Source organism: Balaenoptera physalus (assembly GCF_965194825.1).
Source record: "Balaenoptera physalus genome assembly, chromosome: 1".
NCBI lineage: Eukaryota > Metazoa > Chordata > Mammalia > Artiodactyla > Balaenopteridae > Balaenoptera > Balaenoptera physalus.
Window position 1 is genome coordinate 180,843,060 of NC_138882.1, and position 63,600 is coordinate 180,906,659.

Sequence of the window (63,600 nt, forward strand, 5' to 3'; positions counted from 1 at the left end):
TCTTTGAGCTGTCTTGCAGATACTGAAACCCCCACCAGATGGGAGAAGTTAACGGTTAACCATGGCCTGCTGACCACAGCACATGGACCCCAGACCGGTTGGAACCAGAAGGTTGATGATGCTGACTCCCACTTACGTCACCACCAATCAATCAGAAGAATGTCCACGAGCTGATCAGGCCCTCTTTGAACCATGAGTATAAAATTTCTCACTACCCTCTCCAAGTTGGGATGCACGGTTTTGAGGGCATTAGCCCACTATGGCCCCCCTTGCCTGGCAAAGCGATAAAGCTATTCTTTCCTACTTCACCCAAAACTCTGTCTCCGAGATTTAATTTGGTGTCAGGGTACAGAGGCTGGATTCGGCTTCAATGGCGCCTCCCCAGGAGGGTAGTGGTGAGGACTGGGAAAATGTCTATAAAGCCCCCAGCCGAGTGCTTGGCCCATGGAGTCACCTAAGGAACAGTTGTTGTTAATAAACCACGTTTTTTTTTTCAGGTAAAATCATTAGTTTCACCTGCCTTAATCCTGGTTGCCCACCCGAAACGGTTATGATCGGTTATGACTGATCCATCTACGCACCATTTTCACGGAAGTGAGGGCGTGGTGCAATAAAAGGTTTGCTGCTCTAATTACTGTTGTCGTTTACTTCACCATTGCGGTGCTTATTGATGGAACGTCTCTTTTTAAAGACAGATTCTTGCATGATAAATAGTTATATGTAACTGAATGCATACAAAGAATGAAGCCCAGATTGCTTTTTGTGTTTTGCCTGTCTTGTGTTTGAAAAATATGAATTAATCTGTCAAAATAAAACAAAGTGTTTAACCAGTGGGGACACTTGGACTACTTGAGTCCCGCTTCTGCAGCTACTCAGGGTATCCTTGGCAACTGGTTAGGCGAGAGCTGAGCTTCCCAGAGCTCAGCTCTCAGATGGAGGACACACAAAGGTTATACTTTCAAAGCTCTTTGTGTCTGTCAGCTAGTGTCTGTAGGCAATATGTGATTTTTAGAGAGCCTGTTGAATTACAAGCAAGATGTGGGTGGCCAGATTCTTTCCCTTGAATAGAAATAGTATAGTCTTTACACTAATGTCTGATTTTAATTTAATAGCTCTCTGGTTAAGAGGTACCATATAACAGTATCTTAACTCTAGTTTAAGAGAGACCTGAAGGGTTACTCTTTCTTTGTATCTTTATACCGGAATCCATCACTTCTCTATTCACAGGCTCTCCCTGAAGGCCTTGAGTGGGCCATTTGTAACGTCGCATCCAACGACTGGATTCTCTTGACTCTTCTTGCAGTATTGGGTATTTGCTGGAAGCTGTTTTAGTACAAACTAGTTGTACCTAAGAGTATACCCCAAGGAAATCATTAGGAACACCCAAAAGAAGCTGAAGAAATTCATCTCAGCATCACTCATAGTAGGAAAACATTGGAAACACCTGAGATGTCCAGCAATGAGGACGTGGTTGAGGAGGTTAGAACACACAATAAGAGGGAGTTTTATAGAGCCATTCCGAGTGGCCTTTAGGGAAAGTTGTTTGTTTTTTGTTTTTTTTACATAATGAGGAAATTCTTTTCTTTTTTTTTCTAAATTTATTTATTTATTTATTTACTTTTGGCTGCGTTGGGTCTTCGCTGCTGCACGCGGGCTTTCTCTAGTTGAGGTGAGCGGGGGCTACTCTTTGTTGCAGTGCATGGGCTTCTCATTGCAGTGGCTTCTCTTGTTACGGAGCATGGGCTCTAGGCACGCAGGCTTCCGTAGTTGTGGCACGTGGGCTCAGTAGTTGTGGCTCGCGGGCTCTAGAGCGCAGCCTCAGTAGTTGTGGCACACAGGCTTAGCTGCTCCGCATCATGTGGGATCTTCCCGGACCAGGGCTCGAACCCGCGTCCCCTGCATTGGCAGGTGGATTCTTACCCACTGCATCACCAGGGAAGTCCCTATGGAAAGTTTTTAATGGAAGACATGGGAAAATGTTTATGATGTAGTTAACGCAGGACATAAAAATTGTAAGTTGAGCCTGATCTTGACTTAAATTTGAGAAGATATATACATGAAGACTGAAAGGAAATGGTCCAAGTGGATAATTGTACCAAAGTTGTTCCTTGGGAGTGGGACTATAAGTGATTTTTATTTTATTCTTTATATTTTCCCATATTTTCCAATTTTTCACAGTACATACTAATAACTTCAATTTAGGTAGAAATGTTACTTAGCAAAAGTAAAGGCAAAACCTCATAGGTCCAGGGAGGTGATCCTGGTAGAACCTTCAAATTAGAAATTGGGAAGAAGAGGAATCTGCTGGGTATTAATGTTTAGCACTGAGATAACATTTCATGGGAGGCTTTTAAGGTGTATTGTAGCACCTGAGCTCATCTTCATGCCATCCCTGTGTGGTAGGCGATAGGAAATGTAATAATTTTGTGAATGGAAAAAAAAAAAAAAACAGGCACAGAATGAACACTGTATTTTGCTTCTACTGATGTTTTTAAGCTGTGAAATTTGGGCCCACATATGGACATATTGCCACCGTTCCTCATTCATACACACACAGACATTTAGGATTGGCAGGAACCGTAGAAATAGCGTGTTCTCCACTACCTCATAAAGAGGAAACTGAGGGGAAACACTGAGTTAGCCTAGTATTTGGAAAGATCATTCCCGTGCCTACTTGTTCAGTATGGAGGATATTTCAAAGGAGATTTTTGCTTTAATATATAACATTATTCTTGCTGAGAACCTTCAAAAGAAAAAGGAGGGATGCTGAATGATTACAGAAGTAGGCTGGAGATGGGGCAAGTAGGAAGGCTACTGGCAGCTGGAGAAAGTAGGCCTGACTCCTGGATTGCCCACTGGGTCAGTGTCTCTGGGGCTTTTCTCATCCCCTTGTAACAGTCAGACTATCACCGCTCCTCCTCGGTGGCCCTCCAGTCTCCTGCCACTGGTGTCTCCAGAACACCGGCCCATCTATGGTAACTCTTATATTTGGGATTAAGGTTATGCTGCCCTTAGAGTGATAATAGAATTCTAAGCTTCTCTCCATCCCAGTTTTCTGATGTAGTTTTAAAAGATGGTCACAGTCCAGATTCAGAGGAGGCAAATACACATATTCCCCAGCAGTTACCATCTCTGGTGTTTTTTATCAGTGCTTAACTGAAGATGAACTTTTTTCATGCATCTAGGAGTTTGCGGAAACTCCAGAAAAGGCAAATGTTCATGTGAAGATGCTACTTTTGGAGTTTAATAGGTACCTGGGTTTGAATGGGGGTTCTCTCTTTGGTTAGTTGACCCTCAGTTTCTTCAAAGTGTAAAAAGAAGGTAATCAGAATAACATAATAATGCTAGGTTAGTCAGGATAGGGTATGCTATGCTGCAGTAACAAGTAAATCTGGAAATATCAGTAGTTTAGTACAGCAAAAATTGAGTTTTTGCTCATGTAAAATCTGATGTGCATGACCAGGTCCCACCTCAATCTGGTGACTCTGGAATGCAGGTGCTGTCCATCCAGTGTTGCCACCATCTAACAGGTGGCCTCTAGGGTCATGAGTTGGGGAAGCGAGAGCTAAAAGGTCATGCACTGTCTCTTAAATCTTGTTCTGGAAATGACATGTCACTTCCTCTCATATTTCATTGACTCAGACTAGACATATGGCTTTGTCTACCTGCAAGGGGATTGGATATTTAGGAGAAAACATGGGCCACTGAGTGTGCAGTAAATGTCTCTGCCACCTTACTGACATTAATTGAGCCCTTCCTATGTGTCAGGCACTTTTATAAATGCTTTACACTCTGATCCCATTTAGCCTTAAGCCTTATGAAGTAGTTACTAATATCTCCATTGTACAGATGTACACTGAGCCACAGAGAGGTTAGGCTACTTGCCAAAGTGTCACAGCTAGTAAGTGATGGAGCCAGGATTTAACACCAGATAGTCTGACTCCAGGGCCTGAGTTCTTCACCTCTATGCCTATTGCCTCCCTAAGAATATCTCTCCTGGAGGGGTTTCTGTAGAATTATAGGCAATGTAAATAAAACACCTGGCATGCAATGTCTGACATGTAATAGTTCCTCACATGAGACAGCTCTTTTTTTTCTATTATCATTGTTGTTATTGGCTACCTCAAATACTTTCTGAATCAGTCAAGGCAGAGTATAAATAGATGACTATGTGATAGAGCTTTATTAAAAGGTATCTCTTTCGTTGCGGCATGTGGGACTGCAAGGAATGCTTTAATATAACCTTGCAGAGAAGTATCAAGTAATTACCATCATATGGAAGTATTTTAGCAAGTCGTGCCCATTCTTACTCTGTAATGGCACGAAAGCAAAGTCTATATTTTAATTACTGGCCTGCCATGTCTCATTACTGGAATCTGCAAGGCTGCTCTGAGCAAAATGTAAGGACACAACAGTAGTTTATTTTGTATTTGTTTTAATTAAACATTAGCACTGATCCTGACTTGTTCTCCGGGTAGTTAGAGCAAAAACACTGTGCTGTAAAGTGATTTCTGAACCTCTTTGTGAAGCCAGCAATATATTTGGTGTTGAAGTGACTCCCCTGCCTCTTTCCTGCCAGGAGTTGATTGATAGCACTCCTGCCCTTTCTCAGGGAGCCTCAGACAGCCTGAGGTATGGGCCAGTGAGCCGGCAGCATGACCCCGAGGAAAGGAACTGTTTTGGATTCTCTAGATTTGCATACACCAGGGAAGGATATCACTGAGTCTGTAGAAGGACCGGGGCAATCAATGGTGCAAATAAACGTGTGTGACTCTGCTGGTTGGTGACATTCCTCCCCAGTGGGAGATGGAAGGCAGAATCTTGGTACTTGAGAACTATTTCTAATTCTCCCCTCCCACTGGGAGTTGAGGGATGGCTCCTTTTTATTCCTTACCTCTCTCAGAAGCCCAATTTCTGCCATAGGCCCCTGACCATTGTCTCTGACAAAAGAAGATGCACTCCTAGGAATCTCTCACGCATTCAACTGTGGACGGCGAGGTGCTCTGCTCAGCAATGGGCCAGGATAGAAAGAGAAAGAGACACACTGCCCCAGCTCTATCACACACAGATAGATAAACAATAAACTAAGCCAATTAGAACTTCAAAAGTGCTAAATAGAGATACCCAGGGGAGTGCAGAGGAAAGGGTAATTAACTCCAAGGATCCGTCTACGGGATCACTAAATCACATATGTGGATACCTGAGAGTCCTTTTCTACTAATCAGAACCCACAGGTATTACTGTTTCTAAGGAGTAAATAGGTCATGATAGGTAATGTAATTCCCCAGTATTATTTTAGCTTTAAGTGATTATCATTCTGAAGGATCTTTGGGTTAGGTATTGAGACTTTTTGCATTTTGAAAATAATGTCAGCCAGATATTGCATACATTTTGGCAAGTCTTTAAAAAGGGGTAGTCTGCAAAATAGCATGTATTCTGTGGTTACGACTATACAAAAATACCTATATATCTGTCCAGCATCCAGAAGGTAATATGCATGGTGAAGAGAGTTGGGTTTTTTTTCATTTGGCTGCGCTGGGTCTTAGTTGCAGTATGCAGGATCTTCGCTGCCACGTGTGGGATTCTTTAGTTGCGGCATGTGGGACCTTTAGTTGCAGCATGCAGGATCTTTTAGTTGTGGCACGCGGGATCCTTTAGTCGTGGCAAGCGGGCTCTTTTAGTTGCAGCATGCAGGATCTAGTTCCCTGACCAGGGAGTGACCCGGGCCCACTGCATTGGGAGCATGGAGTCTTAACCACTAGACCACCAGGGAAGTCCCAGGAACAGTCACACTTAATGGAAATTCTGACCTTTGGGCAGAGAACTTAAAACAGAAACACATTTTTTGGGAAATACAGGAAGCTTTTTAGAAGTCAGTAGATCCTGGTCTAATTAGGGATCTGCTATTGATATTTTTCAAACATCAGAGCAAAACTAAGAACATTCTAAATGTAAGAAAGAAAAATTCCCCCATAACACACAAATGCCACAAACCAAACCATCTTTTGATTTGTTCCTTATACTGTAATACTTGCTTACGTATATACACAACATTTAACACAGCTTTAGATACATTTATACAGTTTTCTTCCCACAGAGGACTATAAGCATTTTTACTTATACTGTACAATATTGTTTCAAGTATTCAGAGAAGGATTTACTGACTACATTTTAAAACCTGGTTACTCTGGTACACTTGTTGACGCACGATTTGACCTTGTCTTAAAAAAAATAATGTCGAGGTTGTAGCTGAAAAAAGAAATGTCAGTCTTGTCATCTTTGACTTGAACGGACATGAGGAAACGCGCCGGTCACAGGTGACCTGGACCGCCACCACTCGGGGACTCCATGGCAGGGCTTCCGAGGCAGAGGGTACTTGGCCTAAGGTTCTTCCTAACGCTTCTGAGCCTTTGATCTGTGAGGCTGACATTCTAGACAGCTCAGCCGCAAATGGAGATCCAGCACAGAGCCTGCACCAGAATCCTCTGGTGTCTTGTTCTGGTGAAAACAGGGTACGTGCGGCAACACAGGCAATGCTGTGAGGTTCACAGCGCAGGAGCCTGCCTGGCCTGTCCAGCCTTAGCCTGAGCTTCACCGTTTACACCACGTCGCTTTTTGAAATGTAAGCTCCTGACCATTCCCTGTTCTGCTCTGATTCAACCTGCAGAGCCAGATCTCTCCATCTCCGTCTGGTCCTGGAAGAGCGGCCCCCACCCTCGCCCTTGCCGCGCTGGGCCAACTGGAACCGCCGAACAAACACCCACCGGATTGCCGCAGATCCCGGCCAGCGGCAGTTGGAGGCACGGCGCCATCTAGTGGAGAAACGAAATCCCCCATTGCTTTTTTTTAATTAGCGGAGCATCCTTGAAGCAGACCAAAGAATCAGCGGCCCTCGTTCGAGACCAAAGGTGCTTGAGAACCAGAGAAGGAAATGGATTTCCCGAATGTCACACAGCCGGCTAGTGGCTGCATCAACACGACAGAACCTCATCGTTGGAGCCTTGGTTCAGCGTTCTTTGCACTACCTGCAGTAAAGAAACCAGAAGATACGAGAGCTTCTCGTTTCTGTTGAGCATTTCAGACCTCTTCCGAGGTGGAGGTGAACACATGCGGGGGCCAGTGTCAGAAGAGAAGGCTCACTGATGTACTGTCCTGTAGCATGCCTCGGCTGGACTGCCCGTGATGGGTGCAAGGCCAGAGCAAATCCAGTTGTCTGCCTTGCTCCCCTCCCCCACAGAGCTGCCGTGAAACTCAGCACACCGTCAGACCGCATCCATTGCACTGGGTTACTGAGCAGAAGATGCCACAGGTCACCTGTGGCCGGAGGGGAGAGAAGAGAAAGAGTGTGTGGGCTGCCAGCCCCAGGCTTCCCCAGCCCTTTTTCCGTTTTCCTTTTTTTGGAGCATTTTTTGCACCTTCGTGGTGGTCCCCAGGTGCTTCCTGGTCCTTCCAGGTCCCCAGATCTCGGAGGAGGGATGCGAGTGGGAGGGGGTGTGGCACCCCTGTTTCTTGCATTCTGGAGACTGCTGTCAGGAATCGCGCAGCATGTGGGCTCCTCAGCCAGTCTACAGCCAAAAGGCAACCAGACTGGGTAGATCGTGGAGAGGGAAATGCACGCTGCATTATTCAGTGTCAGTGTGAGGGGTGGAGGGAAAGGTGAAAAGCCGTTGCCTAACTTCATTCCCTCGAAATAAAATCCTAAATGTTGACTTGAAACATATGGCTGTGCTTTGGGAGAAATCTTAAGTCTAGTTTCTCGTGGATACCCTAAAATAGCCAAAGAATTTCTTGGTTGCCTTCTCTTTCTTCAGGGTCTGGGCCTTCCCTTGACTCCCAGACCATCATTTCAGCAGGAAAGATCTTGCTTTAAATCCAAGGTCACTGGCAGCGTCTTAAGCTGTCAGTGTGAGTATGAAGGGCGTGCTATTCACCTTGCTGCTCCTTCCTTTCAGTTAATGTCTTTAAAGCTGATTAGAGAAAGGGGAACTTTTCATTAGTTTTTCTAACCCAGGGAATCTGACTTAGGGACTTTTGTAGACTGGAATGTCCTGAACTGGCCAAGATTGATAAAACCTTCAGTGCCCAGGGCCCTGGCTGAGTCACAGTGCAGCATCACACGGCCTGGTTTATTCCAGGTAAAAACATCCTAAGTTCACTAGATGACAGAACTGCTGGCTGAGGCTGTACTGCAGCCTGCAGAAAGCCTGTACTGCAGCCCCCGAGCAGAAAGCCCAGCCCCAAGCAAGGTCCTGCATCTGCTTCTATCCCCTCCCCGGCCTCACCGCCCTGCTCCCCAAAAGTCATCCTCCTCCAAAGCACGTGGTTAAACCTGGGCTTTGTGGCCATGTCCAGGAGTCTGCTGAGATGTAGAAGCCTAGACAGTCCTGCCTTTCAGCCCAACGCATCCCTGGGAAAGGGGCTAAAAAGAGTATTTTTGTGATGTAGCTATTCCCCACAGGGACACCGTTATAATCAGGGCACCTTTCTAACCAGAGACCTGGCACCACACGAATCCCCATGATAGCCAGCAGCAGGTCATAAAAGCCAATATGTCCCCAGGCCTCTGTAATCATCTCTCAGAAGAAAGTCTCCGACAAGCCCTTTGCTCTGGATTCTGGCAGGGCTCTCAGCTCATTACTCAGTGTTCCTGAGCTGAGTGGTCCCTCCCCAGCCGCACAGGCCAGGGCCTCATCCCCCACCCCCTCTCCTGGCTTCGATCTTGATCCCCTAGTTGTTCCACACTGGCCGGCTCTTCTCCTTTCCTCACCAAATGCCTTTAACTAAAAGACCTTTGAGCAGTTCACAATCTCCTATGCCCTCCTCCCCTGCAGCCCCGTAACCCCCGTGACATAATCCACGCTGTGACGAGCAGCCCCCCCAGATCGTCCTAACAGCCTCCCTCCCCAAGTTATTGAACCTGAACCGTGATTAGCATGTACAGAAACTCCCTGCGTAATGCACTTACGGGTCTAAAACGCCAGGATATACCCCCAATCCATTAGGCTTTATGAGAAAAAGGTACCTAAATAGGGCATTCATTTATTCCAAAGATATTTATTGACTTCTTTCTATGTGCCAGACACTTTCCAAGGCACTTGGATAGAGCTGGGAATAAAACAGATAAAAACCCGCAAATGGCTTGAGAGGGGAAGGCATAATGGCATTTGTCTAATGACTGGAAAGACCATTGGCTTGGGAATCAGGAAGTCTGCGGAGCTGGTCCAGATTCTTCCGCTAACCGGCTAACGCACTTCTCTGTCTCTGATCCAGACTCCTCACCGGAGTCCTTCCCTGTGACCATCTAAGGGCACTTTGATTTGTGAGCTTCCTTCTACCGCGGAGTCTTTGGCTTCCCAACCGAGAGAGCAGAGCTCCCCTGCCTCCCCTTAAGTGGGGCATCACTCACGCCAGCTCCCCACTCTGCCCTCGCAATTCTTTTCTGCTTTGACTCTTCTTTGGTCTTAAGAAAAAGAGAAAAGAGAGCACCTCTGTATCGGGTTACCCTGCCTGCCTTCCCGCCTTATCCCCCCGGTAGCCTCCCTTCTCCGTTTTCCTGTGGTCACAAATATTTTTCGAGAGCGGTCAAATGACTCCTTCTTCAAAGATGATTGTTGCAGGAGGCCGCCTCTTTGGGGTCACGGTGATGCCTTCGGGGCCGTCTGCTCCCCTGGGCACCTCAGGGAGGCCAGCGGACAGATTCCAGGGCAGGATTCTGCACAGTTGGTGCAACAGAACCACTGGAAACCAATTAACAGGCTGAAAACCAGAGAAAAGACGGTGGCCAAAGAACAGGCACCCCGTGGTAAACAATTACCAGTGTGGGCAGGGACAGCTATGTAGGTCAGCTCCCAGCCAGGAAATAGTTTTACAAGAGCAAAGTGCCAATCCCTTCTGGAAGCAGAATCTAGGTAAAGGTTTGCTTTCTATCTTTGGGCAGATGACCACCTGGTTGCCCTGCAACTTCCCTTGGTTTCAGAGACATCTGGCCTTGGCTTCTACCTCCCTGCCAAAAGAAAGTGGCTCAGGTCCCTTCTAACCTTGACCTTCTGGTTGACGATCACAAGAGCGAGTGCTACATCCTGCTTTATGAACCAGGTCCGGACAGGGCACCTGTATTGTACTCTCACCTTCTGAGGACACCGGATGTTTTCTGGCACAGGTGTAGGAGATGCTTTCTCATTTGTTTTTGAGCGCTCAAGTTCACTCTTGTAAAGATTTGCCAGTTTCAGATGAATATCTGGGGAACTCAGAAATTAAGATCAACATCCAAGCACTAAGAGCTGTCCTGGCAGGGATTTGGTCAAGCGGGACAGGAGACTCTGGGGTTCAGATCCACTTGGGGGTGAAATCAAGTCCCACGAGCCCTTCGGGGCTCATACCCAGAGGTTCAGGTGACCTTTAACCTCTGTGACCTTTAACCTCCTCACATGGCATGGGCACAGGCTTTTACAGGCTACAACGTGCTTCCATACTTATTCTCTCTCTTTGGTTCCTCAGAACAGTTTTGGAAAGTGGGCAGAGCAGGTGTTAACATCTCTGCTTTGTAGAGAAGGAAACAGCCTCAAAAATGCTGCAGGCAAATGGCATTATGTTGTTCTTTTTTATGACTGAATAATATTCCATTGTATATATGTACCACGTCTTCTTTATCCATTCCTCTGTTGATGGACATTTAGGTTGCTTCCATGTCCTGGCTATTGTAAATAGTACTGCAGTGAATACTGGGGTGCACTTATCTTTTCAAATTATGGTTTTTCTTCAGGTATATGCCCAGGAGTGGGATTGCTGGGTTATATGGTATTTCCATTTTTAGTTTTTTAAGGAACTTCCATACTGTTCTCCATGGTGGCTATACCAATTTACATTCCCACCAACAGTGCAAGAGGGTTCCCTTTTCTCACATCCTCTCCAGCATTTATTGTTTGTAGATTTTTTTCATGATGGCCATTTGCAGCAACATAGATGGACCTAGAGATTGTCATACTGAGTGAAGTAAGTCAGACACAGAAAGACAAATGTCCTATGATATCGCTTATATGTGGAATCTAAAAAAAGGGTACGAATGAACTTATTTACAAAACAGAAGTATAGTCACAGATGAAGAAAACAAACTTATGGTTACCAGGGGATAAGGGGGGGAGGGATAAATTGGGAGATTGGGACTGACATATACACACTACTATATATAAAATAAATAACTAATAAGAACCTGCTGTATAGCACAGGGAACTCTACTCAATACTCTCTAATGGCCTATATGCGAAAAGAATCTAAAAAAAAAAAGAGTGGATATATGTATATGTATAACTGATTCACTTTGCTGTACACCTGAAACTAACACAACATTGTGAATCAACTATACTCCAATAAAATTTAAAAAAATAAATAAAAAGCTCCAGGCATGTTTGCTGAGCTCATATGTGACAGTCAAGCCTGGTGGGGGTGGGGGGCGCGGGGGGCGGGGGCGTGGTCTCCTGCTGAGGCTGGTCAGATAAGCAGTTGTACTCACGAAAGCATATGTCTGCCATCTCTTTTGACCTTATTCTAGGAAATTCTTTAGGTTTACTAGTAACTCATGGAGGCTGCTCCCAGCACGTTGCTTGGTAGGCCAGAGCCACAGAACCCTGACAGGCATTTTTCCAGGTAGTTCCTGACTCTGCTTCAACAAGACCAGAGCAAAACTGCATCCCCTAAACATCTGTGGTTTCCCAGGGAAGCGACAGTTGCTGTTTGCTAAGAGCTTCAGAGGCTCTGCTCTCTGGTCCCCACTCTGGTGCAGCTTTGCCCTGAAGCTGTTTCCCTCGCTGACACACTTTGGCCTCCGACTTATGTGGAAGTGTTGACCAAACCCCAAGACTCTCCCCTTCTCAGGCACTGCTCGGGGCAGCTCTCTGGGCAAACGGCCCTACTGATGGTCAGACCTTCTGCTGGCCTTTTCACAGAAGAACAAAGAACCGTCATCCTCCACCTAGCAACATAAACCTCCACCCATGAAAAACACCTGCTAACAGCTAGTCCTGCAGCCTTCCTTCAGGTGATACATGAGGAAGTCTGCCAATGCAACTGTCTGGAACCCTGATCTTACTTAACATTGCCAGCTGAGTTGTCTTCCTAAGTGAATTGCAGTAGAAGCCTGCTTGGACTTACCTCCAACCAGCTGGACCAGCTGCAGCTCACACCGGCCTCCCCCAGTACTTTCCATGCAGTAAGTGCTCGGATGAAACAGTTCGCTTTCCAGGCCCTCACTAGGGCCTTGCTACCGAGGGGTAAATGTTAGGGGCGGAGAAAGGAATCTAACGTCTTTTTAAAACCAGGAATTGAGAAGTGTAACTGTGAAAGCACAGTGACCTCCTCATTAAAGCTCAGAGCCATCGCCCAGGTTGGGCAGAAATGCAAATCCCCAAAGAAAGGCCACCCCATCCATTAATGAAGCACTTTACAAAAAAGTGTGATAAGTATTCAGCAGACGTTTTGATAGACAAAGAGCATTTACCAGAGGCCTTAAAAATAAAGCCCTGATTTCTGGTGGGATGTGTGGGGGGATGAGAGAGGTGAGGAGGAAGAGATTTCCAGCATGAGGTACTCTATGTATCAAAGAGCCTCTAGTTTGGGATTTCAGGGTTCAGATGATTCTCAACTGTTCCTCCCTTCTCGGCAAGGACTCTTCTGCCGTGTTGGCATTTGCTGATTCTTCTGGAGCCCACCCCTGCTGTTGTCGTGAGGTTAAAAGAGAGAATCCACAGAAAGCTTGAACTTGAGAGCCTGGCACACAGCAAGCGTTTAGGGTATTTGTTGCCTGGGCGATTCATGATACCATCTTTGGGGGAGGAGACATGTCCCTTCTGCAAATTGGGGAAGGAGAGGCAGGGGTCAGGGAGGTCTGCTGCCCACGGCCCCTGCAGAACGTCTCAGCTGCCTCAGGCTTCTGTGTCAGGGCCAGTCTGACTGCAGCAAGAGTGCTGGAGAAAGGCCAGCCTGCAGGGCGGTGGGCCGCTGGCCAGGGTCCGTCCCCCTGCAGCCCAGCCCTCCTCCGAGCACCCTGGCAATCTGGGTTGTGCTCAGACAGCAATGCTGACCTACCAGCGTGGTTGTAAACAGTGAGTCTCCACGCCGTCCTCTGTAAAGAACCTTGCCAATTGTCGAGTGGCTTGGAGTGAGCTGTACGTACTTTATGCTGCAAGAGCCTTAGCTCAGGGCCTCCAAACCTATCTCCCGGTCTCACCCTCCTTTACCCTTCACACCGTCACCAACAGGCCTTTCTAGAACCAACTTCTGATTTGGGTCAGGATACACTCCTCTTTGGAAATCTCTGCAGGCTCCCCTTTGCCTGCAGGGTCAAGGGCACAGTCCTCAGCATGGACTTCAGGGTCCTCTACAATCACCCCACCAAACACTCCCCCAGAAGGACACACCCCAGGCGCTCTGCACTCATCATTCACGGCAGGGCAGGCCTTTCCTGGCACCACGCTCATCCCACTGCCTGGAAGGCTGTCCCCTACCCCCTTCTCTGCCTGGCAACCTCCTGCTTCATCATTCAAGACTCAGCTGCAAGGTGACACCCCCTCTAGGTGGCCTCCCCTGACTTTCTCAAGCAGAGGTTCACACACTCCTTGGTGAGCAGGAACCTCCTGCCTGGTGAAGGTCAGGATGTTTCCTGTTATACAAGGTCCAGCTCCTGCCTACCAGCCACCCCGCCAGCCCTGGCTTCTGCGTGGGGCTTGGGGACCGCTGACCAGTGTAGCCTGGCCTTGGGAAATGTCACATGCTCTCCGTTTCAGCCTCCTTAGGAGACTTAGGATAAACATTTACCGCAGAAATTGTCCTAGACCTGGAAATTGTATAACTGAAGATTCGGGGATATTAAATACTGTTAAAACATCTCATTTTTGTGATAACGAAACAGGGAAGCACGGGGACCTAGAACTGAAATGTGCTCTGAACTCTAGCAGGGATTCTCAGCTGAGGGTGGGAACAGAGGCATTTTGGAGTCACCCACAGGGCTTTTCTTACACAGATTGGATGATGGTGCCCCTCCCCCCAGAGGCCACCCACGCCTGTGTCCCGCTCTGACCCACCCTAGTCACCGAGCTTCAGAGTCACCTGTGTGCTGGGCACAGTGACGCTTCCTTGCTGAATCTCTGCTGCCTCGTGTATAAAAGGGAGGGGATGATGTCGGCCTCAGAGGCATACCCTGAAGATTAAATGAGAATCTACCTATGAGGTTCTTAGCAGGCACTAAAAAGAAGTTAGTTCCATTCTCCTGTCCCTTCCTCACTTCAGCTAGAAATTTGCCCCGGGTCCCACAGGCGGCCATGGGAGGGAGTCCTCAGCTGTGATGGTTGAGACCAGAGGGTGGGATGCCTGGGGCCAAATGCAGCCCCTTTTCCTCTTCTTTCTACTGCCTAGGGAAAAGCTCTGCCCACAGACACTTCATAGCAAGGGGTTCCGTAGATACTCACTCATGTCTGTGACCGAGTACTAGGCGCAGAGGTGGCGCCTTTGCCCCACCATCTCTGGTCAGTGCCCTGTGGGTCCACCGGCTTTCATCACTGGGGAGTAGACGGGCCTGGAACGGCTGAGGTGCTCTTCCAGGAAGTACACCAGGTGGTGCTGTGGAGTGACCAGAGGGTCCAAAGGGAGGGGCCCGAGAAGGAGCACGTGGGAGGGGCAGCAGCATCCGGACTAGGCGGCTGTACTGGGGGGACAGAGAGCCCCTGGTGGCCCTCTGCTCAGGACCCCTGACGGAACAGCCCTCTGACCCTTTGAGCACAAGCCAGAGCACCTCCCTCCGTGCTCCTTGCAGAGCTGTTGACAAGAGTGTTGACCATGTGCCACATTCAATTCTAGGTGTGGTTTAACCCGTTTAATTCTCACAACCCTGAGAGCTAAGCACACAAACCGCCCTAATGAAAAACACTGGGCAGCTGAGGCACAGAGAGGTGACATAACTTGGCCCAGGTGACCTGGCCGGTAGGTGGGAGGCCTGGGGTTAAGCCCAGGTGGTCTGGCCTCCTTACGCAAAGAGCTGATTTCGCTCCCGCAGCTGAAATAACTTTCAGGTTATCTCCAGTGATTCTAGGGTAAATCAGCAGCCCTGGCTTAGAGAAGATACCTCAGGAGGCGGAAGATTCCACTTCCTCTTGGATCATAGGCCTTTAGATTGCCATTTTCAAGAGGCCCAAACCCAGCGTACTTGCGGTGTGCTCTTGGGCAGTGGGGCTTTCATTCACTTATTCCATACAAGTTTACCAGCCAGGCAGGGGGTGCCAGGGGTACAGACGGGCAAGGTCTCGGGCCTCGTGGACTTTATATTGGGGTTGGGGAAACAGCTAACAAGCAAATCCATAAGTAAGAAAATTTCAGGTAATAATAAAAAAGAAAGTAAAGGCAGGTTAACAGGGTAGAGACTGAACGATAGTTGGAAGAGGGGAGGGAAGGGGTGAGCAGGTTGGTGCAGAAAGATCACTCTGTACAAAGTTTGAACTGCACATTTCCTAATTCCGTGATCTCCTTCAGGCGGAGAAGATGTCATCGGACTTTTACACAGCGACCTCTGCATACACCCACTCGTATAATCACCCTCTCCTGGAGTAGAGTCAGCTTAGGCACAGGCTATGCACTAAACGAGGCAAGACGTATTCTCTAAGTGCCAGAGGTTCTGGAGCTCAGGCAGGCTGTCTGTGTGCCTTGCTTGCCCACCTGGCCCCAGGTGTAAATGGTGCAGAAACGCAGGCCCATTCGGGCTGGGTAGCTGGCCCTGTCAGAGAACAGTTGTTGAACTTGAACCTCGGTTTTGAGCGTTTTGCAGGAGGAACCTGTTGATGCTTACAGCTTGGCAGCAGTGCTTGCTTTTAGCCAAATCTCCAGTTACGAGTAATAAAGACCCAGTCCCTGGTGGGCTGCAGAGCCATGGAATTGAAGGGGTCCTGAAAGATTGCCCAGCCTCTGTCTTCAGACAGGGAATGTATAAAGCACCCTGGTCCCAAGGCACTAGCTCGCTTCCTGAAAGTATCTAAGGACAGAGATCACAGAGGGACCCCAGATGCATTCACCCACCCATGTCCTCAGGGTGCGGGCTCTGCCTCCAGTCAGGGCGTCTTCATTCAGAAATGTCGTCTCCATGAAGAACCTAGTGGTAAGACAGACGGGAATAAAGACACAGACCTACTAGAGAATGGACTTGAGGATATGGGGAGGGGGAAGGGTAAGCTGGAACAAAGTGAGAGAGTGGCATGGACATATATACACTATCAAATGTAAAATAGCTAGCTAGTGGGAAGCAGCCGCATAGCACAGGGAGATCAGCTCGGTGCTTTGTGACCACCTAGAGGGGTGAGATAGGGAGGGTGGGAGGGAGGGAGACGCAAGAGGGAAGAGATATGGGAACATATGTATATGTATAGCTGATTCACTTTGTTATAAAGCAGAAACTAACACACCACTGTAAAGCAATTATACTCCAATAAAGATGTTAAAAAAAAAAGAAAAGCAACGTGGTCTCTGAAAGGGGCCCAGCAGGGACCATTAAAGTCTTGGGTTACTTATCCGGTGACTGTCTCCGCTGCAGACTGGGCTTCTGTTCTTGTGAAACTGGGAAGCCTACAGAGAACAGGAACCTCCCTGTCTTCACGGTCCCTCACTGCTAAGAATGTATTATCTTGATTAAGGTAATGAGAGATGTGCTCTGAAATACGTGGATGAGGACCAAAGCAGATGCACGGAATTAATCTGTGTTTGCCAGCTCTACCCAGAGCACTGCAAGGACTTTGAAAACCATGCCAAGCTCCTTGGGAACGGCATCATGGAGACGTGCCACCGTGAACTGGATGAAGGGCTTGGGTGACCCAAATGACCTGTCAGTTCTATGCCTTTGATGCTGAATACTTGTTTTGTTTTGAAAGCAGGATCTTTAACAGTTTCATTTGGGGGACGTTGGCACCTACCAGGGGCAGCCCCATTGCTAGGTACCCAGAGAAGCACAGGAAAAATGAGTCATGGGCCGGTGTTGAAGGGCCTCGCAAACTTGTCAAAGAGGCCAGCTGTGCGCCGGTTCTGGGCCATCGCTCCTCCCTTGGCTGGTTCTCTCCTACCCGGTCTGCGGAGACTTCAGAAGCTTCCCCCATCCTCCATCTGTGATTCCATAATATCCTTTAATGTAGTCATTAATCCCCCAAACACTTACTGAGTGCCTGCTGTGTGCCAGGCACTGCTTAGCTGCTTGTGCTAATCTGGTGATATGACGGTTTTCTGTGCACCCATCGGCCTCCCTCACTGCACGGGGGCTCCTTGAGGGCCGTGAGCACATCTTCATTCCTGTGTTCCCAGTCCCTGGAGCAAAGCCACCACTCCATAAACGTCTGTGGAACAAATGAAGAGAGAAATGGCAACAAGAGGGGTAGTTCCTAAAATAAAAATGAGCATTTATCCCTATTTTTACGGGTGTCAGAACAATCTCAATAGAACGTTACTTCTTCTGATTCTTCACCACAGCCCCTTGGGAAGATGGAGGCTTGGGTGAAATATGAGCTGCCCAGTAGCAGATGGGGTTCTTGATGCCAAGTCCTGTGCTCTCGCTACTCCACATAGGAGTGTTTCTTCTATGAGAACTTGGAGGCGGGTGGATATTGAGCTGGGGAAACCCAGGGAAGAGAGAGGTCGCTCCCTGCAGAGAACTTCAGAGAAGTTTGGGCCTGAGGCTGCAACTGAGAGGTAGCTCCTGACAAGCAGAGGAGGGGGTTGGTGGGGAGGAAGCCAACGGCCCAGGGCAGGTTCCAAGGCCAGTCACTGGCCTGGCCTGTGGAGAGGGGGCTGAAGAGAATCAAAGACCGTAGGTGTTGGAAGGGACCTTGAAATGACCCAGCCCAGCAGTTCTAAGCCTGGGGACCCTTAGCATTCCCTGGAGGCGGTTCTAAAAGGGTGGTTCCCAGGCTTCAACCCCAGACACTTGAATTCAGAAGATCTGGGGCGAATCTTTCTAAAACTCTCCAGAGCCTTTAGGATGCTGAGGCCCCTTTTAAAGTCCATTCCTCAGGTTTGTTTTTTTTTTTTTTGCCTATTGAACACAGTCTTTGAGTTCAAAAGCCGTTTGGGAGGCATCATGGCTATACCGCGTCAGAGGCTCGTTGGGGGTGGTCTGAATTTTTCCCCAATACTTGCAGCCTCGCCCTTGTCTGCCAGCTGCATCCCCCCTCGTCCCCCACATCCCGCCCCCCCCCCCCCCGCCTTTACACACTGGTCTTCCCACTCCTCTGGCTGAAAATGAAGGAGCAGCCTATGCTGTTGACTGTGAGTGTGTATGTTGATTTGGTCTCTCTTGAGCACCGGGCTCACACTTGAACTTCCCGGAGACGGGACTGAGGACTCTAGACTGGTTGGTGCCGGATGCCTTGGCTGGCCCGGCCTTGGGGGAACGATTGCAGGAGTGGAGCACAGCCTGAACAGCCAGAACCAAGTCCGAGAGCATCTTCAGTCAGTCCTGGGAGTGTCGCCTTGATGGCCCTTTCCAGTACAGATGGCAGTGAGGGCAAATGCTCTCTGCAGGGTGAACTGATTTCCTGAGCTCCCACACTGGCCCTTGCCGCAATGTGCCTCTTGTTCCTCCTCCATCCTCTTTTTAAATCCAAATTAAAAGGTGTTAGAAGACTGTGGCAGGGTAGCCTGGGTCCTCAGACTGATCATTCATGGCTTTGACCAGGTTCCTGGGCAGTTGAGCACGCAGACCTCCTTCCAAGACTATTTGTCGTAGATCAATAGGAATATTTTCTGCCACTGTGGAGTGTAGTTGGTTTCAGACTACTATCAAATGAGATAAAAGACGAGTATAATACTCACCACATATGATTTTTTAAAATTTACATGCCTCTTCCCTCTAGATAGGAAATTCCTGGAGATCAAAGACCCGCCTGATTCATCTTTATGCCCCGTGACTGGTGCACGTACATGTCCATTTTGTTGGTTCAATGAAAAGATATGTATTTAAGATTTGATTCATAAAAATCCGATATGCGTACCATTCAGTTCATGACTATATGTATTTTGAAAAGTGTAATGTTTATATCAACTATGATGCATATAGCAACAAATATGAATATTAAGAACAAATTTCTCTCTCAGCCTCCCCCATCAGTCCCACTTTCATTGGGTCCCAGATTATGACAGCAAATTAAATGCACCTTGAGGGACTTTCCTGGTGGCACAGTGGTTAAGAATCCACCTGCCAATGCAGGGGACATGGGTTTGATCCCTGGTCGGGGAAGAACCTACATGCCATGAGCAACTAAGCCCGTGCGCCACAACTACTGAGTCTGAGCTTTAGAGCCCACGAGCCACAACTGCAGAGCCCGCATGCCACAACTACTGATCCCATGCACCGCAACTACTGAGCCCATGCGCCTAGAGCCCATGCTCTGCAACAAGAGAAGCCACCTCAATGAGAAGCCTGTGCACGGCAATGAAGAGTAGCCCCCACTTGCCACAACTAGAGAAAGCCCGTGCAGAAATGAAGACCCAACGCAGCCAAAAAATTAAAATTAAAAAAAAAATTAAAGTGTTCCTTGAGTTTTTAATTTTAATATTAAAAATATTTTGAAAGACATGCAAAAAGTGTTAATATTTAATAGTACTCAATGACATGAAAAATATTTTTAAAAAGCATTTAGCTTCTTTTTTCAACAAAAGCAAAGAAAATTATAACAAGCAGTAACCTCAAAACTGAAGATGCTGCATGAAACTATTAGGTGCTTGTTATATAATCCTTCGAAAAGCAAAGCAGAATCCATAAGTTTATATATATATATATATAATTGGACCTACCTATTCCTATTCCTGCAAATCTGTCCTAAAGAAAGAATTCAAAAGATGCAAAAAGCTACATAAATGAAGACTTTAGCATTGACTTCCGTAGCAAAACAAAAACAAAACCTGGAAATATGTAAATGTTCCCCAAAAGGGAAATAGCTTAATAAATTTCAGTACATCAACATGTTGAAGAATTACTCAGTCTTACAATAATTATGAAGACTATAGAAATTTGGAAAAAATATAAAACTGCTGTTTTTGCTAGGGTTACAAATGTTAAAAATATGCATGTGTGCCTACTGACAAGAAGGTAATGTGCAAACTAATGTAACCTTTAAGAATGAGACAATATACACCAAGATGTTAACAACGGTTGTCTCTGACTGAAAGGATCATGGACGATTTTTAGTTTCCTCTTCAATCTTCCCTGTATTCTTCACGTTTCCCCTTATTAAAAGAAAAAAAAAGCCTGTGTTTTGTTTTGGGGGCAGGGGGTGATGGATTCTGCAGAGTAAACCTCTTCTGCCTGGAAAAATCCTTTATGATGACGGTGCATACAATGGGTTAGCATTTACTTCACTACTGTTTTTACAGTAAAATTAATATTTCTCGAAAAAGTAAATGGATTCGATACCCAGAAGCTGACTGCTTCTCAGGACATCTGTGGCTACCTCTCCCGTCTTCATTGCTCACTTGGATTGTAGAAGTAATAGCTTCTACTTGTCCTTCCGTCTTCTACGCTTGTCTGCGCTCAGCACAGCAGCCAGAGTGCTGATGTGAACACGTATGTCCGTAGACTCCTCCGCCCAGCGCCCTGCAGTGCCTCCCGTTCTACCCAGAGCTGCAGCCCCTAAAAGCTCCCAAATGATCTGTCTCTCCGCCCCCATCTCCAACAGCTCGACCCCTTCCTCCCACCAGCCGCACCGACTGCCCTTCCCTCCAACAGGCTAGATGGGCTCCCGCCTTAGGACCTGTGCGTCCCCTCCGCCAGGAACAGGCTCCCCGCCCCCGGAGCACCGCCCCCGCCCCCGCCCCCACCCCCAGGAGCGCGGCTGAGTCTCATTTTCAAGTTCTTCTCTCAGATGTTGCTTTGTCTGTGAGGTCTGCCTTGACCACCCACCCCCCATGTAAGATCTCATCCTCTGCAACCCCCATGCTCTCCAGGTCCCCCTCACCCTCCTCTGCTTTTCCATTTTCCATCACCTGTATCCTTTTCTATCATACTATATTATTAATTACGTATATTGTTCCTTTTCTGTCTCCAGGCATTTGAATGTAACCTCCATAAGGGCAGGGAATTTGTGCCTGCTCTGTTCACTGATAGACCTAATAAGTGCCTGGCCTATAGGTGCCTATAGACACATTTTGAATTAATTTGTTACAGCTAATTTGAATAAGGTGAGCTCCCGCTAGGAACTCCATTAAGAAGGAGAAATGTGAGCTGAGGTCCAGGCCTGGGTTGGGGAAACTAACAAAGCTCTATTGGGTCTGGATCCAGAGTCTTTGGGACATGGCCCATTCAAGTATGGTCTGGGTTGACCCTGCAGTATATCCAGGGGCTGGATGCAGGGCTGGAGTGGAGACAGCAGGTGATTTCCAGACTGTGCTTCCCGGTAGGGAAGATGAAAGTTGCCACCATTCTCCCACGGTCTGTCTGCAGGTGGCTGGCCATTCTTATTAACAGTGGGCTGGGGCTAAAGCAGACCCAGGATGTCTGTTGGTGGTACTCACCAACCAGAGTAGAGCCATGATCCCCATCTCTCTGCTAGAGGGCGGATGTCAGAGAGGTGCAGCTCTCAGCGGGTCCAAGGCCCTACAGCTCAGCTCTCCTCAGTGTAAAGAACAAAAGAACAGGTGGGCGTGGAAGTTATGAAACTAGGAGCTTTGTTAATTACACCAAAGGACAGTGGTTTTATTTGCCCTCCCGAAAGGAAATGCACCCCAGATCAGCGGCTGGAGTTGGCTGAATGGAATGGAGGCAGGAGAGGGAGGGAGAGAAGAAGAGATAAACAATGTATTTTACTGGAACAAGGATTTGTCATAAAGTAACCTTGGCGGTAATTATACCCCTAGAGTTAGACGGTAATTGATTTAACCTATACATTAAGTGAAATAGCAAGCTTTTTAGTTGCATCTCTTAATTAAAGCAATTAAGAGCTTTGAACTTCTCCACACACTTTGTCCAAAAACTTTCATGCATTTCCTTCCTTTGCACATTGCTTCTGGTCAGGGTTTTTCCCCTGCCTACCATGTATTGGTCTTGTTGCTGTCAGGTTTGTTTTTGTTTTTGCAGAAACAGTCCACATTGGTGATGTGGTCAAGCTAAGTCCACTTGGGTAAATTCCAATTTGTCAAACTATCTTTCCTTTTCTTTTTCCTTAAGAAAATGGATTGTGTATCCAGAATCTGACCATCTCTCATAACATTTATGCCTATGCCCCTGGCCCAAGCCACCACCATCTCTCCTCTGGTTACTGTCAACGTCCAGTAGTTTGTCTCCCATCTTCCACCCTGACCCCTACGGTCTGTTCTCAACACGGCAGCCGGAGCGCTCCTCTGAGCAGGACTGTGGGAATGAGGCTCACTTCATTGTACCTATTGGCAGTTGTCACATCAGTTGTTCAGAGTCTTGGGATGGGATTTAAGTGTGTCCAAAAATACTTCCAGAGATGTGTGCTTGTGCATCAGCTGTTCAGGATTTCTGCTGTTTCCTCAACTGTTTGAAGGTAGAGGCACACAGAGGGACGTCAGCAAGGGCTGGTAGAAACTGCCCTCACCAGGAAAGGAAAATGTCACATCACCGGTGCAGACACAAAATAACACCCAATTTTATTTTTATAATTGAGTGGCTGTCTTGTTTGTTGGTGAGTCACCAAAAGTCTGCTCCACTTGGATGGCCAACTCCTCCGCAGTGGCCCCTGACCCTCTCTGCTTCTATGGTAGGGTTTGGTCGGTTCTGATTTCAGGGCGAGGGTAAACATGCTAAAAGTTTTAACTTTATTGTGGTGTGTTGCCTCGGTGGACTAAGAAAACGGATATTCCTGCTTAATTCTCAGAATGATTTCCACACTAATGCTGAAGTAAAATGATCTAGTTTTCTTTGCAATTCTGTTTAAAAGGTATAAAAGTAGATCCACTGACCATATAAAAGGCTCGTCTAAAATATACCCCAAACCACGGGAAACTGAATACCCCTTTATCTCAACATATTATGAAGACAATTAAAAATTGTGTAAAGAGAAACCTTTTTGCCTCTTGGGGCAGGGTGGCTTTATTTGACATTAGACACCCCTTTCAAATGGTGATGAGAGCATGAACAAAAGCAAAGTCTAGTGCATGAAATGCCTTTCTTTCGTCATGCCTGATAGTGAGACTGATCTGTCACTAGTCTTGAAAGTTTCTCATTGGAATGGAAGCCTCAAGGCTTGTCTTTTTTTTTGTTTGTTTGTGAAGGATTTTCTGTGGGGAGCTTGGGGGTGACCACTGGCCCATGGTCCCATTCACCTTGCTTCTTCAGTAGGACTGCCCTGGATTCATGGCTGTGGGCTGGGTCCCCGGGTACTTTCAGGGCAAGGGCTGTTGTTGTGTTAGAACCACCTGCCATCTGTTGGTGAAAATTTTTTGGATTCTACATGATGAGTCACTTCTTTCTCCTGCTGTTCCTTCTGCTGTCAGGACGAATTTACCTACTGGACTTTATCAGGGGTTGGAGTGGAATCACTCATCACGAAGCTTTGTCTATGCAAAGTCCATATCCCTAATGAGCGATCTTCCTAGTGCCGTCACTAGAAGAGGTGGGGAGGAGTTTCCTCTGTGTTCCCACAAGGTGGGGAGAAGACCGGCAGCCAGCCAGTCTGGCCCTCACTCTAGGGCCCTCCCAGATAAAGCTACAGCTGCCGCCCTCGGCTGGTTGGAGTTGACAGTCCAAGGTGGTTCCACATTGTCTTGCCAATGCTCTCTTGCTAGGGTGCCAATGCCTGTGAGCCGGTGTGGCACAGGGCAGACCCTCAATGACTGTGGGTTAAATGAATGACTCAGGCCTGTGACCGCAAAGCGGGCCAACTTCAGACCTACCAGGGCCACCAAGAGTTAGGCCCTGGGCTCAGCTTAGCCCATTAGGCCAGGGCACCTGATTGGCAGTACCACCTACAGAGCCAAGAACGCTGAAGTTCTGATACAGTGTGTTCTTGCCGACCTCAAAAGGAGAGTACGTGGAATGATTTGGGGAAGAAATTCAGGAGTTTCTTCCCCTACAGACCAGCTTAGTGCTCTGATATGAGCTGAAAGCAGGAGCTTTCGGAAGGGTGGGCATCTGGAGTGCCTGGGGAAGAGGACTTGGATCAAACAGCAGGGCCAAGTGCTTTGCCAAGGAGAGAACTGAAGACGGGGTTCACAATGCCCTCTGTCCACTAGCGTGGGTGGCTGAAGCCTTGCGCTGAAATAAGAAGATGCACTTCTCCACTGACTCAGTTTCATGCAAATCGGTTTTTATTATTAGTATTGTCATCTTTTGTCCCCGCAGAAAAAGTTTATTTGAAACAAAAGATTTGTTTCAAATCTAGCTTTGTTCACATATCCCCAAATATCCTAAAATATTTCTATGCTTTATGCCTTCCATTTTGTTCCCACCACCCCAAAATTCTAAGCTAAATAGCAGTAGCAAACCCCTAAGTGCAGAACATTCTAACTCCTCCAAGCATGCTCCATTTCGCTGCAATTTTCTAAAGATTTCTTGCCTGGAGAAATTACCAAGTCCCAGGTGGGTGGGATTTTATTCTTACCACAGAGTAGGTGGTAAGAATAAAATGTGGGAGGCTCTTCCCCCAGCCTCCTAGATCAGAGGCAGAGCTCTGTGCTCGAGTCCTGGGTGGGAGGCGAAACCCCTGGACTTGAGTACCAGGCTCGAGTCACCAGGCCCTTCTGCGTGGTCAGCAGCCGGGGGATGTGGCCAGTGGCCTGGGCCTGCCCAAGGCTCCACCAGCCCCAGATGACCTTTGCAGTCAGAGGAGCGGCTGACCAAATGGCATTAAGAAATTTTGCAAAACATTCCAAAATAACCTATTCTAGAATGATCTGGGTGGCGTGGGATGCAGTTAGGACAAGGCGAGCCTTCTTCAGAGGAAAGGATGTTGGTGTTCATCTCCAGGGCCAAGTATCAATTTGCTGGAAGTAACATTTCCAACCACAGGCTTTATCTATGCACGAGATGCACTCGTTGCTATGCTTGTAGAAGTCCTGCCTTCTCTGTGTACCTAGCAAGTAGGGGTGCGTATCAGTACTCAGGGCTTTGTGATGGCTGGGCTCTGGGAGGACAGGTGTTCTCCACTCTGAACGGGGATTTGGCCGTAAAGGGGACCCAGGTGAGATGTGGGAGCCTTGCTGAGCTTACAACACGAGGGAACTTGGGAAAATTTCCATGTCACCATTTCAGAGCTGGAAAAGCAAGACTCCGGGGTCTGCCACACAGCTACGGGTGTCATGCTGATCAACGAGACATTTATTTGGGCACGTGGTTTCAGCGTAGGCACAGCAAAGCGACACCAAACCGAGGCGCCCTCTTCCTCCGGGGGATTCTAAATCAGAACACGGGGTCACCCCTGTCGTCTCAAGGGAGCCTCCGTGTTTGAAGTAGGGGAGACCCTGAAACTGGGGGATAAAACAATGTATCCACACCCAGATAAGCCAAGGGGGCCTTTCCTACAAGTTTGTGCAGACTTGTAGGTTTGTGCCATTTAAAAACAAAAGATGCCACCACTGGGGAAAGCAAAGGATGTAAGATTACACTGGCTTTTCTCAGTTTTGGGAAAATTTTGTGCAGAGAGTAGCTACCAAAAATTGTAAACCTGGTCAGTCTGTATTAAAAATAAAGCAGCTCCTGGCTAATCCCTGCTTATGGAAGGGATTCACTTTCCAGCTCTTGGGCTCTTTCCGAAATGTTGGTGTATTGGGGGATTTGTATTAGCTGAAGACCTAGTCTTTCCTCTGAAACCACCTCACACGAACGGTAATCCCCGAGAAACTCGAGCCACCCGAGCTTGGCAAAGGGGCTGCTCCCAAAATAGGGTCAAGCGCCTGTTTCTTAAAGATACTTGCAAGAAACACAAATGCCAGTGCAGTATTTCCTGAACCCTGGTTATTTACCAGACCAGAATCCTCTCTGGGAAGTGTTTAATCCTGCATCAAATACAGAAAGGCAAACCATTGGCTTCAAGAGAGTGCAAGTTCATTGTAAAGGTAAGCAGGTGCTTCAGAAAGGACCCAAGGAGAAAAGGAGAAGGCCTGGTCACAGCTGTTCCAGGAACAGCGTTGGTCACTTGCCAGTTCACTCCCGTGGTGGAGAGAATTTAACAACTGCAAGAGAATCCTCTTAACGCATTTGGTGCCTGTGTAGATTTCACTGCTTCAAAGAAGATGCGCTGAGGGTGAGTGTCCCGAGTCACAGCTGCACCAGATTCACGTGGCACTTGGAACCAAGCTGCCCGGGAGGCCGTGGCGCCCAAGCACGCTCCTTGCTCAGAGACCCAGGACCCCAGCTGGGTGGCTGCGGACTCAGGGCCATCCCTCCCCATCTTCCTGTGAGATGCCCAGCACCGACTTGTGGAAGATTCCGCACTCCTGCAGAGACTTGGTGAGGTCAGAGAAATGTCTCCTGGGCACCTCCATCGTTTCAATGCTGCAGTGTCGGTACGTGGCCTCGTTCTTGTGTTCGGCCACGGCGACAACGGTGTGTAAGTCATCAGTTGGCCGGAAAGGGTGGACAAACCTTCGTCCTGACGGTGATCTGACGGCAAGCAGCAGCCTTGGCTCTTGATCTGACGGTTCCTCCAGGTCTCTGGCCCTGTAGGAGCTTTGTCTCTTGGTCCGCACGATGCATTTCCTCTCCGGGGAACAAGGTTGAGCTCGGGAACCTTCTTCACTCGTCTTCACGGTGCAGGTCTCCGCTTGGTAAAGAGCCTGGGTGCTGCTCAGCTGCAGGGAACCAGCCTTTTTAGCAACTGTTTCCAGGGCCTCCTCCTCCAGGGTCTTCCTGTTGATGGAAGGAAGGACTGGGTATTTATTGAGGGAAGACGATGCCCCTGTGGGCACCTGCTGCAGCAGCTCCGGGATCTCATCGGGGGCTCCCTGACTTGGAGATCTGGGTGTGCAGGCTGCCGGTTTCTGGCTGCTCGGCGACTCGCAGGGAATGGCTGGAGGTGAAGATGGCGTGAGGCTGCAGCATCCCTCCGTGCCCGCGGGCTTATGCAGACTTGGCCGAGTGCGTCCCTTGGCGGACTTGGGCCTTGTGACGCGCGTGTTCAGTGAGTCTGGCTGCCAAATGAAGCTGCCAGCTGCTGTGCTGACAACAGTGTTGCATTCAGGGGGCGCTGTATTCACAGGGGCTTCCGTGGCCATTGCTCCTCAAGACCCCTAAGGAAGCAAGAGAAGAGAGGAGGCTGTGGGTTAAACGTCCTAGGACTTCTGGACCTGAGCCATTCACGTCCCAGGATCCAGAATAAGGACCGGCCACGATGGGGGTGGGAGAGGGTGTGCAGAGGAGCTTCTCTCTGGATTTCTGGCATCTGGACAAGGGCACCAGCTGCAATTCATTCATTCATTCATTCCAGGCATTGGAATATATCAGTGAACCAAAGTCCTTGCAACTTAATTATAGTGAGAAGAGGCTGGTGTGAAATCCACAAGTAAATAGATATTTTCAGCGACTAATAACTGCTATGAGGAAAATAAAGTATTGCACCAGCGAGTGACTAATTCTTATTCTTACGGGGGGTCGGGAGGGCTTTAACCTGAGAGACCAGATTGATGAGAAGGAATAAGCCCTGTTATGATCGAGAGCAGGGCTCAGCTAACTTTTTCTCTAAATAGTTTTGGCTTTGGGAGCCACGTCGTCTCTGATTCAACCACTCACCCCTGCCCCTGTAGCACAAGAACAGCCATAGAAAATACGTAAGCAAGGGACTGCGGCTGTGTTCCCTGTGTTCCCAGGCAACTTTATTTACAAAGACAGGGGTGGGCCCCGTTTGGCCCACAGGCTGTGGTTTGCCCACCCTTGCTCTAGGGGGAAGGTGTCCCCGGTGAGGGAAGAGCCAGGGTCCAGTCCTGAGGGCGGAATCTGCTGGCTTCCAGGGTGGGGCGCTCCATCCTACACCATCCACAGACCTGGAGGCCCAGAAGAGAGCGTTACCCGTGGCTGCCTTTGCTCAGAAGAGAGAAAGTAACCCTGTTCAGTTACCCAGCAGGGAATCCAAGCTCAGCTTCACTCAAGAGCTAAGAGCTATATATATGTGTTAGCATACGGTATTTGTTTTTCTCTTTCTGACTTACTTCACTCTGTATGACAGACTCTAGGTCCATTCACCTCACTACAAATAACTCAATTTCATTTCTTTTTATGGCTGAGTAATATTCCATTGTATATATGTGCCACATATGGAATCTAAAAAAAAAAGGTTATGAAGAACCTAGGGGCAGGACGGGAATAAAGACACAGACCTAACAGACCTACTAGAGAATGGACTTGAGGACACGGGGAGGGGGAAGGGTAAGCTGGGACAAAGTGAGAGAGTGGCATGGACATATATACACTACCAAATGTAAAACAGATAGCTAGTGGGAAGCAGCTGCATAGCACAGGGAGATCAGCTCGGTGCTTTGGGACCACCTAGAGGGGTGGGATAGAGAGGGTGGGAGGGAGACGCAAGAGGGAGGGGATAGGCGGATATATGTATACGTATAGCTGATTCAGTTTGTGATACAGCAGAAACTAACACACCACTGTAAAGCAATTATACTCCAATAAAGATGTTAAAAAAAAGAGCTGAGGGCTTCCCTGGTGGCGCAGTGGTTGAGAATCTGCCTGCTAATGCAGGGGACACGGGTTCGAGCCCTGGTATGGGAAGATCCCACATGCCGCGGAGCAGCTGGGCCCGTGAGCCACAACTACTGAGCCTGCGCGTCTGGAGCCTGTGCTCCGCAACAAGAGAGGCCGTGATAGTGAGAGGCCCGCGCACCGCGATGAAGAGTGGCCCCCGCTCTCCGCAACTGGAGAAAGCCCTCGCACAGAAACGAAGACCCAACACAGCCAAAAATAAATAAATAAAATTAAAAAAAAAAAAAAGCAAAAATTAAAAAAAAAAAAAAGAGCTGAGAGCTAGAGCTTCCTGCCACAGGTGGCAGGGGGGCTCCCGCCGGGTATTCACTGACAAGTCACTTCACGCAACATCCCTCTGCTGCCCTCACTTTGTCATCAGGCTGGGGGAGAGGAGCAGGAGACCCCACTGCTGGTCCACCCATTGGCCAGAACTCACAGGGGGGCACTCAGCTTCTACACCAGGGTTGGCGATCCCTTTCCATAAATGGCCAGAGAGTAAATATTTTCCGCTTCGTGGGCCACAGTCTGTCACAACTACTCATCTCTGCCCTTGTGGTGTGAACGCTGCCATAGACAGTGTGTAAATGAACAGGTGTGGCTCTGTCCCAAGAAAACTGCCTTTATGGACACTGGCATTTGAATCTCATATCATTTTCATGTGGCACAAAATCTTCTTCTTTTTATTTTTTCCAACCATTAAAAGTGTAAAAGTTATTGTTAGCTCACGAGCCACACAAAAAGAGTGGTGTGATCTGGCCTGTGGGCCATGGTTTACCAAAGCCCGTCCTAGGCCAACTTCAAAGGGGCCTCAGGCCACACGCTAATTCTACAGATGTGTGAGCCAGAAAAGCAGAGCAAATGCCCCAGGCCACCAAGCCAGCTGGTGGCAGAGCCTGAAAGAGAACCCAGGTCTGTGACACCCAGTTCTGTTCTCAAGGACCAGTCTTGGCCTCTCCCCCAGCACTGATCACATTCAGTCTCTTCGTTAGCTGTTGACATTTCTTCTTCCCAACCACCTTGCCAACACTTTGAGGGCCCCTGTGTTTGGACCTCCCACACCCTGTATTTGGGGGTGTGCACGAGTGCACGTCCTGAAGCATGGTGGGAGGCGTGTTTCTCTTGCAGGCCTGGAACTGCCAAGTCAGGCCCCCTCCCCTGTCCTCGCCGTCTTCACAGCACCTTCGCTAACACGCTTCTGATCACCTTTCCTTCCCAGTCCCTGGTTACGTCCTTCCCAGGACACCGCAACGTGTTGGGCTCCCTGCCTCCTCTGAATCCTGACCACCACTGTGACTGCGGCTCTCTCCACCTGCAGCCTGAGCAGCCCTCTCCCGGCCCTCGAAAGACCTTCTGGTAGCTTCCCAGAGCCTCCCCAAGAAGCAGCACGTTTGGGAGCAAAGGGCCCAGGACCCAGTGTCATAAGACCTAGGTTCTATTTCAGGCCCTGCCAAGAGCTAGCTGGATGACCATGGGACAGTCATTCTACCTTTCTGGTACACTGCTTTCCTCATCTACAGAATTAGCTATATGACCTTGAAAACATTATTTAACTGCCTCTAAACATCAGTCTCTTTATCTGCAACATGAGGACAGTAATACGAAACACCATAGGTAAGGCCGTAAAAACCAGGCTTGGCACACAGTAAAGGCTTCATTTTTCTGCTTTTGGTTTTTGTTTTCTGTTTATTTAGTGCTTTCGACTGTTTTAGGTCCAAAAGTCTTACGTGTTGCTTCAGAGCTTTTCTCCAGGGTGTCCGTGGTGGGTCTCCTCCCAGTCACCGCTGATCGGCTGGGTGACTCAGGGGACCCATGCCTGCCCCGCCCGCTGCACAGAAACGCCGGAAGGTTGACTCCAGTGAGCTACTGCCTATGAAATTGCCTCCAAAAATGCATTCTAATACGTCCCTTCTAATCCCATACTTTTACTTATTTATTTATTTATTTAGTTAGTTATGTATTGGCCACACCACATGGCTTGTGGGATCCTAGTTCCCCGAGCAGGGATCGAACCTGGGCCCTTGGCAGTGAAACCGTGGAGTCCTAACCACTGGACTGCCAGGGAATTCCCCCTAATCCCACACTTTAATCGTATACTTACCTCCCATTCACTTACTCCAAGCTACCTTCATCACACAATGCTGAGCAATGCAATTCAAGCCCCTTAGCTCTGCACCCTAATATTCCCATTCTGTGCATATTACCATCATTGTCTAATTTTAGGGCGTATCCCCTTCCTCACCGCTAAAACCACAACCAAACAAAACACAGTATCCCTGTGTATTCCTGAAGCCCTACTTAGTTCAGAGTCTGCCCTGTCAGAAAGAGAAAAACAAATACTGTATGCTAACACATATATGGAATCTAAAAAAAAAAAAAATGTTTCTGAAGAACCTAGGGGCAGGACAGGAATAAAGACGCAGACGTAGAGAATGGACTTGAGGACACGGGGAGGGGGAAGGGTAAGCTGGGTCGAAGTGAGAGAGTGGCATGGACATATATACACTATCAAATGTAAAATAGCTAGCTAGTGGGAAGCAGCCGCATAGCACAGGGAGATCAGCTCGGTGCTTTGTGACCACCTAGAGGGGTGGGATAGGGAGGGTGGGAGGGAGACGCAAGAGGGAGGGGATATGGGGATATATGTATACGTATAGCTGCTTCACTTTGTGATACAGCATAAACTAACACACCATTGTAAAGCAATTATACTCCAACAAAGACGTTAAAAAAGAAGAAAAAAAAGTCTGCCCTGTCTTTCTTAACTGCAAGGCCTCTGTGTTTGCTCCATTCTGCTCACAGGCAGTGTCTTTCCACACTCCCATTTTCCCACTTCTAGTCTTTCACACTCAATCTGGCTGCTGGGAGTCCGGGAGCCTTCTCCTTGGCATCAAAAAAGCCTACCCAGCTCCTTGTTAATTTAGTCTATTTTCTGATCAACTGTGAAGAATGGGGGGGGGGGTTCCCTTTAATTTTAGTCAAAGTCTTTCGCTTGTAATTAAGCAGCTCTGCACTTAACTCAGGATGGCATGGGGAGGTCATAACTGCCCAACTGTTCTGCCAGAGAGAAGCTCAACTGGGAGACCGGCTCCCCCTCTCTGCCCACCCTTCCCCGTCAAAGAAGGGCTGTTAATTTGCCACAGCTTCTACCCAATTATCACAGACTTGGCATCTAATTCCCACACACGCCTCGGGAAGGTTTAACTGTCAGTAAGTTTGGTAACTTAGAAACCTCTTCCTTAACAACTTTGATGAGGAAAGTCATGTGTTCTCATAGGCTCCCTGCTGGATTATTTTTAACAGTAAAACTTGAGTGTGTGCGTGCACTTTCTATACCTTTTGGTACTATATAATTATCCATGTTCAGGGGGTGTCATATCCAAGACACCCTGGTCATAAGATAACATGACTGCGAGCTATCTCGGAGAAAAACCTCAATTATGACTAATCCCTATAAGCCCACTCATGGTTATTTAGAGATTAACACCTCCTTCAGGTAAAACCGTTCCATCAAACCTGCTTTCATAACCCGCTGCCTCCTGCCGAGCGCAGGAACCATCTGTTACATGCAGGGAACATCAACTCTCCCCAGCTTCTCCCACACGGAGAGGGGAGGTGGGGGAAACAGGTGTTTGGGGACCTGGGCCAACGGTGTCTTTATATTCACACCTTGGGTCTCAAACTCTGCCTGCCCGCCTCAGTCCAGGGAGGCTTCTGCTGCATCCATCATCAACCCTGCTCAGCTCATCTCACCACCTCTAGGCCTGGCAGACTCTCAACCACAAAGTGATTTGACAAAATCTAGGCGTAGGCTTCCATCAAGCTGCCTGTTGAATAGGCAAGTGGCCTGTTTACTTAAACATAATAGCTGCACCCCAGAGGCCTGCTAGGAGTCAGGAAACAAACATTGATAACGGTTCCCAAGGAACTGCCAAAAGGGCAGGTGCCCATCCCTTAAGATTACTCACCAAATCAACTGGAAAGAAGGAGAATTGGATAGGAGAAGCTAACGCCATCTTCCTGTTTTCCCACCTCCTACCACGGGGTCAGACCGCTCTATTTCACTCACAACCCAAATCTAAGCCTACAATAAATGTAATAAAATATAACTACCCACATATCATCTGCTGGTATATACCAAGGATGCATACATTTGAATTGGTCTTTTAAAAATGTTTGTCAGTTAATACTATCCCCTGCCAATCCCCACCCCTCCTTGTGAGGCTTTGAGGATGAAAAATGCTCAGAAGAACCAACAGGAGATAGTAGTTGGCCTGAGAATGAGAAAACTTTGGTACCATTCCCAGTTCTACCCAGGACTAAAGATTAGAATACACTGTCCTACGCAGAGTGCCATGTTTAAAAGGGGGAGTGGAGAAATTGGACCACAAGCCACCAAGTGATCAAAGGTCTGGAAAAGGAACTGGGCATGATTCCAGCAGCAGTGGGGAGGGAGGATTAGAGGTAGGTGGAGAAGAAGAGCTCAGTTCTTTTCAAGTACCGGCAGCTCTAGAAGGAGGCAAGATGAGGCAGCAGGAGGGATGTGGGGGGAGGGGCAAGAAAGAGCCTCTAGAAAGTGCAAGTTGACCTGGGTGAAACAGCGGGGCTCTGGGGGGAGGCTCAGATCTGGTTCCGGTCTCTCTGTGTGACAGGACATCCCCTTGCCCCTCGGAGTCTGTGTTCGGTGTGTACTGCCCAGCCAGGAGGGCATGGCCCAGCGGCTTCCTAGGCCCCTCGGCTTCCGCAGAGCCCGGGAGCTGTCCCATTCCGGCAACGGTGAGCTCCGGGTCGGGCTGGCTCTGCCCCTGGGGAGCAGCCGCTTCCCTCCTGGCCCCTGGCCTGTCTCCCGGGCTTCGCCCCTGGGGCCGAGTCTGGGGAGGCCCGCCCGGGCGACGGGCCCCGGGGGGCTCGGGGCTGGCCTGTCCCGGCCCCTCCCAGGCCCCCAGGAGACCGAGGACAGACCCGCGGGCCGGCGGCCGGCCGCGCTCACCTAGCGGCGCCGCTCCGTTCACCGCCGTTGCCGGGCTCCGTCCCGCGGGTAAACAGCCTGGGTCTCCCGGGCAACCGCGCAGGTGGGCGGCCACGTGCTTCCGGTCTGGCCGGAACCGGCCCGGCCTGGGGGAGGAGGGGGTGTGTCTGGGGTGGGAGGGGGGTCGGGGCTGGGCGCGGGGGCTGAGGCCCTGGGAGGCGACGGGATGGGGACTCAGGCCTGGCCTCTCTTGCCTCCTCTTTTCCTCACCTAGCCTGCCTGCCTCGCTGCACGTCTCCTGGGGGACAGGGCGTCCAGGGGGAGGAGAGCCCTGGCCAGGAGGCTGGGAGTGGCAGACCCGCCTGCCTCAAACCCCTTTCGTGACCTTGGCTCAGGCCCTGACGCTCTCAGTGTCCCTGATTGTCAGATGAAGCTGCTGAGCTGACTGAATCTTGTGAATCCTAGAATCTGAGCGGCTGCTTTTGGGGCATCTGATTGAGTCCGCCCTTTCGACACCCGTGCCTTGACCTCCTCATTTCCCTATCAGCCTACCACTCCCGGGCCACATCCGAAATCTTGCTGTAGCTACATCTGCACCTGCTTTGACCCTCCTGACCATGACTTCTTCCGCAACTCCAGCCACTTCTACCACGCTTGTCATTCAACATCTTCCAGAGGCCCGTCCATTGCCTTTCTGCTTTCTCCATATCAACCTGCGTCTTCCCTACCCTGTTGAGTTCAAGCTCCATTACCTCAGCCATTCCCTTGCAAGAAGCCGTGCCCTTGTCCTGCTGTCTTTCCATCACTCCCACCTGAGGAAACCCCAACCAGTCCCCCTACACCAAGGTCCTGAAGAAATCTTGACCAGCCACAGGCATTGATGTCATGGAAACATGGGGTCTCCAACCTCCTTTGGACGCTCAGTCCTACACAGAAATCCTCCCACTTTCCCCAGCCCAGTTTTGACTCCTTTCTTCTCAGTGGTTATTTCAAACCTTGTCCTCTCTCCTAAAATCTCTCACCTCTCCTCGTTCCTCCTCCTGCTCAGAAGATATCCTTACTTCCCTCCTCAGAGAGAAAATAGAAGCCATCAGATGGGAACTTTCTCAGCTTTCTGCCCTCAGACCTACAAACCTGCCGACTTTTGTCTCCCTGCTTTCCTTCCTCCCTCCTGTTCCGATGGGAGGGAACCCATCCTCTGATTCTGTCCGAGATTCACTGCTGCTCCAGGGCTGCCCTGAAGGCTGTCCCCGGCCACAGGGTCATACCTGTACACACCCTCATCATACTCCAGGCCTTTGCTCCTGCCGTCCCCTCTGCCTACAAGATTCTTCTTCACTCTCCCCAACTCCTCATCCTCTTTCTTTGCCTAATGGCCACTTACCCTTCAGATCCCAACTTAATAGATGAAGGTTTTCTTCCAAGATGGAATTAAGATAGCTTCAGAAGGAGACCTAACTGGACACTTGTCTGCCAGGCCCTGTTCTAGACTCTTGGAATTTGCAGAGGAATAACTAGTGACTATATTATTAGAAGATAACGTTCGGAGACATTCAAGCACCGTATCATCAGAGGAAAAAATTCAGATCCACTACCTAGCATAATGGCAAAATGTTTGCTACCTTGTCTATCCCAGATGCGTGGATGCAGGACTGTAATAGAGCACAGCTCTAACCTTCCTGCAAGATGTTCACAATTGGCTGAGAAGACAAGTCGCACAGTCATAAGGAGTTACAAATCAGAGTCTTTTCAGTACAATCTGAGCCAAGGGTGGAAAAGCCGCACAGGCTGGACATGATTATGTGCCACGTGATTGGCACGGACAGGAAGTTCTCTGGGGGCCTGGGAAAGAGGGGATCGTTTCAGTGGTGGTGCTTCTTCCCATCTCAGAAAAGAAACACCTGATCTGTGGGAGCTGCCGGCGAGGGCCTGGGTTGGGCAGGCCCCCTGCTAGGGTCACCCCCTCACCCACCCTGCACATCTAGGGAGGCATCTAAGGACCCAAGAAGGTGCAGGAGCTCGAGGTTCTAGGAGCTGAAGGTTTTAAAGCTCTGTGCTGGCGGCTTATTTCTTGTAAATGATTCTGACAGAAATATCTAAGCAAGGCTCTTCAGCCCTTCAACGCCCACCCAAAAAATTTTAAAGCGGATTCTTCATCAGCTATTTTAATATCACCTAAGAATTATGCAATCTTTTGGAAAATCAGATTGGCTTCTTACCCCATTTGTGTGCGTGAGTGTGTTTGTGTGTGTGGATGTGTCCCCATGTGTGCACACAGTGGAACGGTGCTTATGCCTTGGGTCTGTTTAATCTTCAGCAGTGTGTGCCTTTTGCTCCCAGGGGCCACGGAATGCACAGCCCTAGGGGGGAGGCTGGAGGGAAGGGAAGGAAGGAAGCTGGCCAGCCAGTTGCTGTGCCTGCCTGCTCTTTAAAGAGAGGGCTGACTCCGCTACCTTTGTCTCTCCGCCTCTTTTGAAGAAGATGTCTTTAAAGGATGAACCCTTTAACGCCAGGTCTTCAGCACACATACAAAGTGGATTCTCAGTAAACGTGGCCAAAGGTCACTTGCCAGCTTAAATGTGGATTCACCTCCTTCCCAGCCATGGGTCTCTCTACTCCACAGCTCTCTTCCTGGGCTCCAGCCAGCTTGTCCCCCAAATGGGCCCTCAGATTTTTCACCTCCAGGGTCTTTGTGTGTCCCTGCCTGACCCTGCTCCCTTCCTTGAAGTTAATCCGAATTTACTGATTCTTCAAGGCCCATCTTAAAAGTCACGATTTTCTTGAAGGCCTTTCCTGACCACACCTCCCCCCCCCCGCCCTGACACACACACCCCTCCTGTGCTTTCTGTGATCCCTTTTGGTCCAGTGGAAGATGCCCAAGATGGCACCATGGACCCCCACTAGGTCAACTCCTCTAATCTTCAGGACTCTCCTCCCTGCCAATGGAGTTGTAGAAAACAATTGAAAATCAGGGCCCCCCCCGCCAAGTTAATGATTGGCAGAGCAGTTTTAGAACCCCAGTTCAGCTGATTCCAAAGCCCACCCTGTACCCCAGAGGCCCATCCCCCACCCCAGCATTCCCGCCTGGCACTTTACCTGTACCCGCCTATTGCGCTGGTCATGGGGTTGCAGGCATGACCTCTGGACTCAAGGCTTGAGTTTGAATCCCAGCTCCACCCCTTGCTAGCTGGAGACCTTGGGTAACTGCTTTAACTTCTCTGGACCTCAGTTTTCACATCTGTAGAACAAAGATGACGAGAATAGGATTGTTGCGAGGGTGAAATGAGATAACACGTGTAAAGGTCTTCATAGTGCCTGGCGCATGGTAAGTGCTTGGTGAGGGTTAAGTTCATCATCCTGTTGTTCTCATCCCACGGTGCACATCTCTTTCAGTAGATTATGAGCTCCTTGTGGGCAGGAACTTGCCTGTGTCTGAGTTTCCTGCTTTGCCCACCACGTGCCTGCTTTGTGGTAGGTACCTATGAGAATTCAATTAATGATGAGGGTGATGTTGATTGCACAGCTGGTTTTTCTATGAGAGATCCAGCAAGTTGCCAGTTGGTATCCCCCCAAGGGTATGTAGCTTGAAGTCTAAATGAACCCTCCCCCGGGGCTGGGCTGAAGGCAGGAGCTTCAGTTTCTTAGCAGCTTGTCCCCAAAGAGCAATCGGCCTTTTTTTTTTTTTTGAACTAGCAACTTGTAGATTTTGGAGTACCCAGTGTCCTACTCTGTCTGTCCTCAATCCCATTAGACATGTCGATTGAGATCATGGATAACCTTCAAGCAGAAGGGTGGATCCACTGGGTGGATCTTCTGGTAAAGAGGCCAAGAGGCTGCCACAGTTAGTCATGCCTCCCGATGAATCAGCTTCCTGAGCGCACTGCAAGAGAGAAGTTTCTAGAAAATGAAATTCACCCCTTGACATACTGCAGTTGTTTTTTTTAAAAAAATATTATTTCCGCCATATTATTGGAAAACTTCCAAAAATGTATTGCCTCCTCTTCCCAGTGTTCTTCAGCAAAACATACCAGACATGGTAACTCACCTTGGCTACTGTTGACCAAGTGCTTTTGCCATCGGGAGCTTGTTGAATCTTGCCGGCAATCCGTCGGGGGCCAGGACTATTGTGTCCATCTCACAGATGAAGACACTGAGGCTCAGGGAGCTGCAGTGGCTGTGACAGGAAGTGGCATCTCTGCACACTACAACCTCTTCTCGGGGCTTGGAAGGCAATAACTATGCTCCGGGTGCAATACTGTTGACGTGGGTAGAGCCACCTGCCCTGCACTCCTGGCCCCAGCTTTGCGGGCTCGGTCAGTTATCCTTTTAATCATTCCTCTCTCTCCCTTGCCTTCCTGCTAAGAGCAGCCACTCTTTTTTCTAATTTCTGTTCAACTTCTGGGTCTGAGAAAAAGAGGCTGATGCTCTTGCTAGAATTTTGTCTAAAATAAGAGCCTTGTGCCATGTGCTTGGATGCTCGGGGGCGTCTTCGGTTTTGTTTTCTCGGCTGTGTGTTGGATAGTTACAGGGTTTGGCTCAGTGACCCACAGGCAAGCAAGAGAACTGCTAAGGGGTTAGGGGTGCTGTCTTTGGAGTCGGACACACCTGGACTAAGCCCTGGCTCTGTCAACTTGCAGGGCCACCTACCTACCCTCTGCCAGTCTCTATCCCCTCACCTGTGAACTGGGCTTGATCATCTGTGCCTCTTCGGGAGGATTGAAAGAGGATTCGAGGAGATAATCCATGTACCAGGCTTAGCCCCATTCTGCTCCTCAATGGGCTGTAGTTTCGTGTTTATTTCTGTGACTTGAAGCATGATAGGCCTCGGATCATTCATTCATTCATTCACCCCTCGAGTATTTATTACTGCCCATCTCTCCGTGCCTAGTTTCCTTTATCTGCAAAACGAAGATAATAACAGTAGCTATCTAGCTGAGGACTAGATATGAGGACTTAAAGAGTAAATATATGTGAAGTGCTCAGAATTGTGCCAGGTATAAAATAAACGTGATACACATGTTAACCGTCATCATCATTAGTACTGGTTTGTGCCAGGCACTGTGATAGTTAGACTCTAGGTGAACAAAATAGAATGACCTTGGACTTGTGGATCTTGTAGGCTCTTTCCTCCTTATTTTCTCCATGGGGAGAAAAGCCAACCAATGTTTCATCGCCGTCCATGTAAGATGAAGTGATGGGTTTGAGAGAGTTGCTCCTAGGGACCTGCCAACTTGCTGGCTGCTGCCCTAGAGGCTGGCGTAAGAGTCATGCCTCCCTCCCTCCCTCCCTCCGTCTCCCCCTTCATCAAGTCTCTGGGCCCCTAGCCCTGTGCTCTTGGCTTTGGTTCAGCACAATTCAAAGCACCCGTAAACGATTACTCAAAGGGAGAGAACCATGTCTGTCTTGCTTAAGTCACAGCTGTGGAGGTCAGTGTGTATGAAAAGGCTCTGTAACCTTCCAAATGCCACACAGACAAGAGGTTTAGGTAGGGAGCCCGGCGAGGTGGATTTGAAGTTAGGGAACAGAGCTTAGTCCTTGGCCCCGCCACTTGGTAGCCGTGTGGATCTGTTTCAGGTCACCTCTCCTCTCTGAGTTGGTTTCTCAATTGTCAAATGAAGAAGTGATAGGTCCTGCCTGGTAGGATTGTAGTGAGGAGGAAATAGGAGCAGAATACAAATTTAAGGTCATGCAAGGCCCCCTCAAACGCCTCCGTCCTTTTGGAGGTGAGTCCGCTGCCCCTTTCTCTGAGCTCAAAGGCGTTTATATATACAACCACTAGAGCGACGCTCATCACTCCGCACAGGCTTAGACGGGCCTCCCCGGACACAGACTCTGAGATGGAGAAGTGCATTGCCAGGCGGCTCCCTGGAGAGACACCTGTGCAGAAGTGAAGCAGGCGAAGTTGGGGAGCAGGAGAAGCCGACACGTCGAGACAGTTGCTAAGGCCACAGCTGGTCCCCCAGCGAGCTCTGGGAGACCTGGGATGCCCTTTCAGAGCTGTCCCGAAGGATGCAAGGGGGCGGCCCTTTTTTTTTTAATTTATTTTTTTATTGAAGTATAGTAGGCATACAATATCATGTTAATTTCAGGAGTTTACCAGAGTGACTGAGGAAAGGCATTATGAAATGATCACCATGATAAGTCTATTAACCATCTGTCACCACTCAAAATTATTACAGTATTATTAACTATATTCCTTGTGCTGTATATTACATCCCCGTGACATTTTATAACTGGAAATTTGTATCTCTTAATGCCCTTCACTTCTTTCATCCAACCCTCCACCTCCCTCCCCTCTGGTAACCACCTGTTTGCTCTCCATATCTATGACTCTGTTTCTGTTTTGTTTTGTTTGTTCATTTGTTTTGTTTTTTAGATACCACATATAAGTGAAATTATATGGTATTTGTCTTTCTTTTTATGACTTATTTCACCTGGCATAATACCCTCTAGGCCCATCCATGCTGTTGCAAATGGCAAAAATTTTAATTATTTTATGGCTGAGTAATATTTCATTTTATATATATATATATCTGCTTAGGTTGCTTTCATATCGTGGCGACTGTAAATAATGAACATATGGGCCATCTGTGTTTTCGGATTAGTGTTTTTGTTTTCTTTGGGTAACTACCTATAAGTGTAATAGCCGGATCGTATGGTAGTTCTACTTTTAATATTTTGAGGAACCTCCATACTGTTTTCCACAGAGGCTGCACCAACTTACATTCCCACCCACAGTGCACGAGAGTTCCCTTTTCTCTACATCCTGGGGGTGGGGGGTTTGGCCCTTTAAATCATCACCTCGACCAGGGGCTACTCCTCCCCCCATCACCTGGCGGGGTCATAACCTTCTACCAGACTGAGGCAATTCCCAGTGAGTGAGTGAGAGCGTCAGGAACAGCTGATATCCCATCCCTAAAGAGAGGACCTGCCAGAAACTATGCCAAGCATTCGGGATCAGTGGAGAACGAATAGAATTTCTGCACATGGGGCTTTCGATCTATATATGGTCTATATTTACCTATTTGGTCTCTGGTCAGCTTGGAGGCCCACCTTGGGCCACAGTCTTGTCTCATTAGAAGAACGCAGGGCTTCCCTGGTGGCGCAGTGGTTGAGAATCTGCCTGCTAGTGCAGGGGACACGGGTTCGAGCCCTGGTCTGGGAAGATCCCACATGCCGCGGAGCAACTAGGCCTGTGAGCCACAACTACTGAGCCTGCGCGTCTGGAGCCTGTGCTCCGCAACAAGAGAGGCCGCGATAGTGAGAGGCCCGCGCACCACAATGAAGAGTGGCCCCCGCTTGCCACAACTAGAGAAAGCCCTCGCACAGAAACAAAGACCCAGCACAGCCAAAAATAAATAAATAAATTTATTTAAAAAAAAAAAGAAAGAACGTATAGTTGGTGCTTAATAAGAGTCTGTACCATCTCATTCCCGGTAGTGCACCCAGGTCCTTTTCTTTGTCTCTCCAAAGTGTCACCACCCGATCTTTTGAAAGATATGAGTCCCTTCATCATGGGCTAAACCATCACACAAGTTATTTTTTCACACTCAAAAGAGACAAAGGAACCCAGCCTGTAAGATGGAACCTCATTTAAAAACATCCTATGCAGCATCTGAAACGAAGGCTGCCTGGGACCCGGCCCGGTCAGGGCCCAGTCTCGAAGGATCCACCAGAAACTTGCCAACGAGGGCAAAAATGGCAAACTCTCCCAGGACGCTTCAGCAGGACGCTCGTTTTGAAATTTTCCTGGGAAACTTTGCCACGGAGTGCAAATCTAGCTGAAGCTCTACACCTGCCAAATCCTCTAGGCTCTGGGAGCTAGTGTTCATACTCCAAGTCCTGACCTTATCAGATTTAGCCTGATTTATGATGGAGTGCATAAAAACCACTTGTATTTAAAGAGAGCTGTTGACTGACTAGTGGGGGCTCCATGTGAGGATGTGGGACCCTGAGCCCGCATTCTCCTCTGTCGTCCTGTGGGAAGTGTGCCGGATACGGCTACCACTACCATTGTTAATAATATTGGGTTGGCCAAAAAGTTCGTTCGGGTTTGTCTGTAAGATGCTATAATAATAAGAAGGGTGTGGTCGCCTGGTACAGCATTTTATAGTGCCAAGCAGTTTTACTTGCATTATTTTAGTTGGTCCCCACAAGTCTGTGCAGTAGGGGGCTGTCTGAGCACAAGGAAGTTGTCCAAACTCTCTGGGCCTCAGTTTCTCCATCTCTAAACTGATAATAGAGCCTCTTAAGTTATTGTGAGGATTAAATAATGTAACACCCATGAAGCCCTTAAAGAAAATAGCACCTGGCATGTACGAATGTTTTTTTTTTTTTTACAAAGAATTTATTTTATTAGAAATAAAAATGGGACTTCCCTGGTGGTGCAGTGGTTAAGAATCTGCCTGCCAATGCAGGAGACACAGGTTTGAGCCCTGGTCCAGGAAGATCCCACATGCCGCGGAGCAACTAAACCCGTGCACCACAACTACTGAGCCTGCGCTCTAGAGTCCGTGTGCCACAACTACTGAGCCTGCACTCTAGAGCCTGCGTGCCACAACTACAGAAGCCTGCATGCCTAGAGCCTGTGCTCCGCAACAAAGAGAAGCCGTCGCAATGAGAAGCCCGTGCACCGCAACAAAGAGTAGCCCCCGCTTGCCGCAACTAGAGAAAGCCTGCACACAGCAACGAAGACCCAACGCAGCCCAATAAATAAATAAATTTATAAAAAAAAAAAAGAAATAATAAATTGTTATGATGCAGTTATCTGCTAAGTGTTTTTTCTTTTTTTAATTGAAGTTTAATCAATTCACAATGTTGTGTTAGTTTCAGGTGTACAGTAAAGTGATTTAGTTATACATATACATATACCTAGTCTTTTTCAGATTCTTTTCCCATGTAGGTTATTACAGAGTACTGAGTAGAGTTCCCTGTGGTTTATCTATTTTATATACAGTAGTATGTATCTATTAATCCCAAACTCCTAATTTATCCCTCCCTCCCCCACTGCCTTCTTTGATAACCATAAGTTTGTTTTCTATGTCTGTGAGTCTATTTCTGTTTTGTAAATAAATTCATTTGTATCTTTTCTTTTTTTTTAGATTCCAACTAATTTCTTAACAAATGTTTGAAATTACTGATAGGCAATTTTAGTTTCTTTAGGAGAGGAAAGCCAGATTCAGAGGGGCTAAGTTTATGAATAAGATACCTGGGCATCAAGGAAGGAAAACAGAGGAGGACTACCATGCAAATGGGGCCAGACTTTCCCACACTGGATTTCCAACACGAGCCATATAGCATTTGCCTGTCAACTTGGCAACAGAGGAAATACTGAATCTTCAAAAGAAAAAAAAAAAAAGATGAAGGCATAGTATTGCCAAAGAAAGAAATTTTTTTTTAAAAAAGTGCACTTTTCAAACAATTGAACCCTTCTCATCTTTATATTTAGGTCTACATAACCGAGGGATTATCATATTTAGAGATAATTAGGTTTGAAAAAGGTCTCTTTGCTCCGAGCCCTCCACTGAGGGCTTTTGAAGGCCTGCACTGTGCTTGGGGTTTCACATCCACGTGGCCTCCCTCATTTTGGTTATTTCCTCCCCGAACAGGAGTTCAGCTGGCAGAGCCCTCAAAAGCAGAGGAAAGTGTGATCCTGGTGCCTCGGACCCCCTGGTCTCCGCAGGAATGAAGGTCTTTGGGGTTCTCGTGGTCTTTGTCTCCTGCCGTAAGTAGGAACGGCTGAGTGAGCTCAAAGGCGCTGTCCTGTCTGTGTGTCTGTGTGCGGGGTGGCCTCTCCTCAGGTAGCATCAGGTGAGGGGAAGTCAGGTGTCACTCAAAGGGGAATCGGGAGTGGAACGGCCCCCACCGAAGTCCTCCTGCTTCTGTTTCTTCTACAAAATGGGTTGTTCTTGGTGTTGGGATCTCACAGAACGTCTAGAAAATCAAAGGTTGCTAACCATTTGCTGAGAAAGAGGGCATTTGACTATTGTTTCACCACACACACACCATTCAGGAGTCTTTTTTTCATTTGGATGCTAGTTGCCTTTATTTAAAGTCTTGTGGATTCCAGAACAAAAATGCAGACATATATCTAGCTAATTTAGGAATGATTAATTCTCATCAGAAAGCCATTCTTATGGTGACCTATGGAATAATTAGTAATTATAAGTCATTGCTACCAGGAGATCCGCTTACATACCTCTGCAACGTGAAAGAGAACTTACTAGGAAACCGTGTTGGGTTTGTTGGAAAACTCTTTGACTCTTTGGTTTGATTAGATGAGCAGAGATTTGCTCAAATCCAGTTTTCTATCTGTTTCAGCTATGAAGCAATCACTTTGGGCTTCCTAAGTCAAAATGTCAAAAATGGGGTTCCCTTTTCCCTTAGTCAGTGGTGGAATTTACAGTTTTCAAGATCATGATGTTAGAGGCAGGGGACCCATGTGCAGGAAGAGCTGCGGCCCCCATCGTGTACCTCAAGAGCAGTGTCTGAGTGTGGTCCTGCCCTCTCTCCAGGGGCTGCTCCGGCCCCAGAGACCACCCCCAGGCTTTGGCCCCCTCTGCAATGCTTTGTGACAACGAGGCATCCAAAATCACAGTATGAGATGGGAAGGCTCCTGGGAAAATTTCCCCAAACCTCCTGTCTTTGGTTTTCTTCTTCAAGTTCACGTTTTTATTTTATTTTTATTGTAAAAGTAATATCTGCTTATAATTAAAAAGAAAAATACACAGAGTAACAAGAGTATAGAATATGGAGTAACAAGATAAAGCCCCTTCTCATCCTTCCCAGACCCTGATGCTTTTCCTACACTCAGATGTAAGCACTCTTCAGAGTTTGATATACATCCTTCTAGGCCTTTATATACATACATTTCATACATTTCAATAGAAAAGTAATAAACACTTTTTGTAAAAAAAAAAAAATGTATATATATATCAGAGAGCAGAAAAGTATTTAAGATAAATGTTGCCTGTTGTTTTTCTCCACCTACTTCCTCAGTCCCATTGCCTAGTGATATTGCTAAAAGTAGTATGTTTTCAAGACATCATTTAGTTATTATCTCCCTGTCCCTGGGCATGTGGGTAGTCTCCAATTTTTTGATATCACAAATAATGCTGCAGCAAACATCCCTGTATATATATATATGTATACACACACACACACACACACACACACACACACACACACATATATATATATATATATATATATATATATATATATATATATATAAAATTTCCCCCCCCCCCACTTTCCTAAGCATTTTGTAGAAGTAAAAATTGCTAGGTCCATGTGTATTTGCCATTAAAAAAATGGATTGACGACAACTTTTTCTGCCTCTTAAGTATTTTGTTTCTCCTGTGAGGTTGTAAATGCCTGATGGTACTTGCAAGGACTGACATTTCTGGCTTTGAACCTTTCTCATTAATGTTTAACATCAGATCTGAGAGTGTTTCTGCCCAGGATGGTGGTCTTTTACTTTGGGGAGAAGACTGTAGTTGATAGTATTGTCCTGAATGTCATGGAAACTGGGTTCTCATCCTGGGCTAGCGAGACACTAGCTGTGTGACGCGGTAGACATGACCCTATCTTGTCCCCATTAAAGGGGCTGATGCCCAGGCACCACATTTAGGGGTCTCCTGATATCTGAACACTAAGCGCTCTGGCTAGGGGACCTGAAAGCAGCATCTTTCTCATCACATCTTCTCTTCTTCTTTATTTTCTCCTTGGCAGTGATGGCCCCCACCCATGGCAGCTTCTGGCAGTTTCAAAGGATGGTCAAACACATCACAGGGCGGAGCGCCTTTTTCTCAAATTATGGATACGGCTGCTACTGCGGGCTTGGGGGCATAGGGACCCCCGTGGATGACACTGACAGGTGAGTGCAGAGGCTCTGAGGCCTCCTGTCGGTTGATTTGCATTGAAATCCAGGCTTGAAGAGAGAGAGGGTGTTAGGACCCTTGCATTGCAAGGAACCGAAACCAATTCAGGTGAGCCTGAGGGTAAGAAAACAACTGAATGGGAGTGGGAGGGTGGTCTTGAGGAACCCAAGGCTGGGACTGGCTTCCTGTGGCCTATGCAGCTATACAGGGCCCGCATGAGGTTCACTGCTCTGTCACCTTCTGGAAATGCTTGACAATGTTTGGATAAGGGGCCCCTCGTTTTCATGTTGCACCAGGCTTTGCAGATTATGTGGTCAGCCCTGCCCAGAACTCTAGAATGTTCAGCTCTCAGTCTTCATGATAAACGTGGTCTTCTCTCAGGCCTCCAGTTTTTAGGATTACAGATGCAGCAAGACTGACCAACTGTCTCCCAGTCCTAATTCCATTTTCCAGGAAAGAGAATCCAAGTGGCCCAGTTTGGAAAAGTTGTCCATCTGGGTGAGGACACATGGTACAAACTTGGCTGCCAGGCCTGCTTCTAAGGATGGGCGTGGGGGAGGGTGAATTCCCAGAAAAGGTGGAGGTCGGTGTTAATCTGGGGAGGGAACAGGGAGGTAGGAAACAGGATGGTTTGTGTGTCTTTTTATTTGAAGAAATAAGAATCAAAATGTTCCTGGTCACTTTCACCGTAGTGTGGATAAATATATCCCCATAGTAAGGCCTGAATATCACTCCTGGGGCTTGATTCCTCTGGGTTGAGCTCATGAGACCATGGAATGTTCCAGCTGGAAGGACCCCAGAGCCCTTGAGGGGGCCTGACACTGATGAAATGCCCATCACATCCTGAGCCCTGGGATTGGTGGTTTGCATGCAGGGCCTGGTCTAATGCTCCCAGCACATGGCCGAGGCCGTGCCACCATCCCCATTCTACAGGTGACAACGGTGAGGGACCCACCAAGCAAAACAACAGAGCCCAAAGACACACAGCCCTTGAGTGGCAGGGTCAAGATTTGAACCAGAATTTGCCTGTTTCAAAGTCCGGGCCCTTTGACACTCTGTGCCTCCCCTTCCAAGTCCCGTGGCTGATGAGAATTTTAACACTATTAGCCAACGATGACCAACGGCAAAGAGCCCACGTGTGGATGGGGATGGTGAGTGAGGAAGACAGAGCGTCCGGCCCAGGACATCGGCCGGAAGCTGATCCTTTTCCTGTCTTAGAATCCAGCCCCAGATCTCTGTGTTCCTGCCACTCAGACATGGTGGAAGAGGTGGGCCGAGACCGTCCCCCAGCTGTTTTCTCTCCTCCAGTGCTCTCCCCTCCCGGCACGCCCACCCCTCCCCTGGCCAACCCTGAGCCTCAAGAGAGCAAAGACTGAAGGATTATGCCTGATGTGCTGACCCTTGTCTGCTCAGAGCCTCTCCCAGGGCTGGGCACATATTCAGTGCTCAGTCAAAAGTCATTAAATGAATGAATAAATTATGGGCACCTAGATTTGAGTCCTGACTCTATCATCTTCCAGCCGTATGATTTTGGGAAATTCACCTCTGGATCTCATTTCCTCTCCTATAAAATGGGGTCAAGGACTGCACGTCCTAGGGTTACTGTGCGGAGCTCATGAGTCAGCAGTAGGTACAGGAGGGCTCGTTTTGTGATTTTAATATCATCAGGAAGTTACCTCCCTGCCTTCCGCACCTTCTCACTCAGGGGGTGGGGGGGTGGGGGGGGAGGAGGCATGTGAATCCTTTCCAGCCAGTTCCCCAGGGCCACCCTCAGGAAAGCTCTCATCTCCCTCCATCTAGCCCCCAGGTGCTGCCTGGCCCACGACTGCTGCTACGAGAAACTGAAGCGGCTCAGCTGCCAGCCCGTGTTGAACGGCTACCAGTTCCACGTGGCCAACAGGACCGTGATCTGTGAGTTGCCTTCTCTGTAGGGAATGTCTCTGAAACTGGGCCTTTCCTTAAGGTCAGCTTTGTGGACCCAGAGAACTTTGGGGAAATGAGATTTTTTTCCAAGTGCTTTGGGATGGAGAGCTGTAATTCCGAGAATCAGAGCTTCCGGAGAGTCCTGGCCCGGTCCCTCCCTGGTCCCCGTTCGCAGCTGTGCCCCCAGCTCCCTCCAGAGGCGGGGTGCAGGGCACAGCACCCCCGCCCCCGCCCGGGGGTCTTGCATGTGCTCGATAAATAGTTGCTGACTCGGGAGTACAGTGAATTCTGCAGCTTCGCCTGGCAGCTGCTGCTGTTGAGAAGCTTCTTCCCGATGTCTGTCATGTGTTAACAAAGCAGCTCAGCTGTCGTTCAGCTGAACAAATATTTGTGAAGGGTGATTGCGTGCCAAGCACTGGGATAAGTGTGGGGGCGGAGAGGGGGGACACCAAAGTCAATAGGAGGGGGACGGGGAAGGGAACCCACGTGTCATGGAGGCCATTCAAGGAAGAGGGCCAAGGACAGAGTGGGCGAGTACTGAGTGTCCAGCGTGTGGGGAGGGGCCCCTGATCTCCCAGAGCATGTCCTGGGGCTGCTGGGTGTGTAGGGTAAGTTGGATCTAAAGAACAAGTCCATTTGCAGGTGCTGGGCCACGACCTTGTCGTGAACGCCATTCATTTCGGCGGAACCGGTGGTTTGAATGCCCCTTCGAATGTGTGGCTCGCCTTCCGCTTGGCCTTGGGGAGTTGCGTGAATCGCCGTCCTCCCCTTGTGTGTTTATTCAGAGCTGTGAGTGTGTCTTGAAGATCGTCTGTCTTCTCCCGAGGCCGGGGGACCGCCTCCCTTCCACTTATCTCCCAGAGTCCCCAGCCAGTGCTCCGGCTTAGGACACACTGAGCGTTAAGATGGTGCAGTCTCCCTGGTCCCAGTGGTGAAACATGGCTCAAGGCCCTGCAGACAGGAGACCAGCTTCAGCGCAGTCTGCTTCTCGGCCCCCCCAAGCACACCACCGATGGGGAGGGAACCCCCTTTTTCTTATGTGAGCTCAAGGAGACTTCCTGTGTTGGAGCTCTCTGGCTGTGACCATCCTCAGGCCTAAAGCAAGGCGTCCCCTCTGTGAGGCCCCCAAGGCCATGTCCAGGAGATGGGGAGGGATCAGGGTCTAGTGGAGGGGTGGGGGAGGGGGAGACTGGAGGAGGTTGTCCCCAAAGGATTGTTTGCTTTGGCACGTGATGCCCTCTGGAGGCCAGGGACCAAGTTTCTGACCTCTCTTCCCACCCCTCTTGGCTCCACATGGTGGAAGGCAGGGGCCAAGCCTGACGGTCGGTTGGTGGCGGAGAGGCACACAGAAAAGCTGCCCCTGACTCTTCTCAGCCCAGCTCATGGTCTCACTTTCACATGGTTTCTTCTCACCTCTTTTCGCCTTGATCTTAACATCTGTCATGTTAAGTGTTACCTTAGAATGGTTGAAAAGCATCACTTTGAGAGAAAATATGCTCTAAGAGCTCTCTCCTCTGATGCCCCTGTAAATCGCAGGGACCAAGGAAGGAGGGAAACGGTGTTCCGAGGAGGGAAGTGGAATTTCAGTCAGTGCAAAGGACCTTCCCGCCCTGTGGTCTCAGGCCCAGGCCAAGCCTCTGCCCGTGCTCCTGTGTCACGGGAGCCAGCCTGGGCTCTCTGCACCTGGAACAGCTCCCTTATCAAACCTCTTCACCCTCCCAGGTGGGGACCAGAGCTGCAGCCCAGGACCCCAGGAAATGGAGGAGAGTGACCTGGGGGCAGAGGCTGGAGCCCCAGGAGGTGGCACAGGAAGCGTTCTCTGCTTGGCACATCAGGCTGGGGGGCGGTGAGAGGTGCAGGCAGGGGCCGGGCCCTGCTTTCTGCAGATGCTGGCGCCTGCCAAGCAACAGAAGCCAGTTGCTCCCGAAGCTTGACCAGGGCTCCCAGAGTCCAACACCTTGCTTAGGGAGTTAGCATGGAGAGATGCTGCCCCATCCTCACCAGGCCATCAGCATCCCCTCCTCGGCTGACCCGGCTAGTGAGGACCAGGCTGACGCCCCTGTTGTCCCTGCCCCCACCTTGCCAAACCCCTATTCCAGGAACAGGACTGGGGGCTGGGTCATCTGGCATCTAGTCCTGAGTCTGCTTCCACTGTGTGCTGAGACCCCAAGTGAACCCCACACACATCCATTCACTTGCCCAGTATCAACTGAGCACCCATTGGGTGCCCATCCAGGGCCAGTGCTGTGCCAGGGCCAGGGGCACAGAACAAGGCAGCCAGCCCCAGGCCCTGCTGTCCTGGCCTTCTCCAGAGCTGAAAGTGCCCTTGGAGACCATCCAAACCAAACCCTCATTGTAGCAATGGGGAGACTGAGACCCAGAGATGGGGAAGGGTTTGATCCAAGGTAACAGGCAAGATTAAAACTCATACGTCTTGAGACTTTCCAGTGCTCTGGAACACACTGCTGGCCTGAGTTTTCTAGGCCTCAGTTTCTCCATCCATAAAATAGGTGCACTAACAACAGCTACAGTTCATGAGCATCTGACAGATGCTTTACACTCAGCACTGTGAATCCGTGAGAAACTTTTGAGGTGGACATTATTCTCCCCATTATCAAGGAGGACCCCAAGGCTCAGAGAGGTTAAGTGAGATGGCCAAGGCCACACAGCCAGGGAAAGAAGAGTTGGGATTCAGGCCCAGGTCATCTGACCCCCGCTGGTGCTCCTGCCTCCCACCACCCTCCCCAGTGGCATGGGGCCGCTGGGAGGGCGAGGGGGCTCCTCTTGACTGGGGGCTCACACAAATGCAAGTCTTATTATCTACAACAGGCATGTCAGAATGTTCAGCCCTGGCCCAAGGGGCAAAGAAGAACAGAAGGAGCTTGCCCCTCTGCAAGGCCCCAGATCTTTCTGTTCTAGCTCTATGTACCCTGCTAAGAGGCCCAGAGACAGCACACGCTTTGGAGTCAGGCAGAGCTAGGCCTGCATCCCAGCTTCACCTTTTCTAGCTGGATAATTGCACAACCCCCCTGGGCCTTAGTCTCCTCATCTGTAAAATGGAGATACTAATCAGAACTTCATAAGGTCACTAAAGGACTGACTAAAGTAACCCAGCTCAGAGCAGGTGCTTAGTTGGTTGATGCCCCTCCTTTTAGAAGTTGAGATTTCTTTCGTTTATTCTCAGTTTCCTTTTCCCCTTTACTTTGTGGGAAAGCACTGGGAGTTTTCTTTAGTACTGTTGAGAGATTTCTTGGAAGCATCTCCTCTGCATTTGCCTCCCCTTGAGCTAATGTTATTAACCCCTTATAGGATAAAAGCTCGCCCCCTCTACCCCCGGTTATACTGCAATTCAAGGAGCTGCCTTGCAAGGGTTAACCACCTCCCCAGCCTTCAAGTTCTGAAATCCCGCACCCAAGCCTGGTCTCAGGTTGCCTAGCAACCAGTGGCTGCTCCGGGATGCAGTTGGTGTGAGCAGGGAAGGGAAAGGAGAAAAACAACTTGGTCTGCCCATGTCTCTAAATGTCACCGGGAGCTCAGTGCAGAGAAAGGCCTGGAACCCAAGCCCTGGGGCCAATTTGCCGAGTGGCAAAGGCTCCCCTCAGGTAACCAGGGAGGTCATTAGCCCTCTGTTGAGTGGGCTTACGTAAGTACTTGGCATTCGCAAGGGATTTTAAGATCTGCCAGTGGTGATGCCCCCTCCACCCACACATGAATGCATCTGTAGTGCAGCGGGGAGCCCGGCCGTGGGCAGCAGAGCCCAGGTTCCAGCCAGAGGTACCACTATCACCTCCATCTCTGAGCCTGTGACTTCTCCCTCTGCCAAAGGGGGAGGGTGAAGCAGGTAACCATTGGAATTTGTAGTTTGCAAAGATCTTTCTCCTTTGCTTCTGAGTTTCCTCCTCACAACACCTCCGCTCGCTGACACATCACCCATTTCCTCTCCTAGCATCTGTCTCAACCTGACATCATCTCATTTTCTTGTTTACTTATTTGTTTATTTATGCATTGATTCTCCCCTCAACTGGAATGTGAATTCCAGGAGAGCAGGGAGCACTTGTTGGGGGCGGCGCTTATCCTCATAAGGCCACAGAGGATGCCCAGAGCTATGCAGTGTGGGGTCCGCTTGCTCAGACCTGTACCTCCGCACCTCCTAGCCAAAGGGCAGGCACGGGTTAGGAACTCAATACCTGTTTGTCTGATGAGTGAGTGAATGAAAAAAATTCATGAAATAGTCAATGCAAGCACCCGTACCCTCATTTGAAAGCCGAGGAACAACTTTCCTGCCATGCTAGAATATGCAGGCGGCAGATCTGGACCGAGAAACCGACTCCCTGTTTCTTGGGACGGGGGCTTCATTCACTGCCCCGCAGGCCATGTAAGCCCAGCTAGTATGGCAGTAGCAAACTGGGATGGAGCGTTTATAGCGTGTTTGGGGCTGAAGATCTGCAATGAAAAGACAAACTCCTTGCCTGTGTGCAGGGAGAGAGACAGCCCATAAAATATTCAGAAAGAAAGATACACTTAGGTAGTGACAAGTGCTATGAAGCATCTAAAATAAGGCCACAAGCTAAAGGATGAGGATGGCAGTGGGTGGAAGGGCGGGGGCTGTGGGTGCGCGGGGAGGATGGCTACTTTATGTGGCTGTAGAAGGCCTCTCTAAGGAGGTGGCATTTAGCTAGTGGGGAAGGAGACGAGGGGCTGGGGGGTGGGCGTCCCACCAGGAATGAGTCCGGTGGGGCCTGGCCATGGGGTGAGGGGCTCACCTTCTCCTTCGGTCGCAGGGGGAAGCATTAAAGCAGGAAGTGATCTGCTCAGATTTTGCTTTAGAAAGATCACTCTGGGGCTTCCCTGGTGGCGCAGTGGTTGAGAATCTACCTGCCAATGCAGGGGACACGGGTTCGAGCCCTGGTCTGGGAAGATCCCACATGCCGCGGAGCAACTAGGCCCGTGAGCCAAAATTACTGAGCCTGCGCATCTGGAGCCTGTGCTCCGCAACAAGAGAGGCCGCGATAGTGAGAGGCCCGCGCACCGCGATGAAGAGTGGCCCCCGCTTGCCACAACTAGAGAAAGCCCTCGCACAGAAACGAAGACCCAACACAGCCAAAAATAAATAAATAAATTAATTAATTAATTAATTATTTTTTAAAAAATAATCACTCTGGCCCCTGTACAGAGAAGTTGGGGAGCAGGGGAAGAAACGGGGAGCCACTAGTGGGGTGTTTCAGTAGCACTGGGGAGAAGCGATCATTGCACAGATCGATAGCTGGGGAGAAGTGTCAGACGCTGCGTGTGTTTGGGAGGTAGATTGACGGGACCTGCTGATGGATTAGATGTGGGGTTTGAAGGTAAGGGAGGCTGACGCTGAGGTTCATGGTCTGAGCAGCCACGCATGGTGGTGCATCTACGAGCTTGTGCCGATGGGGGAGAGCAGACTCTGCAGACACAGCAGGAGCCTGGCATGAGCCATGTTGGGTTTGAGATGCATATCAGACACCCAAGAGGGAGTCACGTGAACACAAGCCTGTTGGCATCTAGAGCTCAAAGGAGATGTCTAGGCTGCGGTGAGAACTGGAGAGTCGGCAGTGCTCGGAGGTATTTAGAGCTCTGAGCTTTAAAACAAGAGCTCCCAAGGAGAGGGTTTAGAGACCAGGTCGGAGGCCGGGCACAGACAGGTAGCAGCCTGGCAGGCAGTCTGGGTTAGCCCAGGCAGGAATGTGGACCTTCTTGCTTTGTCTCACTGGTGGAGGTATATTTCATGGAATGAGAAAGCATATCCTAAAACTGTCAGTTCCATTCTTCATGCCTCAGTTTCCCCATCAGCAGATTGGAAGATGCAGGATCTGGGCTTAGGCTTGTTTTTAAAAGATGACTTCCAAACATGGCATTTCTTGGCCCAGGGCTGCCAAGGCCCATGACTGGCCTGATGTTACAATGGCTGTGGGATGTCCACAGCAATAGACCGCTGCTCCAGGTCGGTCCTGACAGGCTGCACCCTGGGCAAGCTGTTAGACGTAGAACTGAACAGGAGAGAATTATACTCCACACTTTGGAAAAGACCTGAAGACAAAGCAAGAAAGGGGGTGGTGAGAAAGGAAGAAGGAGGTTTGGTGAATTGAGATGGAAGAAAGAAGAGATGTTAAAGAAGAGGAACAGGAGACAAAGAGATAAACAGAAAGGGAGAAGGATGAGAAAGAGGAAAGGGTGAGAAAAGTGCCTCACTTCCAGTTTCCAGAGAAGCAGCACCCGGGTAAGTGACAGCACCAGGTGCCAGGCCCTCTGGGAGGGAAGCGAGGTTGGATGGGGCAGGGCCCTTTGCCCAAGTAGCCCTGGGCCCAACCAAGGGCAGCAGCCAAACAACCTGGTGAGCCCCTGCAGACCATGGCGGCTGCCAGGGGAGGGCAGCAAGGGGCATGCTGGGCAGAGGTGACAGACCTGGGCTTGGAGGGAACGGAGGCTCTCAGGGAGTCCCTGCGGGAGCTGGGGCCTGATGGGTCTTGAAGGATTGTCACAGATGGAGAAGGGAGAGCGCGAAGGCAAAGGTGATCCAGACGCCAGGAACAGTGGGAGCGGCGGGAACCATCCCTGGCACATTTCCTGAGGGTGAGTGGAGAGGTACAGCTGAGGCGTAGGGTGGGTGTCAACATGTCTTGAGAAATCCAGGCTCCAGTGGGATGTGGGAGGACAGCTTCCTGCAGGAATTGTAGACTTCGGAGAGGGGGAAAGGCAAACAAACAGATGATAGCCAGCACTGGTCCAGCTTCAAAGGGCCCTTCTTTTTCCAACGTGTGAAGCTAAGGGTGCACCATCGTCATAATAACAAGCATTTATAGAGGCCTCTCTGTGTTCTGAGCACATCCAGACCACTCCATCTGTAACGACAACAGTGAAAATCCTCACGACGATCCTGTGAAGTAGACACCATTATTTATTTTTGATACTATTGCTTTTATCACCATTTTATAAATGATACTGAAACTAACTTGCCCAGGGCCAACACATCAGGGAGTCTGGCCACCTCACTTCCTCACCCCCCCCAACCCTCAAAAGAGAGTGGAAATGGGGTGGAGCTATCTAGAAGGAGGCTGCCTTAGACATCCCCTACACACACACACGCACGCACGCACGCATGCATGCACACGCACACGCATATGCACCCATGCACAGAGCACTATAACTCTGACTACTAAATAAAAGATCCGGGGCTTCCCTGGTGGCGCAGTGGTTGAGAATCTGCCTGCCAGTGCAGGGGACACAGGTTCGAGCCCTGGTCTGGGAGGATCCCACATGCCGTGGAGCAACTAAGCCCGTGAGCCACAACTACTGAGCCTGCGCATCTGGAGCCTGTGCTCTGCAAAGGGAGAGGCCACGATGGTGAGAGGCCCGCGCACCGCGATGAAGAGCGGCCCCCGTTCACCGCAACTGGAGAAAGCCCTCGCACAGAAACGAAGACCCAACACAGCCAAAAATAAATAAATAAATAAATAAATAAGTGAAATTCTTTAAATAAAAGATCCCCATCTAATGGTCACTTGGCCACGGTGCAGGCACTCAATCCCAAAGGCCCATTGAGGCTTCATTCACTTATTCAATGACTGTTGAGCATCTACTATGTGCCAGCATAGTATCCCAGCTGGGGATACTGGGAGGGACAGGACAGAAAAAGCCCCAGTCTCACAGAGCTTACACTTTGTTGATGAGAGACAGACACAAACAAGTAAACAAATAAGAGAAATAAGAGATGTGAAAAGTACGGTGAATCAAACAAATGGGGATGTGAGGGAGAGTGGCTGGAGAAGCTTTAGAAGGAGTGGGCAGGGAGAGCCTCTCTGAAGAGAGGAAATTTGACCAAGACCCAAAGGTGTGGTGGATCCAGCCACTTAAAACTGCCGGAGAGAAGTGTTTCAGACAAAGAGAGTAGCAAGTGCAAAGGTCCTGGGACAAGACCAAACAAGACACGTGACATAAGGAGGCCATTGGTCCTGGAGCAGAGTGAAGGTGAGAGAGTGGAGGTCTGTGAGGATGGAGAGGTTGGCAGGGGCCCCATCATGGCAAGCCTGCTTTGGAGTCCATGGCAAGGACTTGGGATGTCTTCGCCCAAATAGTAGGAAACCACAGCAGGGCTTTCAGCAAGAGAGTGACCCTAATTCAAGTTACATTTAAAGATGGTCTCGGACTTCCCTGGTGGCGCAGTGGTTGAGAATCCGCCTGCCAATGCAGGGGACAGGGATTCGAGCCCTGGTCCAGGAAGATCCCACATGCCGCAGAGCAACTAAGCCTGCGAGCCATAACTACTGAGCCCGCGCGCCTAGAGCCCGTGCTCCACAACAAGAGAAGCCACCGCAATGAGAAGCCCGCGCACCGCAACGAAGAGTAGCCCCCACTCGCCGCAACTAGAGAAAGCCCGTGTGCAGCAACGAAAACCCAGCGCAGCCAGAAATAAATAAAATTTTTAAAAACATCTTAAAGACAGTCCCTGTTTATTTCCTTCCATTAGGGCGGAATTGCTGGTGATGACAGGGATTGGGATTGTGGCCAAGAAGATGGAGAGAAGAGAGCAGAGTGAAATATTGTAAACATAGAGACATCAATGGAACTTTGGGTGGATGGGCTGTGAAAGTGAAAGGGGGGCAGGAATCAAGGTTGGCTGCTAGTTTTCTGGCTTGAGTGGGAGGTGGTGCCATTTCCCAAGCCGAGAGTGTGGGTGGAGGACCAGCTCAGTGGGCGGGGGTGGGGTGGGTGGAAGGGGACACTTACATCAAGAGCTTCCTTTGGGGCGCCTTACATTGAAGATGCCTGCGACATCCAGGTGAGATGCCAGGTAAGCTGTTGGAAGGAGGAGCTGAGTTCTGAAAAAATAGGTTTCGTGTCCTTGGCCTGGGTGCACTAACCCAGGACCCCTCTGTGCAGCTCACACCTGCTTGTTCTCTTGTTTCCTTCCAGGCTTCTCCTTGGGGCATGTCCAGGTGTGGTGGGGGAACGGCTTGTGGACAAAAGAAAAGAACTCCCAGTTCCTTTCCTTTCTATTTTCAACCCTTGACCCCTTGCAGCGAGCTCCCAGTTCTCCCCGACTTTAGAATCAAACCCTGAGGGTGGATGGAAGCCCCCTGTGACCCTCTGTCTCCCTTCAGTTGAATGCGCCCTTGGAGCTGGTGTCGGCTGCCTCTGTGGGCTAAGGGCCGGCGAGTGTGACACGCAATCTGCTTCGAAGAGAACCTGCCCAAACTTCAAGCAGTTCTTCTCCAGCTGGCCCTGCTGCGGCAGGCGCAAACTCCAATGCTAGTGAGGCCGCGGGTCCCTGGTCGGTCTGGTCTGGGATACTCCTTTGTCACTCGGCATCAGAGGGCTGGAGATCAACAGTGGAAAAGACAGGATCCTGGCTTTCTATGGAGGGAGACAGACCATCAACATACACATAAATAAACAGTACATTCCAATCGCAGTAAAGCGCTAGGAAGCAATAAAACAAGGTGACAGGGTAGAGAGATGTCGCCTACCCCCATCCCGGGAAATTTCCAGGAGGGGAAGGGGCCCAGGATCCGCCTTAAACTCTCCCTCCATCCCCACCTCAAAATCAGGATACAGGGCGGACTTGGGAACCAGACCCACAGCCCAGATCCAGCCGGAGCCAAGCAGGGATCCTGGAAAACAAGGTCTTGGCCACATGCCAAGGACCCGAGACTCACACTTGGACTCTGTTTCTCATTTGCTGGAGTTCTGCCTTCTCCAGAAAACCCCGAGGTAGGAAAAAGTCGATTCCATTTTCACCTCCCAAGAGACAGAGCATGAGAACATCAGCTCCCACGGCTGCCACCTGGATGTCACGCCGGGAAGATAACAAAGAAATGAAGAAAGAGGGCAAGGGAGAGGGAACTGGGGGTATCCAAGATTTCGGTCCACATTTAGAAGCCCCTGGTTATAAGGCGTAAATTCTACTAAATGTTAAAGTGATCCAGTCAGGGTGGATGCTGATCTTTCTGATGCCCGGGTGTAGATTGCAAAAATGACCACAACTGTTCTTACCTCTCTGTATCCTCACGTCTCACGATGTAATGCTCAGCTTTTCCCATCAAGCGGTAGACTGTTTTCCCCACCCCTGAATCTGAACTCTGAACTGGCCTTGTGAATTACTGTGGTCAATAGAACATGGTGGAAGTGATGGTCCACCAGTTTGCCAGCAAGGTGTCTGGAGGCCCAACGCACGTCCCCTCTTTCTCGGAAACGCCTGCCACTGCCATGAGAAGCACCCTGGGCCCACCTGCAGGAGGGCAGGAGCCCACCTGGATCAGGGTCGTCAGGCCAGCTGTCTGGCTGAGGACCTCAGACCTGTGAGAGCACTTGGCAGGGATCAGCAAAGCCAGCTCACGGCTGACCACAGACACCAGAGAACCTCGCTGAGACCAAAACAAAAGCCCAGCTGAGCCCCAGCTAAACCACCACCTTGCAGAAGTGCAAGCTAAATAACGGGCCTGTTTAATGTCCTTAAGTTTTGATGTGGTTTGCCATGCGGTGTAACTCACTGATGTCATTGGTCTTCACTACCCGAGGCTCTGGGGTTCTCAGCACTGTGCCGAGCTTGGAGGCCACATGAACAGCGTGGACGTGCCCCTGCCCCTTACCTGACAGGCTTGGGAGGAGAAAGGCCATCCTCATGCAATACTGGAGAACACACAGAGGCTGTAATCACTCAGTCATCCAACAAACGTTCATTGAGCCTCTGCTAGGCGGCAGGCACAGAGCTGGGCAGTAGGGATTCAGAGGCTTAAAGAAAACAAACAGAGAATCAGGTGTAAATATCCTGGGGAGAAAGTTGAGAGCCAGAGCAGCTTTTAGAAGTTCAAGTTCAGACACTTACAATCTGGATTGAGTGACGCTGTCATGGGTGTGAAGACAGAAAGGGAAGCCAGAGGTGGGTGGTCAACAGAGGGTCTGGGAACTAGGGCTCCGGGGCTCTGCCTGGCTCAGCTGGCAGGTCACAGAGGAAACTGGTCTGTTTTCCCACCTGCCCACGTGCTGTAGTAATTACTACTGCAGAAGGAAGCCTGGGGTTGATGGGCGTCACGGTTAAGGTTGTATAAGGCGGTAAGGGGAGTGACCATGGAAAGGCAGGCATGGAACCAGGGTGGCAGGGCCCAAGCCAGGCACCTCCCCTCCTTGGGGACTCCGGACCACAACAGAGACCAGCTCAGGACTGGCCAAATGACACAGTGGAGGGAGGGAGGCCAGGGCTGGGCTCAGCGTGGGGGCAGGGATTTCAGTGTGAGATCCAGGCCATGGTCCACTGCCTGGGCCTCCGATTCTAATCTGTAAAATGGGGCCCGTGGTGGTATCGAACTGCTCACGTCGATGTCCTGATTCTGGGAGGACAGGATGGTGGTGGGACTGTGGAGGGATGCCGTTGGCTTTCATTGGGAAAGCCCGCTCTCCTGGAAGGGCGATCATTCATCGCCTCAACAAATCCACATCGAGGGCCTGCTGCAAGCCAGGCCCTGTGCTAAAGCAGAGAAATAAAGCTGCATCCGACTCCAAGTTGCTCTCAGATCAGGCAGAAGGCAAGTCAGCGGGTGATTACAAGGCAGGCTGGGAGATGCTGGAATTGGGGTCAGCTCAGGGAGCAACGACCACCATCAGGGCAGGGGGTCAGCATTCCCCGAGGAATGCTGAGGGTCTGACGTCTCACCTGAGAGCTGAAGATGAGGAGGAGTTGGGGTAGCCAAGTGAGGTAGAGGGATGGAAGGTGATTCAACAAACCTGCTCGAAAGCGCCACTGCCACCAGTCTCCCCCCGGATCAGCTGAAGGGCCGTCCTCCATGTTTGCCCCTCCCCCAAGCCAAAAACATGCATGTCAAATTCTTTTTCTCATATCCCATATCTAATGTGTTGGCACCTTCAAAATGCATTTAGATTCTATATTTATAAAATACTTCAGTAAAATGTACACACTTAAAAAAAGAAAAAGATGAGAGGGGAAAAATGTAGAACCACCCGGGCCACCTTCAGGGCTGCCATCTTGGTCTGAACCACCATCGCCTCGTTCCTGGGCTACTGCTTGCCCCTCATCATTCTCTCCACTTCCACCCTCAGCCTCTGCAATCTCTCATCCACCAGCAGCTGGTCAGCAGGGGCCTGGCTTCTGATCCGTGTCACTCCTCTCCTCACGCCCTCCCCGTCTGCCTCTGAGTAAGAGCCCATGTCCTTCCACAGCCCTGAAATCCCCAGACCATCCCCACGCAGCCTCGCTTCCTATACTCTCCCGCTCACTCCCTCCACCCCAGCCAATGGCCTCCATGCTGTTCTGTTCCTTGAACACGGCGGGCACGCTCCCTCCCGAGGACCCTGCCCACAGTGGCTCCCCCTGCCTAGAAGCGGCATCCCACGTGCCTGACTCCCTACCTCCTTCAAGTCTTCAAGCTGGAATCTCAGCTTCCTAATAAAGCTTATGTGACCACCCCCTTTAATACTGCCCACCCTCCCCTGGCCTTTCCCATCCCCTTCATCCTGTTCTGTTTCCCATGCATCGTACACTCATGGATACCACTGTTCGTTGTCTGCCTTCCCACTGGAAGATGAGCTCCTGAGGGCAAGGATCTGTGTCCTTTTCTAATCCCTGATGTACATGTTGAATGACGTGAGGTCAATGTGAAGGGATTGCATTAGCTTAGAGTGGGGAGCATGGAATGTGGGAGTAGATTTTCAAGCGAGCAGAAGGGATGAGGAAGGCAAGGCCAGGTCAGGGAGAGCCTGTGGCCACCCTAAGAAGTCTGGGCTCTATCCTGGGAGCAGCGGGTGTCCCAGCGCTCTGAGCCATCACCACTTTCCCCCTGGGAGAACTTGGGCATCTCAGTGTCCTCAGGGGCAAAACAGACAGACGGGTGGACGGCGGAGACCAGGGCGCGTGATGACTAACATGGGGAGGGCTGTGGCGATCGCGAGGACGCAGTGGTGTCCCTTCCCTTCGGCCGCGACACTGTTGTAGGAGCGAACGCCCCGCCTCAAAGGGGACAGACGTCAAGTGTAGATGCATTTTTGGGACAGCTCTCTGTCTGCACCTTTTCCTCAGCTGCATTTCCTGACGTCTGGGTGAAGCTACCAGGCGGTCAGGGAGGTGGAGCGGTGGGCATGCCCTCCACCAAGGGCGGGCTTTGGGCTCAGTGCCCCACGGGGAAAGGCTGTCACTGTTTTGGGGTGACTGTGTGCATGGCAGGCAGAGCCATTGTCCCCCATCCCCACTTCCGGGGATCTGCAAAGCTGTGAAAGGCACGGGAATCAGCAGATGTGAGAGTCTGGCATAAAGCAGCAGCGTGGGCATGTCTGGGGGCCTGGAGCGGGGCAGCTGGCCTGGCGGGGAGAGAGGTGACTGGGTCAGCGAGTACAGAGGTTCTCCCGGGGCGCCTGGGATGGACCAGGCATTACTGAGCTCATCCGGAAGCAAAATCACGTCCGGTGGGAGAGCAGAGAGCTGGGGCAGGGGGCGAGGCCCAGGCCCCGGGACCCTGAGCGGGGAGAAGGGGCATCCAGATGTGCCCCCCAAGCCTTGGTCGCTGCAACACGCAGCCTCCAGGTGCTGAGGCTCACCTCGTCCAGGCACAGCGCCCCCTTTGTGCATAGTGTACCCGACCTTCCTCGGGCAGTTGCTGTTAAGTCCCCAGTTGACTGGGGCTCAAGGCCACACCGCTAACGCCTAGCAGAGCAGCGACTAGAGCCCAGGCTGACTCTCCTTGCCCTAAGGTTCCCCTCCCCGGGCTCATCTCGGAAGGAATCCAGTCCTGGCGAGACTTGGGGGAGGGGTAATGGGGGAGGCTGCTCCAGGGGGTTAAACACTTGCCCTAGAGGGAGGCCTGGGTTCTGGTTCTGGCCAAGCCACTAAGTCGCTGTGTGGTTTTATTCATTCATTCACCCAGTGCACAAATATCCAGTGTGCCGAGACGGGGTGGGCACTGGGATTCAGTGGGAGTAGGAGGGCGCACCCCTGACACCTAAAGCCCACAATGGAGCTGTAGACAGACAGGTAACCAGGTGATAACAAGACAGTGAGGGGCAGGGAGCCAGGATGCAGGCGTACCTGGGGGGCACCCCATCCAGACCTGCCGGTCAGCAGAGGCTTCCAGACCTGAAGGTTAGGTGGAAGTCAGCCAGGCAAGGCAGCGAGGAGGGAGAGGGCACCAGGCAGAGGGAACGTCCTGAGCAAAGGCCGGGAGGCAGGCAAGGGAGAGAGGCAGCCCATAGCTGAGATGAGTGTGAAGCAGGGGTGGAGATGAAGGGGGCTGGAAGGAAGTGAGCTAGGAGGCTGGAGAGAAGGAAGCTGGGGTGAGGACCACCTCACATAAGCCCCTTCCTCTTCCTGGGCCCCAGCTTCCTATTTGGGTACATCTGACCCTTCCTGAAGCTTTTTTTCACCCAACTTGTTGATCATCAGTGGGACCTCAGAAATGATTCATTCCCTTTTCACAGATGAAAATGGAGGGTCTGAGCAGGCAGGTGGGGCTGGAATGGGAACCCATGTCTTCTGATTGTAAATTTCTTTTTTTTTTTTTTTGACTGTGCCGCACGGCATGCAGGATCTTAGTTCCCTGACCAGGGATCGAACCCATGCCCCCTGCAGTGGGAGCACGGAGTCTTAGCCACTGGACCGCCAGGGAAGTCCCAGTTCTAAATTTCTTGTTTCCCATCCCCTTTCTCAAAATGAAGGGGTTGAAGGGATGCTCTCTGAAACTAAGGCTCTGGAGTTAGGGTTCAAACCCTGCTTCTGTTGCATGACCTTGAGTAACTTACTTGGCTTCTCTGGGCCTCGGTTCCCTCCTTTTATAAACAAAGCTGTGAATAGCCCCCACCTCATAGGGCTGCTAGGAGGGTTCAGTGAGATGGCACACACAGAGCTCTGAGCCCGATGCTCAGCATACAGTAAGTGCTTAATAAATCTTGCTCTACTCACAGGGCCCTGACATCCTGAGGTACCAGATGGCCGGCCCAGGAGGCAGGGTGTCCGGCAGAGTTGCAGGGCCACGTGCCCGGACCTTTGTACTGCGCACCCGTGCCTCCTAGTGCCCAACTCTGCTTGTTGTCACAGCTGGTGACATCAGCTGCCTGTTAGAAGCCCCAGCTGGGGAAGCTGACCGCAGTGTTGCCATGACAACCGCTGGGGAGGACAGGGCCGCCTCCCTGCGTTCATAGCCGGTCCTGAGCATGAGGAGAGGTGGCTCCCAGGCCCAGCTGAGACCAGGGCCGGGCAGGCACCAGGGGCCTGGCTGTGCAGCTGGGGCACTAAGTTGCCCCCTTCCCTTCTCCTTCTGCCTCTCTCCTTCCCCCTCCCCTCCCCCCAACACCCACGTGCAGAGAGCCGGATTTTCTTGGTAAACCACAGCTTTGCTCTGCCCGGTTTCCATTTGGGGGAGAATGTCCCAGGCCATACACTTCCATCAGCATCTTCCTTCCTTCCACCTACTGCCCTTTGCCAACCTGGCCCTGAGGACCTTTGGCCCAACAGGCAGTCAAGGGCCCCAGTCTCCAGCACTGAGTTTCCAGTCTCTGCACCAGGCCCTGTGCTGGGGGCATTCTCCTCTGCGGCCTCATGTAGTCCTCAGACCCAACGACGTGCTCTTCATTATTACACACATTTTACAGAAGGGGGAGATGGAGACTGGGAGGGGTGAGGCAACTAACCCAAGGCCAGTGGGCCCATGAGCGGCAGAGCCAGGGTTGCACCCAGTCTGCTCCTTGTGAGAGGCGATGTCGATGGCAGTGACAAGGTGGGGGTGACAGTGATGGTTTCCTAGTGCTCTCCTGGGCATTGCCAGCCTGGGGCAGGTTCTCTCCCTTTGGGTTCAGACCCAGAGGGGCAGGAGGTGTGGAGCAAAGCATAGGTGGTGACCTATCATGACCACTAGGTGTCGCCCAAGTTCTAGAAAAGAGTTGACAGCCACTCCCTTGGCGGGGGGGGGGGGGGGGGGTCTGAAGAATGGGGGCAAAGGGCAGTGCTTCTCCGAGAATGGAAGACTGACCTAGGTCTGGGCAGAGATGGTGTTGTAGAAAATCAGAACTGGACAGAAGTTAAAGTGGTAAAAGTAGATTTTATTAACTATTGCAGTGGGGGAAAAGAGACAGTATAGAACTGGGCTCAATTCTTAACAGAACAAAGAAAAGTGGGGATTTCTAACTAAGGAGCACGG

General features: G+C 49.9%; 2 protein-coding genes across 2 annotated transcripts; one reads left to right on the forward strand and one right to left on the reverse strand.

The window, feature by feature from the left end:
* Positions 1-21,789: 21,789 nt before the first annotated feature.
* UBXN10 (UBX domain protein 10) lies at positions 21,790-33,733 on the reverse strand. Its single transcript, XM_082449446.1, has 2 exons — positions 33,654-33,733; positions 21,790-27,204 (listed from the first exon to the last, which is right to left on the reverse strand). Exon 2 carries the CDS (start codon positions 27,187-27,189, stop codon positions 26,347-26,349), a length of 843 nt encoding a protein of 280 aa, XP_082305572.1. The 5' UTR covers positions 27,190-27,204; positions 33,654-33,733; the 3' UTR covers positions 21,790-26,346.
* Positions 33,734-42,368: 8,635 nt separating this feature from the next.
* Positions 42,369-58,927, forward strand: PLA2G2C (phospholipase A2 group IIC). The gene is made up of 4 exons (XM_082449911.1): positions 42,369-43,356; positions 45,366-45,510; positions 47,322-47,425; positions 56,566-58,927. The coding sequence occupies exons 1-4, from the start codon at positions 43,317-43,319 to the stop codon at positions 56,715-56,717; spliced, it is 441 nt and encodes a 146-aa protein (XP_082306037.1). The 5' UTR covers positions 42,369-43,316; the 3' UTR covers positions 56,718-58,927.
* The last annotated feature ends 4,673 nt before the right edge of the window (positions 58,928-63,600 follow it).

Coding starts and splice junctions, on each gene's coding strand:
- UBXN10 (XM_082449446.1), bottom strand. CDS start 27,189: ATGGCCACGGAAGCCCCTGTGAATACAGCGCCCCCTGAATGCAACACT.
- PLA2G2C (XM_082449911.1), top strand. CDS start 43,317: ATGAAGGTCTTTGGGGTTCTCGTGGTCTTTGTCTCCTGCC. Junction 45,511..47,321: donor CCCGTGGATGACACTGACAG/GTGAGTGCAGAG, acceptor TCTAGCCCCCAG/GTGCTGCCTGGCCCACGACT. Junction 47,426..56,565: donor GGCCAACAGGACCGTGATCT/GTGAGTTGCCTT, acceptor GTCTCCCTTCAG/TTGAATGCGCCCTTGGAGCT.